At 38.7% G+C, this 72,089-nt stretch overlaps 2 protein-coding genes and 1 pseudogene across 8 annotated transcripts; 2 read left to right on the forward strand and 1 right to left on the reverse strand.

The window, feature by feature from the left end:
- Nucleotides 1–2,456: 2,456 nt before the first annotated feature.
- CHCHD7 (coiled-coil-helix-coiled-coil-helix domain containing 7) lies at nt 2,457–9,003 on the reverse strand. Of its 2 annotated transcripts, XM_084864268.1 has the most exons (5): nt 8,866–8,996; nt 8,409–8,639; nt 5,357–5,426; nt 3,339–3,437; nt 2,457–2,591 (listed from the first exon to the last, which is right to left on the reverse strand). In XM_084864268.1, exons 1-5 carry the CDS (start codon nt 8,964–8,966, stop codon nt 2,487–2,489), a joined length of 606 nt encoding a protein of 201 aa, XP_084720394.1. In that variant the 5' UTR covers nt 8,967–8,996; the 3' UTR covers nt 2,457–2,486. The 2 variants fall into 2 exon arrangements, with proteins under 2 accessions (XP_084720394.1, XP_084720395.1); XM_084864269.1 differs by lacking the exon at nt 8,409–8,639 and having other exon boundaries at nt 8,866–9,003.
- Nucleotides 9,004–9,325: 322 nt separating this feature from the next.
- PLAG1 (PLAG1 zinc finger) lies at nt 9,326–53,719 on the forward strand. 5 transcript variants are annotated; one of them, XM_084864443.1, is made up of 5 exons: nt 9,326–9,556; nt 40,426–40,530; nt 48,405–48,504; nt 51,441–51,799; nt 52,324–53,719. In XM_084864443.1, the coding sequence occupies exons 4-5, from the start codon at nt 51,558–51,560 to the stop codon at nt 53,579–53,581; spliced, it is 1,500 nt and encodes a 499-aa protein (XP_084720569.1). In that variant the 5' UTR covers nt 9,326–9,556; nt 40,426–40,530; nt 48,405–48,504; nt 51,441–51,557; the 3' UTR covers nt 53,582–53,719. The 5 variants fall into 5 exon arrangements, 4 of the variants coding, with proteins under 4 accessions (XP_084720569.1, XP_084720570.1, XP_084720571.1 ...); XR_014793178.1 differs by lacking the exons at nt 51,441–51,799; nt 52,324–53,719 and adding an exon at nt 50,181–51,006; XM_084864444.1 differs by lacking the exon at nt 40,426–40,530 and having other exon boundaries at nt 9,344–9,556.
- Nucleotides 53,720–70,614: 16,895 nt separating this feature from the next.
- On the forward strand, nt 70,615–70,968 carry LOC311611801 (large ribosomal subunit protein eL36-like; annotated as a pseudogene). The gene has a single exon. The product of its transcript is annotated as a large ribosomal subunit protein eL36-like (transcript).
- The last annotated feature ends 1,121 nt before the right edge of the window (nt 70,969–72,089 follow it).

The following is a 72,089-nucleotide window of genomic DNA, read 5'->3' on the forward strand; positions in this document are numbered from 1 at the left end:
ACCAGTTCACATGCATTAGAATGGTTGTATTCAAAGACAGACAATAAGTGCTAATGAAGATGTGTAGATTGAAATTCTCATAAACTGCAAAATGGTGCTGCCACTTTTGGAAAATACTTTGTCAGTTCCTCAAGAGGTTAAATATGGTTACCTTTACGATCCAGCAATTCAACTCCCAGGCATATATCCAAAAGAAATGAATGCCCACCCAAAAACGAGTACACAAATGAATGCCCACCCAAAAACAAGTAAAAGCATGATCCATATTTAGCCAAACAGTGGAAACAACTCAAATATCCACCCATTGATGGATCAATAAATAAAATGTGGTATATCCATGCAATGGAATGTTACTTAGTAATAAAAAAGAATGAAGTACTGATGCATACAACATGAATGAACCTTGATAAGAGGCTAAGTGAAAGAGGCCAGTCACAAAAGGCCACATGTTGTATGATCCCACTTATATGTGTCCAGAACAAGCAATTCTAGAGAAAGAAAGTAGATAAGTAGTTGCCAATATTTTGGAGAGGAGGGGGAAGAAATGTGGTGTTAGGGGAAAATGAAGAATGTGTGCTAATGGGTACAGGGTTTCCTTCTGGGGTGATCAAACCATTGTGGTGAAGGCTGCACAACATTGTCAATATATTAAAAACCACTGTATTATACACTTTAAATAGGTGATTTATATATGAATTCTATCTGAATGCAGTTGCTATTTTTAAAAAGAGCTATGCCAGGACAAAGAACTATACGATGAGTGTCAATATTTGTATGTACATTTAAAGAGGTGACATTAAAATTCCAAACCCTTAAACAAGCATGCTTAAGGGTATTGAAATTCTTCTCACTCAAGTATGTATTAATTTCTTGTCAGGTCCTATTTTAATCCATCACTTTGACAGTCATCAATACAAATGAATTTCTGAAACATTCCAGAATTTCAAATACTTTACTCAAAATGAAATCACATTGTACTCAAGTAGAATCACAGGTACCAGTGGCAATGCTATGGCTTAAAAACAGTTGAGCTGAATTTTGGACAAAGACCAGATGGATAGTTTGTTGTCAGCAGCCATTAAAATTATACTCTTTGATGATCATGGGCCACCTGAAAAGGGACACAAACTATTTGTTTTTGTTGATTTTCCATTATTAAATGTCTTTTATAAAACTACTCTTTAAATGAAGCAAACTGGATTTTAAAAAGTGAAGGGTATAAGAGCTGCTATGCAATGCACCCATCATTATACTGAATATTTCTTTAAATATTTGTTATTGAAAGTATTAGTTATCCCTTTTTTATCCTCCATTGATCCCCTCCACCCAGCTCCTGACCCCTCCCAGGCTTTCACACTATTGTCTGTTTCCATGGGTCATGCACATATGCATGTAAGTTCTTTAGTTAATCTCTCCCTCCTTCACCCCGATTCCCTCTGAGACTCATCAGTCTGTTGCATGCTTCCATGTGTCTGGATCTATTTTGTTCATCAGTTTATTTTGTTCATTAGGTTCCACACATAAGTGAGATCATGTGATACTTGTCTTTCTCTGACAGGCTTATGAATTGTTTTTATATCATAAAGTGAAGTTGAGCTCTAGTTTCATCCCAGTGTTGTATTCACCTGATGAACCTCCTACCCTTCCCTGCCCAGCGCATCCTGAAAATAAACATCCTACTTCTGAGAGAATCACTGCTGTAGTTTGAGAATACTATGCCTTCAGAAGGTTGTCCAATGTTTATGGATTTTAGTCACAGGCCTTTAACCATACCTTTCCTTAAAGAAAGCAAGCCAGTTCTTTTGTATGCCATTTACTTACGGCAACCTTCCTCAGCCCTGCTTCCTGCCTGGTGGATGCGCTGACCTAATTTAAACCACGGTGAGTGAGTGAAGGATAGAGATCTTAGTAATGAGCCTCGGGTTTGAGGCCACACACAGTCATCTCTGCCATTACTCCCCTGCCCACCATAAACTCAGGTGAGACAGTGGACAACTCTGAATTTGTCTCCAGCTTTCCTTCTAGCAAGAATGTTGTTGCTCACATGAAATACTGCCTTCTTGCCGGGACCGGTTTGGCTCAATGGATAGAGCATAGGCTTGGGGACTGAAGGGTCCCAGGTTCGATTCCGGTCAAGGGCATGTACCTTGCTTGCGGGCATATCCCCAGTAGGGGGTGTGCAAGTGGCAGCTGATCAATGACTCTCTCATCGATGTTTCTAACTCTCTCTCTCCCTTCCTCTCTGTATAAAAATCAATAAAATAAATTAAAAAAATATATACTGCCTTCTTTTCACCCCATTAAGGCTTTACTTTCTCATACTTTTCTTTTCTTTTGAGACCCAGAGGAAAAGCCCAGCTCCTTGTGTAGCCTTTCCTAACAGAATATAAGATCTGTCTGGGTAAGGTTTGTCCGGTCTTAAAAGATTACAGTATTTATTTATTAAAAATATCTCCTTTTAAGTTAAATCACTTTAATGCAAACATTCAATAGGGCATCTTTCCCATTGCTGCCAAGATCTCATTTCTTTCTGCTGCTGTTGGCATAGGTGGCTTCACTCCATTCTGTCTTCTCTGCATCATGATAGCATTCTGCATTTAGGAAAAAAAAGAGAAGAAACCAAATTCAGTCATGTATTAACTGCTAATTATTTTCCAGTAACTTGCTACTGCTTCCCAAAAAAATTTTTTTTAAAAATTATAAAGAAAACCCAAAAAACTAATTGTAAGAGTTCAGATTAAGTTTCAAACTAAGAACAATTAAGTAGAAGTGACTATTCCCAGAGGACTGTGTTAACGGTGACTGGGATGGGGACATGCTGTTTAACTACAAGAGCACAGTCCTTCGATGAAACCATCACTTAATTTAGCAGAGAGAAATGAAGCAGCTGCACCTTGTGCTCAGAGAAACAGAAATTGCATACCAATGTCTCCAGAAAACATGGGACCATTTAAACTATCCTGGGTGGCAGCGGGAAAGCAGGAGACAGAAATGGAAGCCTAATATGTGTTATGACAAGACAAATCATCCATTCTGTTCATCTCCAAGAGAAGTAAAATTATAACAGGGTTATTGTTTTAGGGCTGCAGATACTCATACACCTAGGAAAAGCCACCTATATTAGAACTGCGTTCTTTTACCTTGGAGTAAGATGAGGCAATTAAGAAGACCTCTCGATGATTATTTAGGCTAAAATAACACACTGAGGACAAAGTGGCAAGGTTAAGTTTCCCTACAGCCATCCCAAAGGCGGGATTGTGGGAACTGATTCATTTCAGCCTTCATTTTCGAGCCTAAGGGATGAGTTAGACCATCTCATCTAACCTCACTAGACTTACCCAGAACTTTCGGCAGTTTTTGTACTTCAAGAAGTAATTGGAACACATTTCCCTGTCATAGTTATTTTCATCCATACATCTGGTAGAAGCATCAGATTCCTTAAATATGTAAGATAGGCATCATTTAAGAGGTGGGATAGGAACTAAAAAACCCAAAATAACTTCTGAAGATGCTTCCTCCACAAAGCAGCTAATATGAAATAGTTTCCTTTTGTTTGTTTTAATGAACATTTAATGAACAAAAATTGAATTATTTTTCCAACTATCCCAGGCAGTCATTCTGCACAGGGCAGACATCTTCCTTTTTGTAGTCTGGGTCAGCTTGTTGAATATCTAACCACGGGAATTTGAGCCAAAGCACTGACCGAGATCATTTAACCCAGTAACCATTTAACAAAGAGGCTGTGGCAAGGTGCAATGTGTTCAAAATCACTGCAGCACAAGCTAGAATCAAAATCATCTCTTGACTCAGAGGGCAGGTCTCCTGCTTTTCCCAGTTCTGACTTCGACTTGAATGTTTGATGTTAATGCTAGTTTTGAGATCCTAAGTAAATTGCTAATAACTGGTCTACATCAAGGCAACTTAAATTAACACCATTCATCTCCGTGTATTTTTGCTATCATTATGCAAGTAAATACACTATCGTGTGAGTGATTTTAATAGATATCACTAAGATCACTTCAAAACTAACGTGAGCAACACAGGGCTATGAGTTCAAAGGAGGGTAGCTGCCATTTGGGAATGAAATTCAAGCTGTCTGAACTGGAAGCAGATTGGATAACAAACTTCAAAGTAAAAGGTATGATTCTGAGAGGTCACTACCTAAAGGAAAGCTTTAACTAAACAGGTAATTTGCTTCATAGATAAAAAAATATATAATTCTATCTAAAGAGACTTAGTAAAGCAATTGAAAACATAATATTCAGAACAAATCTAAATTTCTATGCCAAATAATTAATGAATGTGTATGTTTAGAAAATCCATATAGGATTAGGGAATATCATTTCCCTAGCACTAGTCTGGTGATTACATTATCCCAGGGTGACAAAACCAGAAATACTGCTAGTCATATCAAATAAATGCCAACAAAGCTTATTATTCAACAAAGCATTTTGTTTATATACCTTTGTGAAAATCTTTAGAGTTTAAATAGACTAATTCTATATCAGCCCCTTACTCTTGGCCAGGTGATCTCAAGGACATGATGAAATTATTGCTATTAAAACGTAAATTTCAGTAACAATTTAAAAACATCATATTTTCCAACTTTCCATGTTTGAACTAAAAATTTTCCTCAGTGTTACATATGCTTGTTTAACATTATAGTGACAACTAAATGCTTGCATATTATATAAATAAGGAAAACTTAAAAGAGATAAATCTTTGTTAGCTAAATTATGCATATCTAAAAATGTCCTAGTAAAATAAGGATAGACTGGTTAGGAATATTTTTTTTTGGACAGAAATAACTTTTAAAAAATGGCAGAAAATAGAAACAGATTGGTAGATACAGAAAACAAACTTATGGTTGCCAAAGGGAAGGGGGCTTAGGGATGGGTGAAAAAAGGTGAAGGTACAAACTTCCAGTTATAAAATAAGTAAGTGACAGGGATATAATGAGCCCAGGGAATACAGTCAATAATAACTTACGGTGACAGCTGGTTATATTTGACATATTGTGGTTATCACATCATAAGGAATATAAATGTCGAATAACTATGTTGTACACTTGAAACTAATATATGTCAATTATACTTTAATAAAAATAACTAAATTAATTAAAAAATAATAAATGACATAGTAAAAAAAAAAAAAAGATGGAAGTGACTATTTACTGGATTTCTGAGTAGGAAATATAAAACTTCTGTATTTTTTAAAATCCCATTAAAATAAAAAAGCAAATAAAGAGAGGAAAGCATTTTTTTTAAAAGACTGCAGAAAACAGATGCCCACAAAACCAGAAGAAACCTGTTTTCCCAGCTTAACACTCACAAAAATTAAAAGCAAACCACCTTACCAACAAGCAAGGATTTGTATCAGGATCTCTCATTCTTCGTGCTACCATTGGCATCCTAACAGTCTTCTTACTGAAGGTAGTAAATGTTGGGGGAAAGAGTTATACAGTGGATGTCATAAAACGAATCAATAAATCTCATTAGCCCCATAAATGCTTGAAAATTACTTTTGGCATAGTGATTATCTAGTGAGGAACTTCCTACAGCCTATGTATTTAGAAAAAAAAAAAAGACTTGGATATGTTTTTCCTTTGCATTGCCATGGTGCCTGAGCACAAAGGTGATATTTAAATACATCTACTGAAATGTTGATTGTGAAGTCCAAAAAGAAAGATAGTTCAGCTAGCATTCAATTTTAGTTTATTTTTATTTCTAAAGATTAAGCAATTAATTATACTAACAAAACCTAAGAATACAACATGCACTCTAACAGTTGTTTCCTTATTATACATTGACTGGAGGCCCGATGCACAAAATTTGTCATGCAAGGGACTCCGCTCTTGAGACTCAGCCGCCCTCACAGCCCTGGCTTCATCTGAAGGTCGTCCAGAAGGTCATCCGGACAGTCGTTCTGCTGTTTGGTCTAATTAACATATTAGCTCTTTATTATATAGGATTAGCATACAAAAATATATGTGGAATAACTTAGTATAACCCAACTTTAGCAAAAACATTTAACTAAAGAGCATGAATGCCTATTCCATGGCCAGCACCGCAGTGCCAATATACCAAAAAACAAAAGTTACTGCTCAGGTGAGATTTAGAAAAGTTTTTTTTTTTTTTTTTTTTTTTTAAGTTGAAACCTGACTTCCAGCATTATCTTATATTTAATTGATATTTCTGGGTTGAAGGAATCAGGGAAGGCTACTGTCATTCATTAATCTTTCAACTCAAATCTTCCAGATACGGCCTCAGAAGTCTTTATTGGTTAAAAGTGATAACCGTTCCCTAAGAGCCAATTAGTTATATTCCCAGCCAAGTCATATACTCATATAACTGGCATGTCAACGACAGTCCACTACAATTGCTTTCTATAAGCAAGTTCAACTGAAGTTGGTATGCTTATTATCTTCAAAGACATGTCATAGGAACTAAAAGAAAAAATTATAAAACTATATTTCAAAGTGATTTTTCTTGTTTCAATATATTGTATACCATGGATGAACCACCTACAAATATTTTTTTTCAAATATGTTTTTATTGATTTCAGAGAGGCAGGGAGAGGAAGAAAGAGATAGAAACATCATGATGAGACAGAATCCTTGCTTGGCTGCCTCCTGCATGCCCCCTACTGGGGATTGAGACCACAAACCAGGCATGTGCCCTGACCAGGAATGGAACAGTAACCTCCTGGTTCATAGGTCCATGCTCAACCACTGAGCCACCCAGGCTGGATTACAAATATTTTTTAAATGCTCTGCACTAAGTTTAAAGAGCTGATTTAATTTATATTCTCGAAACCTGTTCTAGCTTAGTTATCTTCACATAAAGATTGAAGGGAAAGACAGCAAGTAATGTAGTATGACCTCTAAAATGCCACAGAATGAAAACTACATCAGCATAACCAGACAGAGGTCAGAATTTTTGTATGAAATGGTTTCTTCTTTCATTGCCCAAGATGGAGCCATCAAAAAATATATCATGTGCCGGGACCGGTTTGGTTCAATGGATAGAGCGTCGGCTTGGGGACTGAAAGTCCCGGGTTCGATTCCGGTCAAGGGCATGTACCTTGGTTGCGGGCATATCCCCAGTAGGGGGTGTGCAATAGGCAGCTGATCGATGACTCTCTCTCTCATCGATGTTTCTTACTCTCTATCTCTCTCCCTTCCTCTCTGTACAAAATCAATAAAATATATTTTAAAAATATATATATATATCATGTTTAAAAAAAAATACATTCAGGACTAATTGTCAAAACCCACAAGCTCCTGAAAAGGGGAGGTATTCTCAATCAAGAGTCACCAAGCTTGGTTTCGTCAATTATGGAATAATCAGGTTGTCCAGGCTAAGAGAGACCAACCTTTGCAAAGAAGGATGAAAAAAAGTTTAGTTAGTCATTCTGGGGTCCTTGCATACCCATGATGCAATCCTTTTTTTTTTTTTTTTTTATGGTTTTCATTGAACAGTACATGAATATAACTGGCAAACAAAAACATCTTGGCAAAAGGGATATTCAAAATGTTGCTCAAATATATCTAGAAGTCACTTCGTCTACGGAACACAATTCTTTCCCAGGCTTGACTTCCTAGAGAAAATGATGGTACTGCATGCACAGCCCTGCTATTTATATCTATCCTATGATGTGAGAACACAGAACTCTTTGCTTCGCTGTTCTTATTCCTTGGATGTCATCTCAACACCGATCAAATGCAGGCAAAAGTCAGGTTGCATGCCTCATGTGAAAGCGTCTTACTCTACATTTTATCATCATCATGAGGGGTTCTTTTAAAAAAAAAAATAACCTCTAGATAACATCACATTTACCCCAATAAAGTCTGCAGCATGAGTTTATCCACATGTCATTTCCTTTCCGCTCCGAACTCTAAACACACGTCCATCTACATTTGGACTTCCGAATGTCACCTTTGCAGAAATATTCCTCACGTGTGAACCAGAAATGTCAATTTACAGTGAGACGTGGTCCGCTAGAGAGAGGCCTCATCTACTTCACTTTCTGGATGTGCTAGACAGAAGTGATTGGTGCAAAGCTCTCCTTGCCAGAAAGAAAGCCAAAGAGTTGAAGGAAGGGCCTCCCAAGCACATTTAATGAACAGCTCTAACAATCTCCCCTACAGGGCAGACTGCTTTAAGAAGTATTTGCTTTCCTTCCCATCACGTCCCCACTCTCCAAGCACCAGTAGCTTTGCAAGGGGAAGGGGAAGGGGCCTTGCGCCCACGTCCACAGGCTGGCCAGAGCCAAGGCAGAGCTCTGTGCTCCTGGCAAAGCGCAGATGCAACTCTCGGGCAGCTGGAGAATGTCCCCGTGAGGACCTAAAGCCCTGCTCCCACCTTTGGGTGCAGGGAGACAGGGTCAGGAAAGTCAGGGTGGCATACCGGAGGGAGGCGGGAAATCGAATGGAGGAGCCGGAGAGGATGCAAGCCCGAGACCTCGCTGCCTTCCTTCCGCGATTGCAGCCCGTCCAACCGTCTGACCGTGGACGGCGGGCACAGGTGGGCACACCTTGCTTCCACCTTCGACGGGCGCCGAGGGGGCAGGTGGCGAGGACCAGGCAGGACACTGGGGTGTAGGCGCAGGCAATGACGCTTCCAAGGCTGGGAAGGAGGCTGAAGACACAGCTGGGGTGGCCCGGGCACGGGTCCCCTTCCTCGTCCCCGGCCCGAAAGAGGAGACCCGGGAGGAGAAGCGAGGGGAAGGGGCCCGCGCCGCAGCGAGGCCTGGTGGAAGCAGCTCCGCGCGGGAGTGTGTGCGGGCCCCGTGGCGGCTCAGGTGCAGCCCCCGATCCCCCGTCCCCTGCGGACGCCACAGAAGGAGGGCTGCGGGATCACTCACCTCGAAGTGCCGCCGCTTCGCCAGGGACCCGACACAGTCTCCAGCTCCAAACACGTCAATAGCTCCCGCAGCTGGACCTTAAGTAGCGCGCAGCCTAACATGCTGCCCCCGCTCCCCGGCGGCCGCCCGCCCAATCGGCGCGCGCCGCCGCCTGACTGACAGCCGATCCCGGCCCTGCGCGGCGGGGGGCGGGCGGGCCTCGCCCCGCCCCCAGCTGGCGGGAGGAGGGCCGGGGAGGGCGGGGTGGGCGGGGCGTCGCCCGCGGCCCCGCCGCCCCTCGGCCCGCCCCTTAACACTTTCGCTTGATCGGCGGCTCCTTCGGCCAATCGGCTGTGCCCGTTCCCGGCGGCGCGGCGCCTAGTGGGCGGGGCGCACTCGGGGAGGGGGCGGGCGCAGCGGCGGGCGGGGCCCGGGAGGCGGGGCCGGCGGGGGGCGGGGGCGGCGGCGGAGCAAGGCCCGGGGAGGCGGCGGTGGGCGCGACGTCGGCGGCGGCGGCGGCTGCGGCGGCGGCAGCTGCAAGTTGGGCTGCAGGGGCAGCGCATACACTACAATGGCTGCTGGAAAGAGGCGTAAGGAAACAATTTCCAGGCCCGCCGCGTCCAGCCCGAAATATGAGAAAAAAATTATTAGAAATTCCGCGGGCGGTGTAAAGGCGGCGGACGGGCCGGAGGGAGGATGTTAAAGCCCCGCGGTGAGTCCTGCCGGGGTCCGGGGCGGCGGAGAGGCGTTTAGCGGGAGGAATATCAGGGTTCTTTAAATTATGGGACGAGCCGAGGGGGCAAGAGGAACCGCGGCGGCGGCGGCGGCGGCCGGAGGAGGAGGAAAAGTTTGTGCTCACTCCCAGCCCCTGCTCGGGACCCCGGGGAGGAGAGGGAAAAATAATAATAAAAAAATAAATAAAAATAGAATTAAAAATTCCTGGAGGGGTGGCGAGGACTCCCCGAAGGTAGCTTCTGACAGGGCAGGGGGCAAGGCGGCTGGAGACCCGAAGGTGAGGTCGGTGGGAAAAAAAAAAAAAAAAAAAAGAAATAGAGAAAGAAGAAGAAGAAGAAGAAAAAAAAACCTTTATTCGGGGTCTGGAAAGTTTGAAAAGTTTTCCTCCTCCTCCTCCTCCTCCTCCTCCTCCTCTCTGGTGCTGTGAATATTGTGACAGCGGCGGCAGCGGCAGCAAGCGAGAGCGGAAGACATTAAGAGACCCGAAAAAAATAAGGGAAAAAATTAATATAAATTCGGTTTTAGGAGCAAAGTCCCCGCATTTTCCACCAAAACATCCCGGGGGGAGGTGGCTCCCCAGGGGGCCCGGCGGGGACCCGCGGTCGGCGGTATTTGGGGGGGAAACTTGGAGTGACTTGGGGTAACTTTGCCCCTTTTTTTTTTTTTTTTTTTTTCCACCCAAAGAGGTTTTTTTTTCTTTTCTGGCGAAATGGATTTGTGTGTGTGTGTGTGTGTTTTTCTTCGCCCTTTCCCTCCTCCCCAGGTGGGCGAGCCGGGGTCCGGCCGCGGGGTCCCCGGGCGGGTGCGGGCCGGCGGGGTGGCGGCGGGAGGGGGCGCCCGGGGGAGGGGGCGCTAAATGAAAGCAGGAGAGAGCGAGATCTCTGCGCCGAGCAGGGACAGCTTGTTGTCAGTATCATAAACAACCAAAATGGAGGGAGAACTCAGGCATATAACCAAATAAAAATTTTCAAAAAATCGCAAAAAATCCCTACGAGCCCGGGATGCTCCCCGTTTCCTCGCCAGAGGTGAAAGCACGAACCGCCCTTCCCCGGAGGTCCATTTCGGCGTCGCTGGGACCGAGGAGTGAATATTTATTTTTTTTTTCAGGGAAAAAAAAAAAAACTTTTCTTCGAAGGGCAGCGGCGAAAAAAAAAAAAAAAAAAAAAAAAAAAAAAAGCCCTTCTTATAACTTCCACCGACAATGAGGAGAAAACGTGAAAATCCGATGCAGGGGGAGGAGGAGGGGGGGAAAGGAGGGAGGGGGGGGGAGGTGGCAGGGCAGAAACTTGCTAAACTTTTATCGGGCACTGGGGGCTGATCCGAGATAAGATAAACAGTATATTTGTGCGATTTTTAATAACTCTCTTTTTGGTGATCTTCGCTGGGTGTTGGGATTTTTTTTGTTGTTGTTTTTTTTTTTTTTTTTTTTGGAGGGGAGGGGGGGTGGGTGGAGAGGGGGGGGGGGGAAAAGTGATGCCATTTTTTTCTTAATGGAGTTAATATGTGTGATGGGAAGAATAAACCTTTCCCGGCTTTTGGATTGCAAATTTTGGTCGCGTTTCTGCCTCAGGTTTTGTTGGTGGCTCCCTCCTTTTATTTGAAACGGAGCTCCACCGAGGAGGGGTGGAGGGAGGTGACTGAGAGCCTGGGAGTGCGGGGCTGGGAGCACCTTTCTGGGGAGGGTGCTTGGGCTGCTCCCTTTCCTGACCACGTTGGCTTCACCTGTTCATCCTCCGTCCAGAACGTGAAGCTGGGTTGTTTTCATGGCTTTCGTGTATATAGAAAGGGCATGGTATGCCTGTTGCATCACATGGAAGCTAATGGGAAAGTGCTGCTGATGTTGGTTCCACGTGGGATATGGGACAGAGCAGGGCATTTTAAAGGGACAGCTTCTCTTTTATTCCCCCCCCCCCCCCCCGTGGTTTCCATCACCTACACAGAGCCCCTGTCTGAGGACCAGCAGCAGAGGTGCTGGGGAGGGGGGGTGGTGATGGAGGAGCCTTCTTTTCCATGACTCAAGGGCGCCCACCTTTAAGGAGTGATGGAGGGGAAGGAGGGGCACGCCAGCCCCGCAGAAGATGGATATTGTGTAGATGAGGTTGTTTCCAAATTGTTCTTTTTGTGTCACAAGCCCTCCCAGGAACTTTTTCATGTTACTGTTGCTTTGCTTTTTGGAAGGCTGATTTTGGAAGGAAGGGTGGAAAAATGGAAATAGTTTAAGGTGTGTGGTGTAATGGTATAGCATTATTGAACAGTTATGAATTCTGTGCAGTGAGATCAAAGGGCTGTGTATGCCCATAATGTGATTTTACAGCCATTTTGTAAAAAAAAAAAAAAAAAAAAAAAAAAAGCTGTAAAATGCTAATATTCAATTTGGCTTAAGGTACAGGGAGGACTTCTGCTTGAAAACTGTAGACAGAGTGATGGAGATTCTTTAACACTAAGCACTTGAAAGGGAAAAGAGAAAAAAAACAAAACACCAACACCATGGAAAAGTTTACGTCCACCCATTTTTAAAGCCCATCCTATACATGTGCTGTAATTATGTGCCTTTAGAATGACAAGGTTTTTAAATCCTGAGACCTATCAGTCTGCATCTTAAGTTAATTTGCTTGTGTTATTTAACAAAATGTCTACTGAGCACAAACTAATGTCACCTCTCATGGTATCAATTTCCACAATATTTTCAAAAATTTAAATAATGTAAATTGTTAGTTGTACTCTATTGGGATGAAGGTTAATCTTGAATAAAAATTACTTGTGTTCCGTTTTCCACAGGTAAATGGAGTTTCTAGGATAAATGCCTATTTTCCTTTGTTTTTATGATTTATAAAAATAGATTAAAAATACAGCTAGATTTTTATGCTGCTTATTCAGAATATTTTTTTCTTGCCATACTATACAAATTACTCTTTTGTTATGTTATGTTATGTTAACTTGTGTTCACAGCTGAGCTCTTATCTGCACCTTTCTGTAAATACCTCCATAACAGCATTACATCGGTGTAGTGTTTGAGTACATCATCTTGTGGTTTCTGATTTTGGAAGCAATTACAACTTTATAAGAGTCATTAAAAATTAATCCCAGGAACTGCTGTTAAATCAAAATTGATTGGAAAGTGATTAAACTATCAATACAGAAGAGAAACTTTGTTCCTCCCCCACATAGTCTTCTGTCCAGAGATTTGAGAATGCTATTAGTGCTTATAAAGCCTTTGAAGTTTATCTTACATTTTTATTGTCTTTTGACTCAAGACAGTTCCATTGACTCTAAGTAGTCAAAATTAGGCTGTGTGTTTCAAATAAATGAGTCTTTTGGATAAATTCAGTTTCTGTAAAAGTGAAGGAAAAGGATATTTCTTCCACTTATTTTAGAGCATTGAGTTAAGCAGGTTGTTTGGACACTTCATGTTATGGTTCTTGTCAACCTAAATAAAAGTGCTGGCATTGTGGGGGAGGGGGTTTCTCTCAGAAAGGGAGATAGAAAACTTCCTTCAGGTTTGGTTTGACATAACTAATTACTTGTCTGAATTAGAAAGTGCACAAGTATAAAATCTAATTCCTTAGGGAGTCTTTAGATAGGGCACAGCACAGTATCTAATTTGAATTGGTTGTACTGAGCTTTTTTAATGCCTTAGAAATACTATCTGTTGAACATCCTTTTTCTGAAGCTACAATTAAATTATACCAATTTCCAGAAGTAATCGAAGGATATTATATGCCCAAAATCTGTACATCAGTTAGAAAAACCTCATAGATTGAGATTCTTATTTGAAATTTATATGCCTAATTTTGCTATTTGTTACAAGGAATTTATTTGCTTTGGAAAATGATTTATAAATGTGATGTAATACTGATAAAATTCTATATCTGTATATTAATTATAACCAAAATGTTTTAATCAGACATAGCTAAACAAGTGCTTTTATCAATATAGTTTAAAGATTTAAGGTTACTCTGTGGTTTGATATTATGCAAAGGTGGAGGGGGGGGTTCCTTTATTTTTAACAGAATCCTGGTTGTTACTATATACATTTTATTTTGGCATTCTGAAATTTTTCCTCTTCAGGATTAAATTGTTATTTGGCAAATTAAGTGTAATGTGCCTGTCTTTGAAATTGGAAAAGCCAGATAACTGAAACATATCTATAACTATCTTTGAAGTTTTGTTTCAATAATCAGTTGCCTATCAAACTGTATAATCAAAATATTGGTTCCTTCTAGGAATTTATTAATCTTTTTATTTACAGTAATGTTCTTTGAAAATAAAGACACATAAAAAATTACCTGTTACACACACACACACACACACACACACGAAAAAAGAAAAAAAAAGAAATTTTACTGAATAACTTTACTTCCACTGCCTGAAATACTTGTTCTTCTTTATGTGTTTCCATATGTGTACGAAATAAATGTTTTTCTCCTTATATTGATAATATCTTAGATTCTTGTTAAGTTATTTGAATAAGGGAAGAGTTTCAAAAGAAGGAAAGAACAGCTGAATCTATTCAACAAACTCTAAGATAGTGAATATGTCCCTTGAGCCATTTTTAAATGTTTTAAGAACCTGACAAGCACCTTTTCTGAAACATCGAATACTTTGAAAATATATCAGACAAAGCAAAAAAAAAAAAAAACCCAAAAAAAAATGGACTTATAATTTCTTTAATTTTAAGAGAAATTAACGTAGGCAGCACATTTAACCAATTAGTAAGTGTTTAGGTAGTCTTGGGAAAGTATTCACAAATAAGTTAAATGTGAGGGCAGGGTACACTGGATTGATGAACTGTAAAGTTAACTAAGATTTTAGAGTTCATGCATGGGAATTCTTTTCCCTTTTACAGTAAGACCACTTTGTAGGTAACTAATTTTTACTTTTTGTATTTATTTCATTGCCTCGTTTTTTTGAAATGCCTGAACTGCACATCTACTGTGTTACTACTTTTCATTGATGACAGGACAGTTTTTATAACTCATTAACAAATTTAATTTTTAAATTAATTTGAGAAATTAAATGGAAAATTTTTAAATCAGATTTTATGAAAGTATTGGTGTATAGTTAGTAACATCTGAAGTTATAAGAAATATATATGAACGAAAGCCTAAGTAGAATTTCTACAGAGATATTATTTGATTTTTACTTTTGAGTTACTTGACCTACTGCCCAGAGGTTTACATTCTACTCAATGTGTACACCTGTCCCTGCCACCTCTTTCCAGGGTGGTATTGACAAGGATATGGTGATGTGGAACTTCCAAGGGGTTTTGGTATTTCTGTTATCTGATTTTGAGTTTGTTGTATTAAGGTGTGCAGGTTTTTGCTCTTTTTTTTTATTAATATTTTTAGAAAACACACACAAAATTTATAAAACAGAAATATCTCATTTTTTAAAAAGTGATGTGATACTACATGAAAATTGTTAGTATTTAAAGGTCCCCGGATGTCTTATAAACAGTTACTGCAGGATCATGATATTAAACTAACCACAGTGTGTGGGGAACTTGAGAGGACTACCTAAGAAATATGTGTGTGTAAGTAGAATGAGTGAACTTAGGCAATTATGTCCTAGGGTTAATAGGATAAGCAATTTGCTTGACATGTTCCCTTGCATTTTTTAGTAAAAGCTGTTTCAAAAAAACACAGAAAACCTAGAAATGTGAAGATTTTGTGAGAAAGCAAACTATTTTTTTTTTATGCCTTTGAAGAGTAAGACTTTCATGTAATAAAAGTGTACATAAGAGCTTAAGTACAGGTTAAAATGCCTAAAATTGATGGGAAAGAACCAAGTGGATGAGAATTTCAGGATCAAAAAATAATCATGTTAAATTTGAAATTTTACTTACTTGGATAAAGAATAACTAACTAAAAAGCAAAAATATTAAATTTACCTCCTCCCAAATAACAAGTGATGATTGGGGAAACTGTAAGACAGTATTTTGATACAAATTGCTCATTTTATAACTTTTAAAAAATGGATTCCCCCAAGTTTTTTCTTTTATATCTTCTTACATTTGAATTAAACTAAATTAAATTCTAGGAATAATTTATAGTGATTATTTGGAATTATTAATTTTTAAATAAGGAAAAATCATTTTCTGTTATTTTTTAAAAAGATTTTAAAAATTATTTTACATGTGTAACCTAAGTGAAATTTTCTGAAAAATCTTAGAAACTATTTAAAATTGTTTTCTTCATTCTTCATCAAAAAGCTTAAAACTGTTTGCTAAGTTAATAAAATAAATTTTAAAATCTTAATCTAAAAGCAGTATACTTTGTGGACTTTTTTAGGGCAAATTAAAATAATTTCTTTCAGATTTAACATGTAAAAAGCTTTTCACAAGGTAAAGATTAAAACATTCACCAATAAGATTCTTAATTTCTGGGATGTTTTAGATACATCCTGACAATAAAATAAATTTTCCTTCCCATTTACTAATTAGCAATTGGTTTTTTTGAAAGGGAATCTAGACCTATTAAGCCGTTATATTGGAGAGGAGAAATTTATTTTAATATTAGAACATATTTTGAGGATAGAGGTGGCATTGTTTTTTAAAGGGAGACTGAATCCTCTACAGATTGTGAATGATTTGCCATTGAGTCTTGAACTCTTCTTTGAGAGTCAGACACTCATTTTAGACTCTCAATTATTAAATATTAGAATTATTATCTCAAACCAATGTTGGAATTGAACATGTGCATTTTGATTATTTATGATATTTTATCTTTCCATTTCTGAGTATGGGAATATTCTCAGGTTAAATACTACAACTGACGGGCTGCCATTTGACTTTTTTAAAAATTGTGTCTTTTTAATCAATAGTTAATCATTGGAGCCTTTACTTTTGAGATCTACTTTCTTAAACAAGAAATCAATTAGAGAATGAGGAACTTATTCCCTTTGGCTAAAAGGCAAAATTTGAAAATGTTTTGATCAATTTGGTTCACTTGAAGATACATTTGTAAAAAGTTGATTCAGTTGTTCTTGATTGGGAGAATTTTAAGAACCTGAAAGCTTAAGGTAGTTAAATTGTGCAGCTTCAAAATAGCATCATTTGAATTTTAGTCTGCTAGATTTTCTCAATAATTTTATTTTATTTCCTTGTATTGTCTTAATGCTGGAATTGAATAGAGCCCACATCAATTTTCATCAAACCGTATAAGGCTATAATAGCTTTTATTTTTATCAACTTTAGGCAATGAGATGAAAATATTCTTTAAGTGTACATCCCCTTTCTTAATCTATTTTTTGCACTTTCTAAATGTAATTTCTCTATTCCATTCTAAAGAAGAGGAATTAATTTCTTTAAAACTAAATTTGTTCTAAACTTACCGTTTATAGGAGAGCTGTCACTTTACATATTTAGATAAGATCTATTATAACCTTAAAAATAAATATTAATATGACTAGCATATCAGATCATAAACTACATCTCCAACATGAATTTGCTTTCCTTGTACTTCTAAATTTATTTTCTAAAGAAATCTGAGAAAATGTTTTTCATGTGTTTTTCTAATTTGTTATTGTCTGAGGTAATTTAATTGAGCAAAATTTCAATTTCAGTTATGTTTCTCTTCTAATACTAATAGTATTTTATTTGAAAATCATTATTCAGATGCATAGAGTTTTAGCATTAAAATAGAATTAGGCATACAATAAAATGATAGATTAATTAGACTGAGAGAGGTGGAAGCAGCCCCAGTAGTTCTTACCTGGAGGAGTTTAAAATGTTTCAGAGAAGGAAAGTGCCTGGGAGTGTAGAGCATACCTCTGACAGCAGTTGGTGGTATTTTATGCTTTTCTTTTCTCCTTCATAAAACTTGAGCATCCTCAGTGCTGCTGGCATGCAAACAAATAACTGACTTAACCATGCCCTCTGTAAAGTACCTACATCAGGTTTAGCTTTTTAATGTAATTTGCTTTAGTATTTTTAAGACAAAAATTATAAGACATACTTAACAATAACTTGGCATTTAGTCACATTTTGAAAGATATTACATGTAAACTATATTATCATAATTATTTGCCCAAATCAAAAGGAAAGGAAAGTAGCATGTAATAGTTTTAATTAGGCATAGAATGGAAGTTTTAAACATTTAACTGGGTAACTTGATGTACTGCTGAAATGTAGAGAATTTTAGTTGAATGTTTTCTTTGTCCCTGAATCTATCTTTGTATGCCTAGAAATCTGTAAATGAAGTGAATATATATAGAAGTCTGGCAGTTTATAGAAGTTCCTAAACATCTTTCCTTTGACATAGGCAAAATTACTTCAAAAAATAATACACTCAATTATTATAGTTATTTTTCAAAGAAAAATGGTGGTGAATGGGTTAGTACTGTTATCTACATTAATTGAATATCCATTGTATTTGAAAATTTTAATCATTGAGCATTTAATACTCTTACAGATATTTTAGTTTGTTTAAAGTAGTTTTACAGATGTTTTCCTTAAAACCTGTTTTTTTAGACATTATAACTTAATTAAAATAGATATAAAACTTTAACTACTTTTATTTATTAAGAGCATTCCTGTTCCCAAAATCATGTTATTTTTTTAAAAATTCCTATCTTGAAGCACTTTTAATTATAGCTCAGGTTATATTTTAAAATATATACTGTATATCCAATTGCTCTACTTAAACATTGGATCTGATGTAGTGCTTAAATTTAATCATGCTCAGTTCACATTTTATCAGTCAGTGCAGGAAGAGAGAAAGCAATTGGTTTTGAGAGAAATACAATTGATCACATTTCAGAGGCTGACTCATAAGAGCTTTTCTAAAATGCATGATACTTCTGCCAGAATTAAAAGGAATTTCTTAATTAAAACCAAAATACCCGTGTGTCTAAGAAGTGTTTTCATAATTAGATTTCAGGCACACTTGTATGCCTGCATTGGCCATTCCAAGTATTCTGTTTGCACGCATTCTGTTCTCAGTGCTGCCACCCTGTGTATGGCAGTGCCTGAGTACCAAATGCACTAATTTCTCTGTTTTTTATCAGGCGATTATGTTCAAACCCCTTCTGGAAAATAAGCATGCATATTATAATAAATTTAAAATATATTTTGGTAAAACTCTGCTTCTGTGGCTAATGCAGTACTAAATCTAGATTTTTTTTTTTAAGTTACACAGTTCAGAAATATGGTATTCAACAGCCCCAAATGAAATTTGGGACTTTTAAAAGATGAAATACCTTAATCTGTTTCATCTGTCCCTTCGCTAAAATAAGGTGGGATTGGACTAGTATTTTAAATATAGCTTGTCATTGATCAAATAAGAAAGTGGAGGCTTAGGTCCTTTAAAGATATGAGGGATATTATAGGATTATTTTAGTCAAGTTTTCATGAAAAGTTCTCTCTATAAAAGCAAAACCAAAAATAAGCACAAAAACAAGACTGTTTCTATTTAAAAGAAAAAGAAACTTAACTTGATTGGTTAAATTATTCCTCGAATCATTAGACAACATGATTTCCAAATGACGTCACCCCAAATATTTTGAGTATTAATGCTAAGTGTTAGCTATAAAATACTTTGGCTTGAAAACACTCTTTGCTTTTTACCTATATTATCTTATTGAATTTTTACAGCAGTCTTGTGAGATAGGAAGTGGAGGCATAATGTGTATGCAAGGAGTAATGATTTCAGAAACTGTAATTCTTTCACTTTTTGTAAGTTCTTAAAATGCACATGCCACAGAAACTAGTTAATATATATTAATTTGCTAGTGTAAACCTAAATTTTATCTATATTGTAGTCAACATATTTATTTTTAAAATCAATTTGTTATAAAATTTTCAGTCATAAAGTTGACATTGAGTAACTCAAATTGGAAAGTGCTGCATGATTACTTACTTTTCAGCCATACATAGGAATTGGGAGAAATTTTATAAATATACTAAGTTAAAGGAGATATTTTTAAAATATATTTTTATTTATTTCCGAGTGGATAGGAGAGGGAGGGAGAGAGGGAGGGGGGGGAAAGAAGGGGGTGAGAGAGAGAGAGAGAGAGGGAGGAAGAAAGAGAAACATCAATGATGAGAGAGAACCATTGATCGTGCTCCTCCTACACATCTCCCCCTGGGGATCAAGCCTGCAGCCTGGGCATGTGCCCTGACAAAGAATCAAACCATGATCTCCTGGTTCATAGGTTGACAGTCAATCACCAAGCCATACCAGCCAGGCAAAGGAGATTTTTTTAAAGATAACCACCCTAACATTTGTTTTACAGATTTAATTATTTTAAATAGGTCTGATTTTATCATTTCTTGCTTTCAAACAAATTTATATCAAAAAGTATATGATTTCAAGGGGATAAATTGTGATGGGGGGGGAAATAATTGTTTTTTAAAAGCTGTTTAATTTCAGGATAATAAGCATCTCTTTTTGAATTTTTGCATGGTTAGTTGAATAAACTATAATTCTGTATTGTGATAGTCAAAAATATTGTTTGTTTCATTTTGGAGGCTTTCAAGATAGAAATATCACTGATGATTTTACCACCTAGGAGAATTGAAAAAATTTAATACAGTATATGATATCATCCCAGTTACTACAGAATTCCAAGTAATGTTTGAAATCTCTTATTTTGTTATTCATGTACGTACCTCCATAGGTTTAAGGGATTTAGAGACACCCCACATTTGACTGTGGCCATCCCTTTGACTTGGTGCAATTTCCCTGCAATGCTTCTTCTCCCATTCCTGTCCACTTCTAAATTTTCTCTAAGTCCCATCTCTAACCATCTTTCTGAAGTTTATTCTTACTCCAAGTTGTAACCAGAAATGGAGAATTTTCTGTGCCACTTAGAGTACTTATATTTGCTTTCTACTTTTTCCTCTCCCCTTTTGGATGATGGGTGGATATACGAAAGAAATCACAAAATCGTGTGTTTTACAATGCCAAGCGAATATTCCAGACAATAAAAACTATAAGTACTCAAGGGAAGGAGAGATGGAACTTGAGGTGGACTTTTGAATAATGGGTCTTAGGAATAGGCAGAAAGATGTGAGGATAATCAGGTGAAATGAATGGTTGCAGCAGAGGCAGAAATGTGCTTATTTTTCATGGCCACTAAGAAGACCAGTCTGACTGGAGAGGATGGTTTGTTAGGGAGCAATCAAGGTAAGACTAGAAAGGTATGCTGAGATCTGATTGGGAACAACCTTGATTGGCAACCTGAGGAACTTGCCCTCTGTGCTGTAGAGGACATTGTAGCTTTTTGAGCAGTATAGGATGAGTTAGGAAAATTAAGCTGATTTAGAAATCCAGAGAATAAATTGAGCCCATGGATATGAGAGAAGAGTTACAGAAATGTTAATATAATTCAGATTTGAGTTGGTGGCTCACTGCTATGCAGATGACCATTCTCACTAGCTAGTTCAGTACCTGCATACAGCAGGTCCTTAAATGGCGTTTCATCCAGCTTCATTTTGTTGTAACTTTGATGAGTTGCCATATTGCCATAGGACCTTAAGTCTTGTTTATATCAATTAGTATATGGTAAAGTTGATTTCCTTATATGTCATTTCACTTAAAAGTCCCAGAACCTGTCACCAACATTACATGAGGACTTGCTGTACATTTACAAGGACTTCTTTGATGTTGCCACCTCAATGGACGATTGGCATCTTAAACTCTCAACATCCCTAAAATTAGCAATTCAGACTTAAGGACCATGGTTACTCAACTGCCTTTTCTACATTGTGTTGGATCTTGTGTTGTAGGTTTAGTACTTCTATTTTGGGGACCTACACAAAGTGGACACATAGGGGAAGGAGCAGTTTATACCAACAAGTGAATCTGACTCGCAAAGGAAGGTGGTCCTAGAGCAGGGAATAGGAGGGGAAAGCTAAGAACAAGGGAAGAATGACTGGTCTTCTCATGAGGCCATGCAGGGTCCTCTTCTGTAGCTGGAGAGTAAGGTGTCAGGAGTGAGCAGAATGATGGTAGATGAGGCTAGAAAAGGAGACTGGGGCCAGGATGTATTGCATCTTGACCACACTGAAAGGTTTTCATGCTGTTGAGAGAGGAACCCACTGAGATTCAAAGCAGGGTCTTCAGTGATGGAAAGCCACTATTTTAGCTGTGTCTCCATTCTCAGTCCCTTTATTCAGTCCTCTCATCACTAACCCTTCGAACTTGGTTGAGTCTCAGGGAGGTTGGTCTGGTTGGGGAGACTTGGGCCCCATGATCTTGAGAGGCATGCATCTTTCTGGTTGCTGGAGCTAACTGGGTTATTCCAGCCCACTCACCGCTCCCATCCTGGTATCACCCATCTCTTCCTCTCAACCTGCAAAGTATGCTTAAATCTTCCCCTGTCAAAAACAGAATATCATAGATGACCTTTGCTTTCATCCCACCCCCTCCTCAAGTATATTCCTTCCCATCAGTGCTAGACTCCCTGAAAGAGTCTGCATCCAGGCTCTGTTGCCTTCATCTCCTTTTCAACCCATCCTGTCCTCCATATTCTGTTTGAAGAGACCATCCATCAGTAACTCCCACATATCAAACGTGGTGGCTTCTTTTCCATTTTATTTCTACTTGGCTTTTCTGCAGTACTTGATGCATTTCTGAAAACTCCCTCTATCACTGCTCTTCCTTCCTGCTATTGCTTCCTGCACCTTGGCACTCCCCTTGATGGCACCTGTTCTCTTGCCTATCCCTAATGACCAGCATTTTGGCATTTCCCATGACTTGCAAGGTTCCCTGGTCCACCACCTCTCTTCTCTTAGTGTACACTTTTCCTGAGCACCGCTACCTCTTCTGAGGTCTCTTTGCCTTGCAGCTTTGTTCTAAAAAAGCTTCAGTCCTTACCCCCTCCTGGACTCCTACAGCTGTTTTTCTATGTATACCAACACCTCCACACCTGTGTATAGGATACCTCTCCTCCAATCTCTTATTCAGAGTGCATGTCAGGGGTCAGGTTCAGTGCCAGACACAAAGCCACATCCCACCCTCAGTGAGCAATGGAGAGAGACAGGAAGCAGAATGCTCTTGTCTCGGGTAGGTGGTTTGAAGGAAATAAATACAAGGATGATGAGTCTTGGGGGCCTTAGGAAGAAGGAGCCTTTAGAAACACTGGTCAGGGAAGACCTTTTGATAAAGTCGCCTTTGTGTGGAGGCCTAAATGATGAGAAGGAGCAAGTTATGAACAAGCTGGGCCAAGCACTTCCAAACCCAGTCAGAGGAGCAGGATGGGGCATGAAGCCAGAGAGCCGCCCTGCTGGACTGTCTTGTGTCCCATTTGAGGACAACCAGCCCAGACTGCGGTAGAACCCGTTAGCACAGCAGGGGTCACCCTTTGAAGGCTGGCTGTCACCTCAGGCCTCATTCTCTTCCAAGACTCTCCTTTCCTGTGGTTAAAGGGTGAAGTCATCCCCTCCCTCAGGTGTGTGGCACCTTGAGAGTGCGGCTCCCTGTGACTAGTGACCTTTCTGCTCATCCCTCCCTCATCCGTTCCCTCCCCTGTTCCTTTGGAGCTCTGGGTTGGGGGTGACACCTTTGTGCTTGCACAGACATCTCCAGTCATGGCTCTGGGGCACTGTTTCCATCCTGTGCATGTTCATCTTTCTTACTGGGCTGAGCCCTGGTCTTCTCCCTTCTTTCTCTCTCTGGAACCAGGCCCACATATATCTGGGGAGGAGTGCTCGGTTCTCAGGGGCAGACTGGAGGGTCGCCTGTGGTAGAGAGAAGCTGGCAGAAGCCTGAAGCAGCACTTAGGGGCTGTGTGATTAGTCATCCAGGAGGGTGTCCCAGTAGAGGCATGACAGGCAGCACTGAGCTCCATATCCAGGTCAACAGGAAGAAACTTGGAATGGGCCCTCAGGAGCTGCAGCCAGTCTCCTTGTAACTGTGAAGTTCAAGACCACAAGGTTGGGAGGTAGGGAGGTGGCTTCTCTCATCCTGTGCCCCACCACCACCACCACCTACTCCATCTCCTCCTCCCTGCATGGCCTGAGCCCTTTCCATCATGTGTAGACAGATCCTCCTCAGCATCACCAGGCAGTTCAACCCTCACCCACAGCAAGCCTTTCAGGCTGCTGTGGAGATAGTACACATTCCCCAAGGAAAGGCAGACACAGATGGATGTGTGTATAAGGGGACAGGATGTACACACACCAGAGCACCCAGGGCCAAGGGAGATCCAGAATTGCAGAGAGAAACACAGGCACACATACCTAAACACAGAGAGCCTGGGAGACATGTATGTCAGGAGACTGTATGTATGTGTGTATGTATGTGTAAATGAGTGTTTCTATTTCTGGAGAGAGAGAGCAGGAGAAAGACATACAGAGGGAAGAGAGAGAAAAGCACACCCAGCTCATACTCAGAGAGGAAAAAGAAAGACACACAGACAACTCTGCTTATCTTTCCTCTGCCTGGGGGAAGACACAGGTGGATTGGGGGCTGGGGAGGGGGGTGATGTACATCTGGAAGGTGGAAGAAGGTGAGAGGTGGGGGAGAGAGACAGACTCCAGGTTGAGGAGGGAAAAGCACACACACACCCAGAAGGTAGAGGGAGAATCACACTCCAGAGCACTGGGGGTTAGGGAGAGAGATACATTGACGCCAGGCACACTAGGATGGGGAGAGAGAGGCACACTCATCCCCAAAAGGAGCTAGTCACATACACAGACAGGTAGAGTGTGGGAGAGACAGCCCCCCCAGAGTAGAGGGAGACACCACGTACACATCCTTAGCAGGAGAGGGACAGGAAGAGAAGGACTTACACACACCTGGAGGGGAGAAAGACACACACACAGTGGTGATCAGACACACGGACACCTAGGGATTTGCAAACACAAGTACCCAGAGAGGGGGGCGGGGGGGGAGCATGCTCACACATCAGGAGAGGGGAGAGAGATGGACACATCCCCAACTGGAAAAGCAAGACAACAGAAATTCAGAAACAAGTTGGTATAGGACATAGGTGAATGCACACACATAGCCAGACGGGAGGGGTGAGAGAGACACCTGCAGAGGAAGGTGCACAAGCATCTGTACACATCAAGAGGGGAAAGAGAGTCAGACTTGGGAGTGGAGGGGGTGGGGAGGAGGTGACGGCAGGAGACCCTTGAAGAGGAGAGAGACTTGGGCCAAGCGAAAGCCAGGACACAGGGCAGTGAGGGAGACGCACTCACCCGCACCCTTGGTGTTTGCACACCAGGAAAGGGTGGGGAAATATTCGCAGTGCTTCTCAGTCCCATGAGTGGTGTGTCCTATCCTGATGCCTCCACTGGATTTTCACAGAGAATCTTTCATGAAGATTAGGGCCTGACCACTCTTCAGTGGGTGCTGTTTTCTCTCCTACCAGAGCAGCATGGGGGCTGGCTCCCTCCCGCTTGCACTGCCTCTGGTGCCCCCACAAGAAGCCAGGCTCTCTGAGCTTCAGGCCTCCTTACTCCCTTGGAGTTGGTCCAGGGGACCTGCACACACTTTTCCCAGCTGCTGGGAACTAACTTCCTTACAGACACCTTCAGCCATCCCCGGACCCTGAATCTGGTGCCTGCTTCATGGCTCCACTACTGCCTTATGCCAACCCCTCTGGCCACCTGTTTCCTGTATGTTCTCACCCTGTGCTGCTCTCTCCCCATCACTGGCAATCCAAGGAAGCTGGTTAGCTTCTGCGGAGTTACTTCTGTCACTGACCCCAGGAATGGGAAGTTATCTGACTTCTCTGGAACAGCAGTATCACCTGACATTATGAGGGGCTTACTCCATGGCTCTTCTAATCCTCCTGACAACTAACCATCAGGTAGGTACTGTGCTTACCCCTCATTCACAGAGAAGAAAATGAGGCTCAGAGAAGTCAGGTAACTAAGTATTAAATGAAATACATGAAAAAATTTCCAGCATAGAACCTGGTTCATGTAAGTGCTCATCATAAGGTTTTTGTTTTCTAACCCTTTGCACTCCTCTGTCCCCTCTCAGGGGACATCGGAATTCTAGCATATCACTCGGATGTCCCCTCTCAGGGGACATCGGAATTCTAGCATATCACTCGTATGTCCCCTCTCAGGGGACATTGCAGTTTATTAGTGATTACGGGGAATTGAGTTAATTCAACGCCCGTTTCGCAAAGTAGCGTCGAGTAGCTGGTAGCCAATGTCCAGAATGGTTCGGAGTGCAAAGGGTTAAACAGCCCTGTCCACTCTGAAATTCTACCTAATAATGATGATGATAATAGTTCTCTTGTAGAACTATCTTAAGAGTCTAATAGTCTATTAATAGACTAATGTTACTTTATCAATATTTTATTTATAGTCTCCTCTAATATTTAATAGAATAAAAATATATAATATTTATGTTCTAATAATACTAATCTATTAATAGCTAATAGTCTAATAGATATTCTACTGTAATAGACATTAGCTAAGTTTGCCCCAAGTTCACTGAGAACAATGAGTATATCAGATATGCCCTGTCAACAGTCTGTTCCCTGACCACCAGCCTCACTTATACCTTAACCCCTTCTTTTCTTAGCTGCTAAGAAGCTCTATGCTGCTGCTCAAGGTGCATCATCTCTTTTCTGTGTCATTGAATATGAAATTGTGTTCATTCCATTGGCTCCTTTTCTGCAGCCAGTGGGGATATTCAAGATTTCTCCAGGCCAAAATGGTTCACAGCCTTCACTTGACCCTGCCACCTCCATCCAGCTGTCCTCTTTCACAGACCTTCACGTCTTTGCCTCCTCTCCTGACCCTCACCAGTTTAGGCAATCTCTCTGTCCCTCTCCCTCTCTCTCTCTCTCTCTCTCTCTCTCTCTCTCTCTCTCTCTCTCTCTCTCTCTCTCCCCCTCCCTCCCTCTCCCTCTCTCCCTCTCCCTCTCTCCCTCTCTCCCTCTCCCTCTCTCCCCTCCCTCTCTCCCTTTCTCCCTCTCCCTCTCTCCCTCTCTCCCTCTCCCTCTCCCTCTCCCTCTCCCTCTCTCCCTCTCTCTCCCTCTCTCCCTCTCCCTCTCTCCCTCTCTCCCTCTCTCCCTCTCCCTCCCTCTCCCTCTCCCTCTCCCTCTCCCTCTCCCTCTCTCCCTCTCTCTCCCTCTCTCCCTCTCTCCCTCTCCCTCTCCCTCTCCCTCTCCCTCTCCCTCTCCCTCTCCCTCTCCCTCTCATTCTCACTTACTCTCTTTCTCTCAATCACTTACTCTCTCCATCATCAAGTGCAACAAATGCTTTCTCGTGCTGCTTGGTCTGTCTGGGGCCATTGTGTACTTGAAAGCCTAAATGTTAGAAACCATTTGCCAGTATAGTTTATATAATTGTAAGACCATGACTACTAAAGATATTGTTACTGTGTTACTCTTACGCACTTTATTTTCATACCCTCAGAAGTATATCTACTTGGCTTCAGTTGAGTAGCATAGATCAGTTGGTTGGTCTGTGACTCTGTGGCAGAGTCAGGGTTTCAGAAATGATCATGTGTATTTCTTAGATCACAGAAGTTGTAAGCATTATTAATTGCATGAAAATAATTTCTGACTTTCCAGTCTTTATTAAGTACCCACACAGTATATCTCTTATAGGTTTACTGCTTCTTGAGATTTTTTAAAATCTTTTTATTATATAATATTTTGAAGATGTACAAAAATAGGAAGAATTGTAGAATGAATCTTCATATACCCATAACCAGTTTCAGCAGTTATTGCATCTGCAGCCAATCTTATTTTGTCTGTCCCTCTACCCATGCTAGCCCCTTCTCCTGAAAATTATCTCATATCATTTGTATATTTTTGGTATATTACAAAATATTCAGGCTTTTTAAAAGTATAATCATAATGCAGTTATCACACTTCAGAAGAACAATAGTTCCTTAATATCAGATATTTAGTGTCATATCTCCACAGTTGTTTCTTAATTTTTTAAAAACATTTACATGATCCAAATTCGGAAAGACCATATCTACAGTTAATTGATATATCTCTTAAAATTCTTTCTGACCTTAAAGTTACCCCTTCTTTTTCCTCACCCTTAAAGTTTTTGTGGAAGAAATTAGGTGTTGGTTTTGGTTTGGTCCTGCAGAGTTTCTCACAAGTCTGGATTTTGCTAATTGCATCCCTTTTGGATTGTTTGATGTGCTCCTGTGTCTCCTCATTTTATGTGAGATTCAACTTCTATGTTTTGCCTCCAAACATATAATAATGCCCTAGAAAGAAAAGTTGGAACCATTGAATATGTAAGAGGTAAATATTCAATTAGGTGCTATAAGCAATAACTATAACATCAATATAAATATAGTAAATATATATCTTATTTCTGGTATATTAATGTTCACATTATTTAAAAAATGATAAATACTAAGAGGTATTTCCTTCTGGCATTTTTTTTCTTTAAACCTATATAATAAATAATACTTCTATAAACAAAATTGGGGTCTCTGTTTTGTATTCTATCTTAGGAAAAGTTGACATTGTATAAAGGTTATTTCCCATGTGATTATGTGTTACTACTGCATAGTCCTCAAAACCCAGAGCACTTGGGGATGAACACCATGGTTTATTTAGCCTCCCCCAATTGTTGGCTGTGTAGTTTGTTTTCAGTCTTTAAATAATGAATAATGCAGTGATGAATGCCTTGTGCCTAAATCTTTATGTGCATCTCAGATTATTTTCTTTAAATAACATTTTAGGAGTGAAATGAGTGGACAAAATGATAAATGCTTCCTTGCTCGGCTATTGCATGGCCAGTTTGTCCTCAGGTAGCTGCCAGCAGTCCATGGGAGTGCCCATTTTCTTGCCGTCCCCACCACATAAACCATGCTACTGTCTGTGCCGTTTCATTTCTCTTATATATATTTTTCTTTCTGTGTTTTCCTTCCTAGCAGTCACCTCTTGCTGCCATCATTACATTTGCCTTTGACACGTGAGGTTGCCTGTGCCCAAACTCTCAGTAACTCAACTTGTTATCGTTTTTCCTGTGAGATTGGCACTGAGTGAGGGAGGGGTATGGTCCTCACCTCCACAATAAAGTTCATGATCTGTGTGGATTTGTAGCATCTAATTTGGCTGTTCAGAACCTGTGTTCCTCCTTTTTGTCTTTCCTCCTATGTTTTAGATCACTGACCATGTAGAATAAATGGAAGATCACTTTATATTAATGCTACATATTCACGTTAGGGTGAGAGGAAAAATTCTGAACTAATCAGAAGTTAGGAAGCAAGTAATTGAAGGGAGTAATTATATACCTGTATATTACCTAATAATTCATTTTAAAAACAATAGTGATTCAAATTGGCACCTGTTTTGATACTTTTAAGTATTGTCTAGAGGATGTCCATTGAGAAATCTAGATTGATAGGGATATTCAAAAGTCATAATCAAGATTCTCTTAAATTACAATACATAATAAAAATACCTCACATTTGCATAATGTTTTGCAACCTGTCATTGTGGCTTGGAACTGCTCCCCTCTGAATTAGAACCCTGTCATGGACCTTGCTGACCTGTTTCATGTCCTTTAACTCTGCTTACTCCCTGGCTCCTGCTGAACCTGTTCTTTCATGATTGCCACCCTCAGCTCCTCCTTTTCTCTCGGGCTGTCCATTCCCTTCTGGTTTCACTTGCTGCCTGCCACCAACAGCTTGCTCTCACTAGTGCTTACGAACATTCCACCCCAGCGACTGCCCTCTGTACCCACCTCACTGCTCCCAACCCTGGAAGAATTCTGTCCCCTGCATTTTCTTTTATTGGCTTTCCAGATGCCTGGGAATGGCCCTGGCAGGGTGATTTAGAAGAAGAGAGTATAAAGTAGGCCTGAAAGGACAGCTTGAGTCCAGGCCTATTGTAATTTGGTCCCCAGTTACTCTCCAGCTCTGCCCCGGGAATGTTCTCTCCCTTCTTCCTCTTTTCCCTCACCTCGCACCAAACTACTGAAGTTCTTAGGCATGTCAGACTGGGATTCGTAGGCTTGCCCTCGCTCATGCTATTTTTTCTACTAGAATGTTCTGTCATCCTTTGTCCACTTGGCCAAAGTCTGTTCATTCTTGAAAACTGTGCTCAGGTGTCACCTCTCCTGTGAAGCGACATTGATTACTGTCTTCTCTGTCGTCCACCTGTGCCTTGCAGGGTCTGTAGTTCAGCATCTGCCATACCCTGTCCTTCTCCGTCTCTTCTTGTGCTCTGAGTCTCATCCTCAGCCTTTCCTTCTCTACCTTGTCCTTCCTATCGAACCTAAACATGTCAAACCCCTGCCATCTGAAAAATCAAACAAACAACAGTGACAGAAAGCTCTCTCTAATTTCTCCTCCAGCTGATAATTTCTCCAAAGAGTGATGTAGTCTTAGAACCTCAGGATTCTCACATTGGCATTCCTTCTTCAACTTCATAATTTCATTCTGGAACCTCCAACCCCCGAAATAGTTCTTTACAAGATGACTGAAAACCTACAGGTTGTTAAATCAAAAGGGAGTAGTGTTTAGTCTTTATTTTGATCACTGTCTCCATGGACCAGTCTCTTCCTTTTGTTTCTATGACAGAACCTTCCTGCTTTTCCTCCTGTTCGATAGTATTCCTTCTATCCTACTATTGACCATCCTCTTCCGTCCATTCTATAGGTGGTAGAGTTCCTGCTTTTGCCCCCTCCACACTTATTCCCCAAAACACCTGTGTGTTGCAAGTCATCCCTCCCATGTCTCCGTCACGGGCCTTCTTCTCTTCTGGTCCTTACCTGGCTCTTTAAAACCTGTTCTGGTTCCCCCTTGCTTAAATCAGCTGCCATTCAAGGGCTTCACGTTATTGCCCGTGACTTACCACGAGTGCTGATCACTGTGGCATGTGCTTTATATACAAGTAACAGTTATTCTTCACAGCAACCCTGTAGGGTTTAATTATCTCACTTTTCAGCTGCGGAAACACCGGCTGAAAATAAGGTAAGTCATTTACCCAAGGCCACACAGCTAGTCCCTGTGACCCCTGTAATTACCAGGAAAGATTGTTTCCACAAGCAAAACTGCCTTTTACTCTGCTGTTCACCTTCCTAAAGCAGAGGCCCTCCCCATGGTCCTAGTCTGCTCCCAGCCTTGCCTTTCTACAGCCTCCTTTCCCACTCCTTCCCCGAAGGCTCTGTGGCTCCAGTCAGGGAAGGAATAACTGCTCCTCCTGCAGTCTGCGCACTCCGCACGCCTACCTTTTCCGGGCTGCTCCTCACCTTGAGGCTGTACTCCACATCTTACTTCTTTCCTTGGTTCAGCTGGCTCTTCTTTCCAAAATTCTCATCTCCAGAGCTTAAAAGAATCTTTTCTTTCTGTGAATTCCCATTGTTCCTAATCTATGCTTATTTTATTGCATGGTCTTCCTTCTAGTTTGTGTTATCAAAAATTGCAAATTATAGGTATCCTTTTGGGATACCTTCCCTATTAGATTACAGACTCTTTGATGGTACAACTAGTGCCTGATAAATCTTTGTGTTTTCCATGATACCTCGATAGTTTAATAATACATTTGTTAACCCGAAAGAGGTTTATTTATTTACCCAAAAGTTTATTTTTACAGCCCATTCCCAGAGCCTCTGTGCAGGTAAGGAGATTCTAAAGACGAACTTTCTAGATACGACCACAAGATGGCACAGTGACTGCAGCGTCCTGCTGTCTGTGAGGGTGGGCCAAGTCGAGAAAGAACAAGATGTTCTTGATTGCTGAATACTCCAGGGAAATACAAAAGAATTTTCAAATTTAAAGTATACAATCAATTCCTAATTATTCACCAAAGTAATCAAATAGGTTAGGCAGCTGTTTTCTTCCACGGATCCATTTGGCCAACAGAATGGAGAGTTTCCCTCTTTCTCGCTTCTGCTCCTCTGTTCATTCAACAAATATTTGAGTATCTCCTTTGTGTGTCCACTGTTCTAGATGTTAGAGACATAGAAATGGATAATAAAGGCAATATGTCTGCTCCAATGGAGCTTATTCTGCAGCCTTCACTGGGACCCAACTGAAAATATTGGATTTACACCCAAGATGGTTTTTTTCCTGTGTTTCTTACTCCTAAAGTCACTTTTCCCCCTCTCGCCTGGCATGGATTAAAGCTATAGTTTTATATTATCCAGACGGGTTTCCGTTTAAAAAGCCAAAGAGCACCAGCCATGGTTTTCTGTGGCCTTCTTTCTACCTTACTTCTCAGTTACTCCAGTCAATCAAAAATCATCTGTGTTCTCTTTCGAGTTAAAGATGTTGAGGTTCAGAAAGGCCCAAAGGCATGTCCAGGATTGCATAGGAAAATACATGGAAAAATACATACTCAGGTCTCTGTATCATTCCTTACATTCTGATGAAGAGCAATGCCAGTAAAAAAATTTAAAACAAGTAAGTCCAGTGTTGTGCGCAGGTACCTATGGATAAATTTGGCAGACACTGCATTGTTGCTAAAGGTAACTATTTGACATTGTGGACCCAATGTAAATTTGCTTAGTTAAGATTACATTTAGTATTTAGAAACATTTCTTCTGCAAGGGATAAGCAAGACTGTAAAAATAGTGCACGTATGATCATTTAAAAATCTCAAAAATCACACATTGCTTGTTTAAAAACAAAGAGAAGTTACTGTCTATTAGAGCAGCCTTTTTGTGGTAGCTGAGTATTAGCTGAGTACTAGTGTTTTTGCAGTATTGGCTCCCCCCTCCTCCCTGTGCTTTTCCTCTATACCTAATCCTTCTCCAGCCTGACTCTACAAGAAGGTATTCAGTTCCCCACCCCGCTTACCAACCAACCCTTGCTTCATTCTCAGGATTGAGGGTGGGAGGGACGAAGTGAAAGAGAGATTCATATTGCAGAATATACAGTGTGACATTTTGTTGTGGTATGTACTTGGGTAGAGTAAGTTTTTAAATTTGTAGCTGTTTTCTCTGATTTTTAGTAATCTTAGTAATATTTTCATGAATGCATTATAATCTTTTACCACTGTTAAGCCTGTACAAGCAGGGGTCAGCCTATCCCTGGATAGTTAATAATCACATATTTCCCAAATTACCATCCCATTCAACACGCGAAAATGACTTCTGGCTCCACATGGATTGGTTTTATTTTTTTGCTGTGATGTGAGATTATCTGTGAGACTGTGAGCACCATAAAAATTTCAGGTATGCCCCATTTGGTCCCAGAGATGAGAACATCGCAAGTATACTGCTTCACTAAATATTACTTTTAGTTTAAATCTCACATTACATATGACCGCAAAGTCTTCTTCACATAGAGTAGTCCCATTGTTTCTTCTTCAAAGATTGTTGGCTGTGATTCTGTATAAAAGCATATACAGGGTGGGGAGTAGAAGGAGAAAACAGAACAACTTATTTTTAAGTACACATTAGGCCATTTGGGGCAGTACTTATTTCTGAGTAGCACACTAAATATAATAGCTTTGCATTTTGAGCCTTCAGAACTATGCTAGAGATTTTCTGTACATAGCCTTGTTTATTCTTGCAGTAATGCAAGGTAAGTATGCATTCCCGTCCTGCAGAAAATGCTGATGAGAGGTCAGACTGTCCAAAGTGACACTGATAGTAAGGGCCAGTCAGGCAGGATTCAAGTTCAGTTCTGATTCCCGAAAAGCAAGTCCCTTGCCTGTTCCTCTGTTCTGCTCTCAGCTCTGTTAAGCGATGTAAAGATTTTTATTTTGAGGCCCTCTCTAAGTCAGAGTTTTAAAGGAGCAGGGTAAAGACAACTGCCAGAGCTATACTGTAAAGATTATGACACATTTTACCATGTCAGACCTACCAATTAGCATGGCACTTCTTTCTTGTTAAAGCTACCACTAATTAACATATTTAAAAGGTCTTTCTAGAGGCTGAATTAAGACACTTCAGTGGACGCTTCCTTTCGTATTTAATAAATGGAGCTTATCTCAGAACTATTTGTTATTTGCAGGTTTTAGTTCCAGTTAGAGTGTATTCCTGGAGCCTCTAAATGTAATATGATGTGCCAGCCTGTAAAGCAACAGGTGAACTGCACTGGCTTTCTCCAAGGGTGACAGCTGAGAATGTGGCTCTAAAAACTGCCCAAAGGATTTGAAAAGACATTTATCCGTAGAAGACATAAAATGGTCACTAAGAACATGGAAAAAAAAATGATCAACATTATTAGTCATTAGAGAAATTCATATCAAAATCACAATGAGATACCAGTCCACATTCACTGGGGTAGCTATACTTTTTTTTTTAAGACAGTCATTAGCAAGTGTTGACTAAGATAATGGAGAAATTGGAACCCTCACACATTAATGGTAAAAGTGTAGGTTGGTGCAGCTGTTATGGAGGACAGTTTGGCAGTTCCTCAAAAGGCTAAACAAAGTTACTATATGGCCCAGCAACTCCTCTCCTGTATATATACACACACAAGAAATAAAAACATATCAATACAAAAATTTGTGCACAAGTTGTACATAACAGCACTATTTATAATAGCTAAAATGTGGAAACAACCTAAATGTTCATCAATTGAAAAATAAAGAAAATGTGTTATAGCCAAAAAAATAAATAAAAACTGCCCAGACATCCTTTCTAATAAGGATTGAATATTACTCTTACACTAAGCTCATATTCTTCTTTCTCCCCTCTCCCAAATGGGAAGGAAAGATTTTAGTCATTTTGAGTCATTGCCCTTTTAAAGGGTTTTAGTTTATCAGTTCACAGGAAGTTGTTTTGGATTTTTTTGCAAAGTTAAGTAAATCCATATGAAGATTTGTTTCTTATCCTTATTAATTTTAAGTTTTTCTCAATATGAAAATTTTTCCTTTTATAATTTGAGTTTATAATTGATATTTAATAAACTGCACATATTTTAAGCATACATTTTTACCAAGTTTTGTCATAAGTCTATATTCCTGAAACCATAGTTAGCACAGTAAACATATTCATCATTCCCAGAAGTTTGCTCATGTATTTTGTGAATGTTCCCTCCTCTGTCCCAGATAACCACTGAGCTGCTTCTTGTCACTGTAGATTAGTTTGCATTTCCTAGAATTTTATATAAATGGAATGAATCATCCTATGAAGTAAAGAGGGAATATGCAAATTAACCATCCTGTCATCACAAAGATGGCAGCACCTAGTCCCCTCAGTCCAGGGGGGTGGCAGGCACACAGTGCCAAAGTCCCTCAGTCCTTTCACAGAAATTGTTGCCTCAAAAGTTGGTTACACTTCTTAGGAAATTCCAATATTTATAAAAGTTTGGACTAGACAATTCAAGGTTATTTCCACTACAACCTTCTATGATTTTGTGATATTACCATTCTGAATTCACATAGTACCAGCTATATTATATGTAACCAGATATTATTTAAAGGAGTGGCCATTATTATCAAAACAACTCATAAAACCACACTGTTTGTATGTCAAGGACATTCTGTGTGATTTTCCTAATGGCTGGAGTTAATGCCCCTAAACCGGCAATCAGACCATCCCCCAAGGGGTCCCAGATTGTGAGGAGTGCATGTTGGGCTGAGGGATACCCCCCAACCCCGTGCATAAATTTTGTGCACCGGGCCTCTAGTCCTATATAATAAAAGCCATAATATGTAAATCAACCCAATGACAGAACGACCAGTCACTATGATGCACACTAAACACCAAGAGGCAGATGCTCAACACAGAAGCTGCCCCCTGGTGGTCAGTGCGCTCCCATGGGGAGAGTGTCACTCAGCCAGAAGCCAGGCTCATGGCTGGCCAGCACAGCAGCTGTGGCAGGAGCCTCTCCCACCTCAACTGCAGGCGTGCGGTAACGAGTGAGGGGTCCCGAACTCTGAGAGGAATATCTGACTGCTGGCTTAGGCCCAATCAGGTTTGGGACATCCCCCAAGAGGTCCCAGACTGAGAGAGGGTGCAGGCAGGGCTGAGGGGCCCCTCCTCAATGCACGAATCTCGTGCACCAGGCCTCTAATATACGTACTCTCTCTGTTTTTTCTTGCCTGACTTTCTTTCATTCGAATTAGTATTTGTTTATTATCTGATTCTACTACAATTTATCCATTCACACATTAATGGACATTTGGCTTGTATCTAGTGTTTGACTATTGCAAATAAAGCTGCTAGGAACATTCACATACAAGTCTTTATATAAGGTTTTCATATCTCTTGAGTAAATAATAGGTGTGAAATGGCTGTGTCATATGATAGGCACATGTTTAACTTGTTAAGAAACTGCCAAACTGTTTTCTAAAGTGATTGTACCATTTTTACATTCTCATCAGTGGTATATGATTTCATTAGCTTTATATCTTCACCAGTATTTGATACCATCAGATGTCCAGTCTTAATTTTAGTCATTCTGGTGGGTAGATAGTGGTATCTTACTGTGATATTAATTTGCACTTCCCTAGTGATATGATATTAAGCATCTTTTCATGCACATATCTGCCATCCATTTATCTTAAGATGTCTATTCAAATATTTCATCCATTCTTTAGTTTTTAGTTTTTTGGGTTTTTTGCATATTAGTAGTTTTTTTTTTTCATTTTTTTATTAAGGTATTATATGTGTACATATCTTACCATTGCCCCCTCCACACACACACATTCCCATTCATTCCCTCCCTCCCCAGAGTTTTTCATCCATTGGTTTTGCTTATATGCATGCATACAAGTGTTCAGTTGATCTCTTATTTCCCCCATATCTCTCTACCCTCCCCACTGTAATTTGACAGTCTGTTTGTTGCTTTATTGTCTCTTTATCTATCTTTTTGTTCATCAGTTTATAATGTTCTTTATTATCCATAAATGAGTGAGGTCATGTGGTATTTCTCTTTCATTGACTGGCTTATTTCACTCAGCATGATGTTTTCCAATTCCATCCAGGTTGCTGCAAATGATAAGAATTCCTTATTTTTTATGGCAGCATAGTATTCCATTGTGTAGATGTACCATGGTTTTTTGATCCAATCATCTGCTGATGGGCATCTAGGCTGTTTCCAAATCCTAGCTATTGTAAATTGTGCTGCTATGAACATAGGGGTGCATATATCCTTTCTGATTGGTGTTTCTAGTTTCTTATGATATATTCCTAGGAGTGGGATTACTGGGTCAAATGGGAGTTCCATTTTCAGTTTTTTTGAGGAAACTCCATACTGTTCTCCACAGTGGTTGCACCAGTCTGCATTCCCACCAGCAGTGCACGAGGGTTCCTTTTTCTCCACAACCTGGCCAACATTTGTCGTTTGTTGATTTGTTGGTGTTAGCCATTCTGACAGATGTGAAAAGGTATCACATTGTTTTGATTTGCATCTCTTGATGATTAGTGACTTTGAGCATGTTTTCATGTGTCTCTCGGCCTTCCTTCTGTCTTCGTTTGAAAATATTCTATTTAGGTCCATTGCCCATTTTTTAATTGGATCATTTATCTTCCTTTTATTTAGTTGTATAAGCTGTCTGTAGATGTTGGAGATTAAACCTTTATCAGTGATAACATTTGCAAATATGTTCTCCCATACAGTGGGCTTTCTTGTTGTTTTGTTGATGGTTTCTTTTGCTGTAAAAAAGCTTTTTATTTTGATTTGTTTATTTTCTCTTTAGCTTCCATTGCTCTAGAGGCAGTTTCAGTGAAGAAGTTCTTTTGGCATATGTCAGAGATTGTCCATTCTTTAATTGGGTATTCTTACGGAGTTTTGGAAGTTCTTTACACTTTCTGGGTACAAGTTGTGTATCAGATAATATGCTTTGCAAAGATTTTCTTCTATTTTTTTTATTGTTTGTCTTTTCATTCTTTTAACATTTTTTAAGAGCAATTTTAAATTTTAATGAAATTCAGTTTATCAATTTGTTGTTTTATGGGTTGTGCTTTTAGTGTTGTGGCCAAGGACTTTTTGCTAACTAATATGACAAAATTTTAGTATGTTTTCTTATTAAATTTTTATAATTTTAGTTTTACATTTGTGTCTGTGATTCACTTAGTGTTAAGTTTGTATATGATGTGAAGGGGGGGTTGCTTAAGTTTTAGAAATATATTGTCAGATCAACATACATGAAGACTTAAGGCTTTGATTACATATTTCCAAAGTGTATTCTAGAGATGTTTCAACAGTGTTATTTTCCCACCAGGAATAACTAAGAAATTTAATTATTTATGGCAAGTTTTGTGTTTATAAAACCCTCCAGGATGCCCCTGAACACCCCTCTCTTGTTCTCTGAATAGCCTTCTAATCTTCCCTCCTGTCCCAAACCAAGTTCCTTGCTCCTCCTTCATTTTTAACCAGATATGACCCTTTACTTGGCACTGGCAAAGTTAAGCAGCCTGTTTTACCAAAAACTTTCCAGGATGAATATACTTCTCTCCTAGGTTTATAAAGAAATCCCTTTTCTTACTAAAAACCTTTCCCATTTTGCCTTGTCTCCCAGAATGCTTCATTTTCTTCTCTGTTTCTTTATCCTTAGCACAAAAGGGCTCACTTATCTTTCCCACCTGGCATCCTGAGTTCCCCTTTAGCCACCATCTTACCTTTATTCTTCTGTGTCAGTGAAAGGTCTTTGAAAGAAAGCATCCTCTTGCTGGAAGTTACTTCCTTGTCACTCAACTAGATGTCCTCATTTAGATGATTCTCCCTCTTTCCCCCCATTCTCTAACTCCCATCCGTCCTATCCACAATGCTCTTTCTTGCTGAAGTTTGGTGTCTTCATGCCTAAGTGTTGAATTCTTTGCACAAATTGCAGTGTAGTTCTATAACTCTTAGCAGCTTTATCTTTTTTGTGGATTTGGCCACCTTTTTCATTCTTCACCTTGAAGATCTGTCTCTGCCCCTCTTCCCTTTATTTTTTAAAATACATTTTATTGATGTTAGAGAGGAAAGGAGATTGAAGGAGAGAGAGAGAGTGCAAGAGAGAGAGACATCGAGCATCAAATCTTGACTTCCTGTTTCATAGGTCGACACTCAATCACTGAACCACACAGGCTGGGCTCCCCTCCACACTTTAAATTACCTGGTTTCTTCCAACATGGGTTAGCTAATAATTCAGTTAGAATCATTTTTTAGAGTAAGCTATACAACAGCTATCTTTGTCTTCTCCTTTGCTAGGCATATAAGTGGCCTTTCTTCTAGGAAATGCTTGTTTTGCTGGGTTTTGCCTCTGCTTTGGACTAACTACTCCAGCACCCACTTCCTGTGTCTCATTCGAACAAACACTCCTGTTTCTCCTCCTCTTCCCTTTTTTTCACTCTCCCTCCTCCCCAAGTACTTGTTCTTAGTGCTTTTGACCCATTCATTGTTTCTCTATTACTTCACTTCTCATCTTTAGTACATGAGTATACAATATCCTGGGCATTTGGGCTTCAGTGAACCTTTCTCATTTGAATTCCTACAATAGCTATACCCTGAGCTACACTTCAACCAGAAGGTCATCTTAGAATCTGTACTAACCTGCAATTTTAACTTAAAATTTTCTATGACTAACTAGCACGTCCCCCACACCCCGTCCACCACCACCCCTTTCTTTATTGAATACTAGAGACCCGGTGCACAAATTTGTGTACCAGTGGGGTCCCTCAGTCTGGCCTGTGGGATCAGGCCAAAACAAGCTCTCCCAACATCCCCCAAGGGGTCCCGGATTGCCAGGCCAAGGGACCCCACTGGTGCATGATTGGGGCCGGAGAGGGACACGAGAGGTTGGACCAGTTGGGGAGGGCTCCCGGGCGTGTCCAACCCATCTCACTCAGTCCCAATTGGCTGGACCCTAGCAGCAAGCTAACCTACTGGTCAGGGCATCTGCCCCCTTGTGGTCAGTTCACGTCATAGCAAGCAGTTGAGCAGCCTTAGCATATCATTAGCATATTACTCCTTGGTCAAACGGCCGACTGGTCAACCTGACACTTAGCATATTAGGCTTTTATTATACAGGATTCTTCAAGGCAAAAATCACCAAAAAAACCATAGTATTCTTTTCCTCTCCTGACCTCCTGTGGTACTTGTTTATACCATATAATATTGTTTTCACTATTGATTTTTCACTCTAATACTGCCTTATGGCAGCTTCTATTTTATTTAATAGTCATATTGCTTAACTTGACATTAGGTATCTATCCTACAGCCCCAACTAGCTTGTAAGATCCTAGAGAAGAGGGGCCTTGTCTGTTAGCACCCCCAGTAATTCAGATTGGTGGTATAATAGGGGTGGTAATATTTATTACCTCACTGCCAGCTGTTTATATTAATAAAGTGGTAGCCAGGTATAACAGCACTGACTCTCTGGCCTGGGGAAATGAAGCAGATGATTTCTGCATAGAGCGCCTGGCATTCCTTTCTCTCTCGGTTATTGCCCATAGAGGCAGGTTTTCATTACCTGCGCCAACAGAACGGAGCTGAGGGCAATCCACAACTTTAAGTACGTTTGGTTTTTCTTTTTGTGCCTGTGAATTTACTTTCAATCCAGTAATATTCTCGTCATAAAGAGAATGCCCCTGTCCTTATCTGCACTCGTGGTTTGTGCTCTTTCCTGGGAGCAGGTGGCTTGAGGGACACACTCAGGCAGGACCTCTTCCTTGGCTGTTCTTGAGAATAAGAATCTACACCTCAAAAGGTTTTTCTGAAAACTGGTATAGAGAAAAGAGTGATGTGTTTCGTGTTTAAGAAAATAGCAGCAATTTTGAGAAATAGCAGATTTGGATAAATATTTTACCAAATAAAAAATATGAACATTTAGATAACTTAATTGTGATTGGTGGGAGGGAAGAAGATATTAATCTGGGGATACTGATTTATTTACTTTTCACTTTTAAATGTACTGTAAATATTTTGTTTCTAAAAAGATTTGAAATAGATTTTTCAATAAAGATAAAATATAAAGAATAAGTGATAATGAATAAAAAACTATTTGGTTCATATGCCATTGACCAGATTGGGTCTGACTTTTCGAATCTCAAACTAACTCTTCTTTTCTTTTTAGGTTGCCTCTTGGTGCTGCTTTGGCCGTATTTGGCACCCAGAATGCTTCATTCTATCATGGTCTATTAATAAGGTTACCTTGCTAGAGTTTGGAGCAGGGACTCAGGTAGGTGGCTTTTATCATTATATGGCATAGCTTTCAAAGTGATAAATCACTCCAGTTTCTAAATAATCTGAGATAAAATATTAAAAGCTTTGAAAAGCATGCCACATAATAAGCATGCCACTTACTATTTTAAGGTCTGTCTATATGTATTATGCTCAGTAGGACTTCATTAATAGCTATGGTCTAATGGAAGGATTGGAATACTAACAAGGAACAGTTTTTCTTACTCTGCACAAAATGCATACTGCTATAAGAGCTTAGTTATAGCCCCAAATAGCCCATGGATGAACTCTTGAGCTCTTTGGCAGAATCCTGCTCAGAGTAATAGACTATCCCATGTTACCACTCCATCTCCTGTCTACTGGGAAAGATCTGTTTAACTATAAGCAGGTGAGGCGGGAAGGTTAGCTCTGCTTGCTGAGATGGGACAGGTACTAGAACAAGGAACTCCGGATCAACAGCACGCTTGTTGGAAAGAGCACACGCACAGGCATCTAGATTTCCCAACTTGTAAATGCAGCTCAGTGGCACAGAATCAAGGTGTAGCGATGTTTGGAAATCAGGTACACATGGATTTCGCTTCAGGTAAGTCTGTGAGCAGGACCTCAGGCACAGGATGGAGGTTTAGAGTCCAGGACCCTCAGGCCTACGATGGGAGGAAGACTGGGAAAAACAAAGATGGTTTGCCAAGTGCCAGAGGATGGGCCCAAACCACAGGCAGGACCCAGCCCTGGGAAAAAGAGAATGCAGGCTGGGAGCCAGGCAGGGCCTCACAGTCCACATGAACAGAGCTTTATAATAAAATGAAAAGTACTTTAATCTGGCTAAAACTCTCGAATGACAGCATTCTGTGGAGATTAAGTGTTAAAGTCAAGTTAGCATAACTTTTTTGGTCATTTGTATCTTATAAATATGTTTTAAATATATGAAAGCATGTTAATGGTTTTTTAGTGTTTCAAGTTACAGATTTTTTTTTTTTTTCCATTTCATTGTAGTTTTTAGACTTGTTTTTAACAAAGCTTTGGGGGTTTTTTTAGAAGCTAGGAAAAGAAAAATAATTCATTACTTTTAGTCAACTACATTTACATAGATTTTCTCTTTTGGTCTCTCTTGTCTCTGTAGCCAGTCAAAGATTTTCTGATATTTTCTACATCCTCGTCACATTTTAATTTCACATGAAGAACATCCTCTTTAAAGATTTTTAATTTTACTTTGCTCCTTTTTCCTTCCCATAAAACTTCATTGGCTATTTCCAAATGGTAAATTGTTATCAGTACAGATGACATGTACTTCAGGAACAATATGAAAACACAAATATTCCGAAAAATGCCAGCCAGCTGAGTGCTGCCGGGGTGTGTTTCTGTACCTGTCAGGATGCCTGCAGGCCTCTGAGCAGCATATGCTCATCTCCCTAGTTTTCCACACCTACTGACAGAAACAGGACAGACTCCCAGGTGGCTCTGATGCTCCCCTGAGTTTCCACCCCTCTGTCAAAACAGTTTCATTCTGTGGGGGTTGTCTTCTGACTTGCATTAAACCAATTTGAGATTCCACAAACCCCAAAGCATGTTTACCTGCTTGTTTTGATTCCTGAAATTCTTTTAAGGGACTATAGTTATGTTTAACAGATATTTATCAAACATCTACTGCATGCCAGGGCCCTGACAGGTGCTAGAGATGTAAGGATGAATAATAGTCTCTCTGTGAATTTGCAGTCTTGCAGGAGAGACAAGGAGTGTTAAGAGTTTTATAGTCCTTATTTTAGGGGGTAAAAGGCTCAGAGAAGTAAAGTTCTGAAATTCATTCTTGCTCAAGGAAAATTGGTGAAGGAGCATAATTATCAGATCTCTTCTAATCGTGACAGCTGGAAGAGTGCATGGGTCCTCTGCAGGGAGTAGCCACTACTGACTTGAAAATTTTGCCTAGATCTGACCTATTTACCTTCAGTAATGTGGGAATAAATAGAAGTGGTTGTTTCCACAGTGGTTTTGTCCTGGACGGCCCCATGGGCATAACTGAGGGAAGACAGAATCACGGCATGTATGGAGCCTTCCTGGAATGTGGGTTCTGCTTTTATTAGATTGAGTAGTGCTACTCAAGATTTTGCACACTTAACATTTATACCTTGTTGTGTACTATACCACAAACCTATATTAAAAGTGCACTTTACTTTGGGATGGCTTAAAACTAATTCTCTGCATGAGCTTGTATTATTAAGGAAAACCTTCTTTCCTCATCACTTTGTCTTCATGTGTATTATTTCTGCCTTTTCATTTCAATTTATAGACCGATTCAGTATGAGTGCTTGGGGAGTTCAAACATGAAGCCTGGATTATGCTGTATTTGTAATTTTAATATCATTAGACAGTTAACCAAAATGAATGGAGGCATGTCCTCCATGTGTTTAGGGTCCTTCAGTGTGAACATTATTATACCGGGTGTTAAGCATTTTTATGGTAGCCCCAGAAATTTAAGGGGTCAGTGGTACTAAAAGTAAAAACAACTCTTTGCAATTTGAAAACTATGAAATTTTCAGATTGAGCTGACTTGTAGCCACTTACTTTTTAATCCTAACCAGAGCACTAATATTTTGGAAACGCTTTATGCCAGAAAAAGGAAAAAAACAAACAGACAAAACCAGGAAAACCTCTAAAAAACGGTGTAAGTTTTCATTAAGCAATCTTAGGTTGTATAAAGATATAATTGCAATTTATTGCTCTCTCAAACCTCATTGCTTTCCTTTTGCACTATTCCTCTTTCATTTTCTATTTACAAATACTAATTGCCCTATGTGAAGAAAATAAAAACATCCCTGGTGTACCACCCATCTGTATTTTTTAGTTTTTATTTTGATAAAAATATACAACCAAAGGGGACAAAATTCCCCCACATAGTAGTTAAAAGAAATGCTAATTTTTAAGTTAAGGATCATTAAAAGAGCATTTCTAAAAGAGAAGAAAACTTTTCAACCTAAACATTTTTGCTCCATAAAATAAGTTCTGAAGTTCATTCTTGCTCAAGTAAAATTGGTAAAGGAGCATAATTATCAGATCTCTTAACCAAGGAAAATATTTCTGAATTGGAAGATAAAATTTATTTGATCTTCATCATCAGAGTGTCTAGTCATTCTCTTTGGGACTCTAGAACAGCGGTTGCCAACCAGTGGTCCATGAGGTCCCAAAGGTTGGTGACTACTGGTTTAAGGAAACCAAAAACAAAATAAACAGCCATACCCAGGTTTAAGGTGACCCAAAAAGGAACATCCTAATTTACAGAGAAGAAAACTGATGTTGGATTTTGTTGGTTCTGCTTTGGAATTCATTGACTTTTTCCTTTTGGTTCTTAAAATCAAATACTTCTGCTATTTTCCTTAACTTCTCTGCTTGCTTTTTATTTGTATTTAAAAATAAGACTCTCTAAATATCCGTTAAGGTGCCCTGGCTGGTATTGCTCAGTAGTTAAGAGTGTTTGCCCTCGCATGGAAGGGTATTGGGGTTTGATTCCTGGTCAAGGGCAGTTACCTGGGTTACAGGTTCAAGCCTATATTTCAGGGTAGTGCAGGAGGCAGCCAATTTATGTGTCTTTATCACATTGATCTTTCTTTCTGCTTCTCTTTCCTCTGCCTCTCTTCCACTCTCTAAAAAGCAATGGAAAAAAATATCCTCAGGTGAAGTTATATACATATACATATATATATATATATATATATATATATATATATATATATATATATATATATATATATCAGTTAAGGCTAAATTTTAATGGTAAATTTCAAAAGGGTTGTCCTAGAACTGCATTTTCATTAATTCCTCAAAAGTTGAAAACATCAAATACAGCAATTCAAAGAAGACATCCTTGTTTTTAGTTAATTTTAGTTAACTGTGACATCTATAGGAAACTAAGTGCTGAAATTTCAATATTCCAGGTATTTGGGTACCTACTTCCAACTCTGGTGCCAGACCCAGCTCTCTGCTATGTCTCCTGCTTTGCAGTGGGCACTCCTGCTTCTTTCTCTTCTCCTCTTGAGACATGAGCGGCCCCGTCTAACCATCTAACCATCTAGCCATCCTTCATCTTCATAGCAGGCATGGATGCAGACACTCGGCATGTTTTCACTTTAGAAATTTTTATTAGAAATGGGAACTGAATTGATATTATCTACTTTAACTAATTGATTCCTTAGCAATAGATTAATTAGAGAAGGCTTGTTTTCTGAAAAGTATTTTAGACAGCTCTTATTATAATTGCTATTGTTTTCATCTAAGGCATTACAAAGCTAAGTTTCAAAAATACCTTGCTTAGTGCCAGTTAGTTTGTTGAACCAAATTGCATTTATGTTTTTTGGGTGGGTTTTTTTTTTTTTGTGTGTGTGTGTGTGTGTGTTTGTTTTTTTACTTGAACATAGATGTGTATATTCTGTGTTATGTCTACTATAATGACTGAGCAAGCCTATATTTCATTTTGTTGCTGGAAAGCACTTGCCCTCCTTTAATTATTTGCATTAATTCGCCAGAAATTTTACTTTTATAAGAAGTAGCAGTGAATAAAACTGACTCAGCTCTTGCCCCAGTGCTACCTACAGTCTGCTTTTAGATCGATTTAAGATGTTTTATAGTTGCAAGATATTTTTTTCCATTTATTCTTTAATAAGTGATTTTACAGTCCTACAAAAATTGAATGCTGTAAAAAACTTCCACATTATCATACAGGATCAAAAAGAATATTATTATTTTTATGCATGCTGTCACCCTTCAAAAATTGACTGTCTTCAATTATTTTATCTTGTTAATAATTTATTTCAATTATTCAAAGCTCTATTGTGTCTTATATATGTAAATTAAAGTATTAACTACTGGTAAGTTTCCTTTTGCTACCTACCTGTTTATAAGAAAAACATGTTTTAAGCAAATATTGATATTTTCTGAAATGTTTACTAATGGTGTCTTATAATTAGCATAAAGGAGAATAAAGCTTTGATTATGGATGACATTTGCCCTTAATTAGCAAAATATATGTTTGACTTTTAAATTAAATATGAAAGAATTATTGACTCAGGTAAGTGTTAAAAAATCACAGCAGAACTGTGACATTTTAAATATAGAAACAGTTTCAATACAAGTCTCTTCCTTTGCCAGCATCCTAATAAGAATTCGTTTTAGTTGACCCTTGATGTATGATTCATGTTTGCTTGTTCTTTTTATGTGAGTCACTGTTTTAATATGTAAAACATAGAAGATAACCTGTACGCACACAATATCCCCTTTCATTATTGTTATGTATACAAAATTGCCCTAAGAAAAAATGTCTGCCCTGGTATCGGTAAAAGCGAAAAGGATATTCTAAAGTGCTATTTCATCTTAGGGTGATTTGAAATGGTTATATGTACAGATTCTACCTTTTTTCACAATTCTTCAGATCAAGGCTAACATGAACTTTAATAATTTGAGAAGCATAGTAACCATATGTAAAAAAGACAAAACAGAAGTACGAATTTTGTTGCACACTTTTTAGAATATTAGTCACTATTTGCCTTTTCAAATGTTTTTTAATCCTATACAAGAGAATACACAAATAATTTTAGTTGTAGGATTGCAGAAATGCAAATTGTATTTTTTTTTTTTATGTTTATTATACCAGGCCACGTAATAATGAACCCAAACCAGCTCTTGGTTTCTTTTGTTTGGGAAAATAATTAGCATTCCTTTGAAATTATTTGGCCACTCATAAAAACTCAAAATAGTTAGGTTGAATTTAGAGAAATCACTGTGATATTGGAATTATGTTTTGTGATAAAATAAATTATTTCACTTAAGACTGTTGTAAAATATGTAACAGGGGTAATTTAGACGTGTAATATTTCACATCAAAATGCATAATTTTAAACTATATTGAAATACTTAAACTCAAAGGGACTTTCATAAATTTCAATGAGTAATAAGCATAAATAAAATTTTTATGAATGTGTTTGAGATAGCAATAAAATTTATATTGCTTGGGGAAAAGAAATATATAATTCTTTGTTTACTAGTCATCTTTGGTTTTAAATCTTTTCCTACCCACCCATTAAACAATTATACTAGTTATTATTTTAACTGTTACTTAAATTATTTAAAATTTACTTTGTAAACTGTCTTTGTTAAAAGAAGCCTTTTAGATCTTAAATTTATTTCTATTTGGGGATTATATTGGCAGTGCTGAGAAAATAGGCACTACCCCTATTTTAATTTTTTTAAGTGTAATGATAGGATTTATCTACTTTCAAATTGTTTTTTGCCAATCTGCTCATTTAGAATGTAGTAGAATAAGAGTGAAATAGGAGTTTTAGTGCATAAACCCCTTCTTGACCACATATGCTTAACCACATGTATGCTGTCAAGATGTTCAGCTTCTCTGGGCCTGGGCCTCTCACCTTAAAATGGCAGTGATGATAAATGTGTCCGCCTCTCAGATCCATTGAATTCCAGGGCAGTAATAGAGATGGAAACGCTGTACACTTGTAAGGTATTTATATTATTAAAATATCATAATACATAAAACAGACTCGTATTCTTAATTACCCTGCCAAAAACTCAGTATGTGCCCTGGGCAAGTAAGTATTTACAAAGTTAATTTTATTATTTTGCCGTTTTGATGTGCAGAATTCAGCTCTTCCATTTATGCATGTCCTGTGCTTTACCAAAGAATGGAGCTTTTGCTTTAACTTTTTAAATATCTTTTATTAGTCTAAATTTTTATTTTTCTTGACTTTTAAACCATGAAAATAATGCTGCTTTCGAATATACCCTTAGAATTTTTGTAATGATGCTTGAATGTCCTCTCTTAAATATTTTATTTACACATCATCAAATTCTTAAAATACGTGAAAATTTGATGTCAGGGAAAATTAATTAGATTTGTGTTTAGAACATTAGGTAAAATTATTTTCATTTATTCTGTCATTTGGTGAATTATTTTCTTATTGTATCTAGTTGATTTATATTATCCCTCTCAAGTTCTTGTAATCATGATTCTAAGTATTCATCTCTAAGATACCCAATTTACTTTAACTCTCTGTGCCCTGTACTCTTGATAGTAGATCATTGTATTTTTTTCTGCTTTGACCATTATTCTTTTTACATTTACTTGTACAATAAAAAAATAATTTAACAGGTTTTTTCCTATACATGGTCTTAGTGTCCTGAAGATCATGTTATTAATAGGCATTTTAAAGATATTTCAAGATTTTTAATAATGAACTCTTCAAACCAAATGATGCTTTCTTCCTGATACTCATTCTCCTCCAGCAAACCTATATTTAGCTTCCCTTGCATGCTTTGAAATCTGAAGAGCACAGAGTTATTGCCACATTTCAGCAGTCTTTGGGAGAGATAAATTGTCAGGGATTGCAGGTAACAAGCCCAATTGCACAAGCATGTGCAGTGTGGGCATGTGAGGTGCTCTCATCGGGAGACTGCTGTTCTTTGTGATGTCCCACATGCACTCTCTCCAAGAGAGAACTGGGTTTGTCTCTTCCATGTTAAGCTCACTGACATTTTGGTTACAAATAGTAGCTCTAATACCCATTTCTCTCAGTAGGCAAGTTAGATTTAAAAAGTTAAATTTAGGAAAGAAATGGGGAGTCATTCAGCATCGCAAAATGCCACTTAAATAGGTAATACTATTTTTTTTGTTTTGTTTCTGCATTTATTTTGTCTGTAAATGTGCTTAGAACTAATAAATTTGCAACTGGTAAAAATTAATGCATGACTTGTCAGCAGAATATGGAATGTAAGCATGTGCCATGAAATTGCAATTCTTCTATTCTTTATTTTCCATAATTTATATGCTGGTTCCACTTAGAGTGTAGTCCATTCTTATTTTTTGTTTCATAGATTGGCCAAAATGGGAAGGACTGGATTCCGCTCTCTTCCACGAAGAGTCAGTGGGACTGGCTAAGATCAAGGTCTGAGGCTTTTTTCCACCTGGCATCAGGTATGCATTGAACAAAAATCCCTACAGTTCTGTGCATGTACTTTTAAAGTAATTGGTTGATATGCATATTATGAATGTAGACTTTTATTTGATATTGAGCTCACAGCCTTGTATTTATTCTGAAGTTTTAAATGAATCAATAACTTATTTGAGTTTTGTAATATATTGAGATAAAAAGATGTTATTAGCCATGAAAAAATTTCAGCTGGTCTTAGAAAAGTGTAATATTTGAAATCTGCAGTTCTTCATTGCTCAGTATGTACATCCAAAGATAATAATTCATTTGTTACTCCGTGTTGAGTATTGCTAATTTTAATATAATCAAATGCGTATATATTGTTTAATAGCGTACTTTGTATAATTTTTCCAATAACTTAGAAGTTCTCAACTGGAATTTTCTGCCCATTATGTTTGGATCTCATAACACACTGACAGATATGACCAGTCTTTGAAATATTTTCAGATATTAGTTATATAACAGGGATTTAGATTATTTGCATTGTGTGTTGATTTTACAATTGAAAAATGTATTAGCTTGTTTCCCACGATGTTCTAAAATAAGTGCATAAAAGCATCATGATAGGAAATCAGATAGTCAAAATTGCTCTTTTTTCCTGCTGGGAGAGTGCTTTATACCAATTTACAGTGTCATTACTAGTTACAGAAGAATAACTTTAAATATTTCTGAGAGAGGCAGAGAATGTCTCCTGAATACGAATATATAGGAAAAGAACAAGTCCTTGAGATTCCAAACCCGATCTTAAATCAGAGGGCACATACTGCATTAGCATTAGTAACATCAGTTGCATTATTGTGTTCTTGTCACTTTTAAACTGCAGTGGAGACTTAAACAATCTGAACAACATAAAGAAAGGCTTCCTTGCCTGTGTCTACCTACTGACGAAGAAAGGATGCATGAACCAAATACTGATGAACTTACCCACATGCTTTACATTTTAATCACAAGTAATTAATTACTCCATTTTGCCTGTTTGGTGACACCTCTACATTAAAATACAATAGGTCTATTGTAACATACACTCTATTTTACAAATATGCAGTTTAAATTTAGAGCCCCTGCAAAAATATTACTGGAATCTGTGAAGGTCAGTGTCATACCTCTAGCTTGTGAAGACAAGTGTCATCTCATGCAAAAGACAAGTGATGTGAGGAAATTGATTTTTTTTTTTTTTTTGGAATATGTAATAAGATTTAAAAAATCCGATTAGTAGTTAACAGCAGCCATTTAGCCAGATTCAGTTTTCAATTTAAAAATCAGATCATTTTAAAAGAGATAATAGTTGTTATTCCTGTCTCTCTCTTTTTTTTAATTTCTTTATTATCGAAAATATTTCAGATGTCCTATTTTTCCCCCATTGACCCCTTTTTCACCCCATTTCCACTTCCCCTCATCCCCCACCCACAGTCTTCACCTCATCATTTCTATGTCTCTTAACAGTATATTGCTAGACTAGCATTCATAAACTTTGAAGAATCATTGAATTCTTTTATGGCAATTGAATCTTTAGGGGTTGGTTTCTTACTCTGAGAAATACAGTTGAAAATATTTACTCTTGTCCACAAATTTCCAAAGGTTTCAGTCAGTTTTAAAAATTTTTTGCTTAAGTAAACATACTCTTTGTCATAAAATTTGTTCTTTTCATTCTTTCTCAAAGCACAGATAATGAATTGGAACTCTGACACATGTTTTTACAACCTGAAACACCTCCATAATGATGTATCCTTGCACAGGTATTGTGCTCTAAGCCAAAAGTCCCTGTGTGCTGCACACTGGTTACAAGTGTGTCAAAGACTGGCCCCTCTGCTCTTGGGGGAAGCCTGATGACTCTGGTTCAGTCTGCCCAATGAATAGAATCATTTTCTATGATGTGAAAAACGAAAAACAGGAAAATCACTTCAACTGAATCCTTCTTTTCTCCAAATGACAAGGAGCCATGGTCCTCACCTAATATGGTCCTCACCTAATATAACATCAAAAGGCTTTTCCTTGGGGAAGGTGGGGACAAAGGGAGATCAACCAAAGGACTTGTATGCATGCATATAAGCATAACCAATGGACACAGATACCAGTTAAGTGAAAAAAAAAAAAAAAAAAAAAACTTCCATGTCAAGGATGCACATTTGTTATGAAGATAAGTCATTTCTACTCTTGACTCAGAAATTCCTCTGCGTGTGATGACACTGGTATAAAGAGTAAATTTTCACTTTGGGTGATGCATTCAACTCTTTCAGGCCTCTGGTGTCTGTGGATTATGTACATCTTCCATGGACTAAATGGTTCACAAGGTGCCTAAAAGAGTTTTCAGTTGCTTATTTATATTTTATTTTCCTGTAATAAAGAATGTGACTAGAGCCAACTTGTAAAAATTAAAATAATTTTGACATTAAAATATTTGTGGAAACATTTTTATGTTCTCAGTCAGATTTATGTTCTCTAGTACCTTGTAAAATTTGAAGCTTAATAAAGCTACTTTTAGTGTCATGTTTTTTTTTGTTGTTGTTGTTTTTCCATAATTCACAGTTCTGTTTATTCTGTGATGGCATAAAAGTCACAAACAAGACACTAAAAACAAGGAAAGCTATAAACACCACCAATGGAGAGATCTCATTGGGAAAAGACTGAAGTGCCTTGTAGATTAGTGTCATGTTTTGATGCTTCCTCAGAGCTTCTGAAATCGTGACTGCTTTCCCTCAGTACAACGTTTGTCGTGGAATTTCAAAAGATGTATGAACTGTTCATTCTGAGCAATGCATTAATGTGTATTTTGACAAGTATAAAGAAACCCACAGATATTACATTTGACCAGCTGAATCCATTTTATGGTTTCTTTTTTAATTCAAAAGCATCACATAGCAAATAAAACTTTTTAATTAAATTTAGTTACAAACTAGATGTTTCTTATTTTTTTTTCCAGTCCCCTTTTGCTTTCTTTTACGACCACATGAAACTTGAGAAGCCACCTAAAGCTAAATCATTTAGTGGAGTTGGGCAGTTCCCAAGTGTCCAACAAGAAGGCCTGGTTTAGGCTGCGATGGCCACTGTCATTCCTGGTGATTTGTCAGACGTAAGAGATACCCAGAAAGTCCCTTCAGGGAAACGTAAGCGTGGTGAAACCAAACCAAGAAAAAACTTTCCTTGCCAACTGTGTGACAAGGCCTTTAACAGTGTTGAGAAATTAAAGGTTCACTCGTACTCTCACACAGGAGAGAGGCCCTACAAGTGCACACAACAAGACTGCACCAAGGCCTTTGTTTCTAAGTACAAATTACAAAGGTATTAAACTCTATTTGTCTTTCAGATTATAATTGCTATGATGTTGGCCGTGTGAAGCCAGTGTAAACGTATATATTTGTATACACATTTTTTAGCTGATTTGCAGAGAGGAAATGTTAAGTAGATTAGACGTGTTGGCTAGTTTTAGTATTCTAAATCACATATTTTTATGTTAGTGTCTTTGGATTTTTTAAAAGTGAAATGCTTAATGAGAATAGAATTTCCGTTTGTACAATGAAATTACAAGAAAAGGTCTGGACGTTTACGTGAGTATATTCAGCCTTATTCGTTTACTTTTGTAATAATAGTTAAAAACCAGCCAGTGAAAAACTAAAGTGGCAACTTAAATGACTCAAGTTTTGCAGTGTTTAGGTATATTAACTATCCTTGTAGTACATATTAGGTTTAAAAGTGTCCATTATTAGAGAAAATTCTGTGTTAGCATAGCAGTTTAGCTTCCATTTGAAAAGTGAATACGTACCATTTTTTGTCATGATACTTACAGAATATGTCTGTGTTTAAAGGCACATGGCTACTCATTCTCCTGAGAAAACCCACAAGTGTAATTATTGTGAGAAAATGTTTCACCGCAAAGATCACCTGAAGAATCACCTGCATACACATGACCCTAACAAAGAGACATTTAAGTGTGAAGAGTGTGGGAAGAACTACAACACCAAGCTTGGATTCAAACGGCACTTGGCCTTGCATGCTGCCACAAGTGGTGACCTCACTTGCAAGGTTTGTTTGCAGACTTTTGAAAGCACCGGAGTGCTGCTGGAGCACCTTAAATCTCATGCAGGCAAGTCGTCCGGCGGGATTAAAGAAAAAAAGCACCAGTGCGAGCATTGTGACCGCCGGTTCTACACCCGGAAAGATGTCCGGAGACACATGGTGGTGCACACCGGAAGAAAGGACTTCCTCTGCCAGTATTGTGCCCAGAGATTTGGCCGAAAGGATCACCTGACTCGACATATGAAGAAGAGTCACAATCAAGAACTTCTGAAGGTCAAAACAGAACCAGTGGATTTTCTAGATCCATTTACCTGTAATGTTTCTGTGCCTATAAAAGATGAGCTCCTTCCGGTGATGTCCTTACCTTCCAGTGAACTGTTATCAAAGCCATTCACAAACACTTTGCAGTTAAACCTCTATAACACTCCATTTCAGTCCATGCAGAGCTCGGGATCTGCCCACCAAATGATCACAACTTTACCTTTGGGAATGACATGCCCCATAGATATGGATGCTGTCCATCCTTCTCACCACCTTTCCTTCAAATACCCATTCAGTTCTACCTCATATGCAATTTCTATTCCTGAAAAAGAACAGCCATTAAAGGGGGAAATAGAGAGTTATGTGATGGAGCTGCCAGGTGGCATACCCTCTTCATCCCAGGATTCTCAAGCATCGTCATCTAAGCTAGGGTTAGATTCTCAGAGTGGGTCCCTGGAGGAGGGTGCAGGGGACCTCCCCCTGTCAAAAAGCTCTATTTCCATCAGCGACCCCCTAAACACACCAGCATTGGATTTTTCTCAGTTGTTTAATTTCATACCATTAAATGGCCCTCCCTATAATCCCATATCAGTGGGGAGCCTCGGAATGAGCTATTCCCAAGAAGAAGCACATTCTTCTATGTCTCAGCTCCCCTCACAGACACAGGATCTTCAGGATCCTGCAAACACTATAGGTCTTGGGTCTCTGCACTCCCTGTCAGCAGCTTTCACCAGTAGTTTGAGCACAAGCACCACCCTACCACGTTTCCATCAGGCTTTTCAGTAGGACTCCAAGACGTGGATTTATTACAGAAACGTATGTGTAGCCCTGCCTTAGATGACCGCTTTTATTTTAGTGCCTACTTTTTAGACAGTATAAAAGTTTCTGCTTTTGTATAGTACCAATTTTTATTAAGCCAGTATAAAATAGGAACTAGCTTTGGAACCATTGGTGTCCAGTTATGTTTACCTGGGTATTTCATCCTAATTCACTGCCAATTGTCATACTTTAAGGTTATTTTTCATATAGGAAAGCCATTATTAGTAGTGAAGTCTTACAAGTCCCACATTCAAATCACTTTTTCATCTTAGAATTTTTGTTTTTGTCCATTACTAATGGCTCTGCCTTTTGACATTTGGCTAATTAAAAAGTTTTGCAAGAAAATGTAAATTTTCTAAAATGTATATGATTAACCCAAGAAGTTTTTTTTAAATCTTTACTAGCTTCTAAATGGATTCATAAATGTTTGAAATGAATTAAGAATCCAGTTTGGGGAGATAACTAGTATTTCTTAGATAAAACAATAATTTCAGGTCAGTATATTTTGAAGACTTGCTATTGTCTGGCTCAAATATTTGCTGTCTTTATTGTGCAAATATAAAGAAACAAAACCTAAACACAAAACACCAGAATTTATAGCAAGAAGAGATTCCTATTAAGGTGACACAGCATTCCATGTTACTTAATAGTCGGCCTTAAATTAGTACACAGGATATTTTGCCACGTTTTAAACTGCTTAACTTGCTCTCTTTCCATTTAATAATACTAATATATATGGCATCGGAGTCCTCAAAGTCAGTATATAGACAGCTCTCTTTGACATTTTCCACCTTTCAAGGACAAAGGGTGGGCCAAGTGCAGCCACGTTTTTATTTTCATTGTGAGTCCACAGTCCAGAATCCAGAACCATTGTGGAACACAGGGATTAGGTGTATTTACCCCCAGAGTGGACTGTCCCGGCTTAGATGGTGTGATAAACATCCTAAGCAGGAAGATAGGTGTAAAGCATACAGTTCAACATAGGGACTTGTCTAGGGTCATGCCCCCTGTTGCCAGAGTTGGAAACTAGACTGTTTAGGAGTTAAGTAAAAGCCTATTGCTTATATCACTTGTAGCTAAATGTGATTACATTTTCTTTCCCTTAAGAGCCAAAAGCAAAAACACTTTTGCCCTAGGGTATCTTTCCTACTCAGTGTTAATTCATCTTTCCTTGCTATTTTCAGATAGAGAATTTAAAGTGAAATGCATTAGAAAACTATTTGAAGAATGATCACAAAGTTTTAAGCAACTAAAAATATATACAGTAAAACCCACTTTTACACAACTCTGGGAAATGCGGGGAATGTAAATAAGTTGAATTTTTAGAGGGAGAAAAAGTAAAGTAAGACAAGCACTATCTTAGTTAATGTGAAAATAATCAAAAATACTCTGTTCACTGAATAAAGTCATTATGGGCTTTCCTCATGTTAGACAACAACCATAATCTTCTGAAAGGTCAAATTATATTTTTCTAATTGTCAGTAGGAACATCAACCTAAAAACATATCTATTAAGCACTTGTTAACACCTTATATGGGAGCCTGTCCGTTGGGGCAGGGTGGGAGGGAGGGATGGGAGATTAGAGAAGAGTATATATCTCTCTAAAAAAGAAAAAGAAAGAAAAAAAATTTTGAGCACTCAGCCCTATATGGAAGCTTCTTTTCCTTTTTATAGGGCCAATTATCACTGCAGATTGCAATGTTTACCAAGAATTTCTAAAAATGAGTGCAGATTACTGAATATACTGCATTATTTAAAATATTTGGGAATAGTATAATTTGTGGAGGAATGTAAATTGTAATAATGTAAATGGGGGTTTCACTATATATATTATATCTATACATACAAACACACACACACATTTATCGCACTTCATAGAATCAAAGTTGCTCTCTTAAGGAACTTTGGCTCCTGATATTTTATCATGCTCCTATTTTTTTAGTCCTAGGAGCTGTAGTTTTATACTTATGTATTTAAATTTTATTATTAAAAATTACATTTTATAAAAGTGTTCCAAAGGCATTAAGATTATATATGTTAATAAGGAAATGCATTTAAAAGTTTTTTCAAACTGCTCCTAAGCTTTTGATTAGGAGAATATTTGCTCTGAAAGTAGGCTTTTAGCTCTGCTTTATTACTGCTTCCTTTAGTTTCTATGAAACAGATTGCTTACCGAAATCATTAGTTGAATGATTAGTGTTCAATATTGCTTTAATGACCATTTTTAAAAATGGAAAAAGAAATTTGGTGACAGAGCACAAATAAATAGAAAAACTATTTTTAAATAGAAATCACAAATACAAGTGTGGAAACACTACTTTAAAATTTGCTAAAGAAGAAATCAAATTGATGAACTGAGACATTGGCCTTAGTAGGCTGTATTTCACTGCTAATAAAAAAGGGAGTACCAGGATTTATTAAATAAAGCATTTTAGAAATGGGAAAGGCTATATATATATATATATATATATATATATATATATGCCTCATTCTCGCCCTGTATGGATTTCAGATACATGGAGGCACATCTTTCAGGGCACCAGTATTAAAAGTATAGAGTCTTAATTTTCATACATACACCTCTTTGCCTGTTGCTGCCCCCACAGACTTAAAATATTACTTCCAACTAAGAGGGAATTCAGCTAATTTTTTTTTAATTGACTGTAGTGGTCACTAAACCATTTTGGAGAGAATTTCTATTAAAGATGAGGCAGACTCATTTATTTTCATTGCACAATGGTCTGACAAGTATGCAACAGAGAATTGGCTCTCTTTTTTTTTCCTAGAAAAAGTTGACATCTGTTTTTATGTCAATTGGATATAATTAAAAATAATTATTGCCAATGCTGTTTTTATTCTCCAGTGGCCAGAATCATCATCCTTGAAATTTCTAGTAGTGCCTTTGCTTGGTTAAATAAAAATTAAAAAGTGATTATCATTAAGTAAAAATGTTTCAGTTTAGAATGTGGACCTCAGACAAGATATTGAACCTCATTCAGTTTGAACTTCCACATGCGTGAGAAAATTAGATCACCAGACACGGAAGCATGACTGTGGAAGGATCATGGCACAGTAAGCAATTACTATTCATTGATATATGCAAATGTCATCTTTATACTTATTGGTCACTGTTAAGATTTGCATTTTTAAATCCCATCACCAAGTTCAGTTTTTCAAAACTTCAGTTGTCCTCCTGGCTGATCATGCATCACTCTTTGTGCAGCTTTTAAATTTCATTTAATATTTCTTCCCTACTACGTATTTTTGCCTATTTGTTGCTTGTGCTTTATTATTCTTAGTCATTTGTGTTAATTTGGACAGTAGCGGTTTTTAAAAACCATATACTGACTGAAACATGAGCCAGAGCTGATTGCTTTTTTAAGCTAATAATGAATGTTAAAGAGTACATATTTTCAGGATCATTCATCTAGTGAGCAATACACATATATAGGCCAATATTTTTTTTTAATAAAAATATAGCTTGGTCAACCTCTATATTACACATATTACAAGATATAGCACTTTCAAACAATCTAAGCCTTTATAGAAACTTTCTTATAGGTTATGCCTTTTATTTTAAGACTTATATGATTTGTTTCAAGTGCCATTAGATGATATATATGTAGAACTTTGATATATAATGCTTTGTGTTCAAAAATGGTAGACGATATTTTAAACAGGTACATTTTTACAGTGTTTTCTTATCAATTTGCTATATTGCACAGAATCAGTGTGTGTCTTTTCATAAGGTTTTACAATGGTTTATTTTTTTACAAGGTTTACGTGTCTCAAAACACACTGTCTTCCCAGTATGTAGATGTAAAAATACCAGTTCACCCAAGTTGCTTCTAGCCTACTGAGATCCATGTGACATTGGAGGAGATCATTTCAACGTTGAGTATTCTTCATTAGTAATGGCAGACTGTTATCTCTGACAAATGGGTGGCTAAGTTGACTTAGTCTGATTTTTCTCACTGTGTCAGTAGTCATGTCAACAACACAGGTTGTTTGTTATGATTACATAGATCACATAAGTTGTCTTGTGTAGCTTTGTGCTAAAAACCCATAAGAGCTACTTTCAGATCATATAAAGCAACTTAATACTACCAACAAAAAGGCACTCAGAGATCACCCTTATTCCCTCCTGCATTATCAACCCTCTGAGGATGGAAGGCAGTGTCTTTTGATAAGCTACGTAGCTTAGAAATAACAGAACTATTGCTAATGTATAACACACTTCATTATATAAGCTTCAGTGGTACAGATGAACCAGAATGAATGTTTATCTTCTCAGAAACACTCCTTCAATGATGTTGGATCATGCTGCTAATGTAACTTGGGATACAACTCTCCATGGTGCTACAAACGTCTCTGTCTCATTCAGTCGTAATTTTTTTTTTTTATCCATAGGAAAAAAAGGACTTCATTAGGTGTAAAGGTGTACAATATATTTTTATACTGTGACTTGATTTGTCATTAACAAACTTTTACACCACCCACCACAATGTATTCATGTGCACTTGCAAAAGGAAATCTTGGACACGCAAATGTTATCAGAACAAACCCAGCTTTTGTCCACAAGATGACTGTAACTCAAAGAAAAGTGGACTTTATACTATGGTATAGAGTGAAGAACATGCCGTGTGTTACTAATGGCCCTTTGAATTTAACAAAAACTGGGAATCCATTAGGAAATGGATTGCATCTTGCCTGAACGTAAGCTGGACTGCTGAAATTGTATTTTTAGCTGATGAAAAAGTGTTTGAACTAATATTTTTTAAAATGTTCTAATGATAAAGTTTTGAGTCAAAATAGAAAAGAAAAAAAATCTGCATTCCAGGCTGAATTTTGTATATTTTTATTGCATTTAAAATGGCTATTCTGTGATATTGGGAAATCAAGTGGCTTATCATGTATATCATGTACTTAAAAATGTATTCACAAACTACTGTTGTATTTGTATAAAATATAGACAAAGATCGTATTTTTTTGTGTGTGTATAAGCTCTGTAAAATAGCAGTCACATTATGAAGCTGCAGTAATACTACATTTTAAAAACATCCACATCCAAAGAAGCAGGCTATTTATTGTCCAGTTACTCAGATATAAAATATTAATTTGCTGCTAATTAAACAATAGTACTGCAGCTCCTTGTGGCCTACAGTGTTATGTTTGCTGTAAGAAAAAGATATGTGAACTCCACAAAATATATGAATAAAATTATAGAATTGCTTTAGATAAATACCTGAAATTTTAATAGATGATAAATTTTTATTTGCTATAACTTTTTTTCCTTCACTTTGAATTTTAAATATTTTCTCATTTGATAAATACAAGTTTCTAATAGCTGGCTCTAAAACACAGTTTGTTATTAAAATGTAAAGTTCTAGGATTTCTTTTTACTTTTGTTTTTCTAAAAACTTTTGTACATTTAAAGGAAGGATAGAAATTGTAAATAAATAAAAAAAAAGTCAAAACATGATGCATCAAAACTTTAATCCAGGTAAGAATTCAAAACAGAATTCTTAAAAGGCTATCAGAAAGTATAAATTGATAAAAATCTTTTTGTTTTTGTGAGATAAAATTGGCATTAAGTATTAAAGTTTATTGTCTTAAAATCCTTTTAGATTTCAGAACTTAAAATCCTTTTAGAAGTTCCCCTGTGCTCTTTGTCTAAAATTTTGTTAAAAACCCTCCCTTGACAATTCATCTACACCAAAATAATAAGTACATAATAATCTAAAACTCCTAAGTTCAAAATAGTTATACCTAGGTGAAGGCCCTGGGGTTTGAGGGGTTGAGGGTCAGAAGTATAATGGTTCCTCGAATAAGCTACAAATTTTCTGTTTCATTAGGACTTTTGGAAAAGCTTAACTTTTGGTTTATTCTATTTGTAATTTTAAAACTTCACTCTTTTTCTTGGGGCCCCTTACAAACTGTGGTCAGTGCAGTTGGTAGTCCCTTTGGGATAATACTGGTAAACAGCCCTGTTTCTAGAAATACATAACCAATCTGTTATCAGTATTCACACACCTGCTGACATCTCTAAGAAGGCTCCTGTAACCAGATTTTCATGCCCTAGGAATGTTCATTGTGTAAGTAGGTTAATAGCCTAAGCCATGACCCAATCAAGATTTTAAGGTATGTCAGCTTTTCCCACCCCAGAATAAATGCTGATTACTATAAACTCAGTTCTAAGTGTCTTGAAGATCATTTTGTTTCAAGACTTCAAGCAGAAGAGTTCAACTCATTTGCAGACTTCTAAGTTAAATTATCTTTTGTAAGTAGTAAAGTATTAGTACTTACTGTGGAATTTTTTGGTCATAGATTTTTTTATATTCCTAAAGTGTACCTTTACTCAGAGTTTCAAGTTAGTACTAGTCAGTGATTTAAAGAATGCTGAAATTTTCTTCCATTCTTAATTGGATCTATCCATTTCCTCTTCCTCTGGCATTTTCATATGAAGCTACTCACTGTGTCTTATGCTTATCCATCCCTTTGGCTTCAGTTATCCTGCTTTCTATTCCTGAAACTTGCTCTGTTCCTGCCTATGAATTGCACATACAAAATCTGACCCCTCCTCCAGTCCTTTTTAATGATAGCTCTCCCTTCTCTGGACTCACCCAGTGAAAGGTAACTTTTTTTTTACCTATGAACATTTATTACAACTTATTAGATCTCTCCAGGGATCTGTATATTATATCCTACCAAATAAGAGAATGGTATGCAAATTAACCATCACTCTGCTACACCCACCAGCCAATCGGGGCAAGTATGCAAACTAACCCCAACCAAGATGGCTGCAGCCACAAAGAGCAGAAGGGAGGTTTGGGTTTCCCAGGCAATGGAAAAAGCCAAGCTTTCCACCTTCCCTAGCTGGCCTAAGCCTCCACTCAAGGCTACAAAGTTTCAATGATAGAAGGTAAACAAATCCAAACAGAAATGGCTGCCGGCCACAGAATGAGCAGGAGGCTTGGCCATGCTCCAGGCTACAAAGTTTCAATTGTAGGAGGTAAATCAATTCCAGATACCAGGGCCTCCATTTGGGTCACTGGGGGGCATGGCTGGCCTGCAAACAACCACAGGCCCCTTGCACAGGCCACCCCACACCCTAAAGTAGGGGTGTCGAACTCAATCAGAGAAGGGGCCAAAATCTAAAATCCAGCCTAAATCGCGGGCCGAATGGTTTACTCAACAGTCATAAACTGACAATGTCATAAACTGACAGCAGAGTGCAGTGATGACAGCGCGGTGCGGGCCACATTGCAAGGCCTGGCGGGCTGGATTTGGCCCGCGGGCCTTGTGTTTGACACATGTGCCCTAAAGGAACCCCCACCCTGATCCAGGACACCCTTCAGGGCAAACCAGCTGGCCCCCACCCATGCACCAGGAAAGAGTAATATGCAGATTGACCATCATTCCAACACACAAGATAGCTACCCCCATGTGGTCAAAGATCCTGCCCTTATGTGGACACAACATGGCCATCACAAGATGGCCAGCAGGGGAGGGCAGTGATGGGTGATCAGGCAAGCAAGAAAGGGCAGTTGGGAGGCACCAGGCCTGCAAGGGAGGGTAGTTGGGGGTGATCAATACTGCAGGGGAGGGCAGTTAGGGGTGACCAGGCCTGCAGGGGAGGGCAGTTGGGGGCAAACAGGCTGGCAGGGGAGTGGTTAGGGGGTGATCAGGCTGGCAGGCAAAAGTGGTTAGGGACAATCAGGAAGGCAGACAGGTGAGCAGTTGGGAGCCAGCAGTCCTGGATTGTGAGAGGGATGTCTGACTGCCCGTTTAGGCCTGGTGGGATTGGGCCTAAATGGGCAGGCAGACATCCCTCGAGGCATCCCAGATTGGAGAGGGTGCAGGCTTGGCTGAGGGACACCACCACCCCTTCCCCCCCTCCATGCACAAATTTCATGCACAGGGCCTCTAGTAGTTACATATTATTATATGTTTAGCAATATACATTATATAGTAACATATTTCAGGGATACAGGTATAAATTATACATTATATAGGCATCCTATACAATAAAAGCCCAGCAACCTAATAGCAGAACGACCGGTTGACCAGTCACTATGACACACACTGACCATCAGTGGGCAGATGCTCAATGCAAGAGCTGCCCCCTGGTGGTCAGTGTGCTCTCCCAGTGGGAGTACCGCTCAGCTGACCAGATGAGCAGCTGCTCCCACAGCAGAGTAGCTGCTCAGAGGGCAGGTGCACAGCCACTCAGCTGACTGGGATTAGGCCCGCAGCTGGCTGCACCCCCACCAGTGCACGATACTGTGCACCGGGCCTCTAATAGCCTAACCATAGAGTCTTTAGCTCTAAAACGTCTGCAGGTTGTGTGACTGTTTGGATACATGCATCACTAGTTAGGGCTCTTAAGGTTATATTCATCATATAAGGTTATATTCATCATATAACCTTATGATCAATTCTCATAACAAATTATCGTTTTTGAAATCTCCTTAAACCGTATTTAAATTTTATTTTCCTTTTCTCCTTAGCAATTAGACCAGTGAATAAAAAGCCACTGAAGGAGACCTTTTTGTTTGCTTATTCTACACAGACTGAAAATCAGTTTGTCCTTTAAAAAAAATTCAAAGCCAAACTACAACGAACACAGACCTTTGAAGTTGCCACTTCACTTTTATAGATGAGTCCAGGGGATTGAGGCTGCTGTGCAAGGCCATACTAGTACATCTAGGATCAGGGCTTGAGCTCTTTCAGGTATCTGAAGTTTTCCCTCCGGGGTCAGCCCTATTTGAAGGGAAAGACATAATAAAACATGCAAGGCTAATTTAAAAGTCTCATGCTTTCCCTTAACATTTCAAATTCTGGGAAGATAACAAAAATTCTTTGTCTGCCTCCCTTGTCAGTGCTATTACTATCCTCATTGTACATATAAAGAAACTAAGGCTCCAAGATAGTGACTTGCTAGAAGTGATGGGATTTATACCAGGCGATTTGACTCCAGACTTGACCACTACAGTTTTAGGAGATCCAATAGCCAGGCATCCAGAAGAAGAGAAGAAAGTAGGGGGTTGAGAATTGGGAAAACAACACTCCCAAAATAACATGAGCTGTTTTCCCTGAGCTCAAAAGAGGTTCAGTACTTGCCAGACAGGTTTACCCAAAAAAGATCCTTTCCATCAAGTAAGTGAAAATATAATGAACACTTTCACACCAAAAAAAAAACAAAACCAAACAAAAACAAAACCAAAACCAAAAAAAAAACAGGAACAATACCTTGGAAATACAAGGAAGTTTTAATTCAGCTACAGTCTTGGTGCAGAAAATTTGCAGGAAATATGAGGATAAATGAAAAACAGAACAACACATAGGTCCTGGATGCCTACAATTTGAAAGAGAATCAGTCAGATCTGACACCAAACTTACCTGAAACACTGAATGAGAGAAGTCAGCGGAGTCATATTCCAACCAAGTTGTCAAACAGATGTTCAAGCAAAATAGGAGTTCTGACATGTAAAAGTGCTGAAAATAAGTTGTTTTTTAATTACACAAAATAGAGAAGCAAAAATGGAATTTATATGAACATCTTAAGAAAGCAGAAGAAATAAGGGAGTGGTGAACAATAATGCTTATAACTTGTGGTTAAATCTAGTTTTGATCATTTGCTAGTGACTAAGTATTTGAAACAGATAAATCCTAATTAATGCGGATGTCTTCAGTGGGTATTTTGTAATCATAAAAGTGGCTAGGACTTACATATCAAGTTCTGATCACACATACTCATACATGAAAAGAGGAGCAAAATAACTGGAGACTGACATGAAGCCATATAACAGGGAGATGTGGCGTGAGATTTGTAAAATCTAGTTTGGTTTGGGAACAATTTAGAACAAAAAACAATACTAGAGAAGCTCAACTTTTTAAAGAAACCTGGAGAAACCTCCAAATGTTGCTTTTAGGAAGAAGAAAAGAGGCAATAATGGCTACCTTGAGGTATCAAGATTAAATCGGAGATTTAGAATCAAGTACAGCAAGTCTGATTTGGGGGACTGGATTTGATGCAAGTCTGGCTCAGCACTCCCTGCCCAAGTATGATTCCCTGACAAACAGGATCCATTCATTTTTTTCCCCCTTCATCCTACAGACATTGAACACCTACAGACATTATTCCAAGTGCTGTGCCTACTGTATTGAAAGACAAGTTTCTGTTGTCATAGAGGTTATCTCCTGTTGGAGTAAGCGCCACAGAGTGAAAGCATGCAGGTTCTCTGCTCCTGGTCAGAATGATCAAAGTATACCCAGGACCCTGGTGCTAAGAAAACTATACCTCCTTGTTTGCTTCTAGGATATGGGGTTGGGTCTCAAAAGGTGGACAGCTATCCTCACCAAACGTCACTCCCATCGCCACTCATTCCCCATCTCGGACATCTTCAGATCATGAGGACCCAGTTTGAATGGGAGTAATGGAGGTGCTGTGGTTTTTAGAAATTCCACCCATGATAAAAATGGGGGGTGAGCTGGGAGGGGAGCTACCCCACTCCTCCATACTCCTCCCTCTCTGAGTCCACCCAACTGCAAGCAAAGGATCTTGATAGGATTCTGGCTTGCAGGCTCCTGGATTTTTTGGTTCAAGTATAACTTGGAGAGATACCAGTAACAGAGCCAAATGTGGTCAAGCAGAGTATGAATGTCAGGAGCAACCTTGAGAGAGCATGAGTGCGGGGCAGCAGCAGAGGCACTGTGGGAAAGGAAGCTGTGGTAAAGCACTTAGTACCTATAGAAATGAGGAACCTGTGATTTTTAATAGGTATACTAGGTGTACCGGTTAATAATGCAGATTTTTTTCAATAGATGGAGTTACACATATGCTGATATATAGGTGATTTGATATGTAAGCTATTTTGTCATTTTGACAACAAGCTTCAAAACTTTATGTCAAATTTGCTGAAAGTCTTTTTTTGCATTGAATTGTGACTGACGATGAAAAGGATTTATTTTGAGAATCCCAAACACACAAAATCATGGGTTCATCCAGGTCAACCATCAACATCGACTACAAGGCCAAATAACTTTGGAAAAAAGACAATGCTGTGTATTTGGTGGGATCAGGAAGGTGTGGTGTATTATGAGGTTCTAAAACCAGGTGAAACTATAAATACTGATCACATGTTATGGTGTGCGCCCCCTAGAACAGCAGTTTTCTGCTTGCCTATGTCCCTGAATGCTATATGGAGCAGACTACCTACCCACCAGGACTCCTATGGAAGTTTTGGGACGCCCTTGCCATGGCAATTTAGCCTTCATCCTATGATAATTAGCACATTAATGTAAGATATTAGAAAGAACAAAAAAATAAAGTAATAAATCAGAAGAAAGTAAATAGATAAAACAAGTTAAGGGTGGATTCGGTGAGGTGAGAATTAGAAAAATAAATGTGAAATGAATACTTTGCAACAACAACAAAAAAAAATCAATAAGGTAGAAAAATCCTTGGTGATCCTTGCTAAATAAAAAAAGAGATAAAAGAGTAAAAGAATTATAAGAGACTACTATGTCTAACTCTGTTGAAGTTATTTTGCAAATTTAGAGAAAATGGATGGTTCCCTCACAAAATATGAATTACCAAGACTCAAGAACGAGTAGAAAATTGGACTAAGTCAAATACCATAGAAAAGAAGGGGAAAGTGATTAAAATTCTATTATTTGACGAAAGACCAGCACCCCATGGATAAAAGTCATTAGCTGAATTCCACCTAAACTTGCCACAGCATGTATTCATTCATTCTGAGGAAACACTGACTGAGTGCTCACCACCTGCCAGGCAAAATGAAGGCCAGAGTGAAAAAGCAGTGAACAAAAGATAGTCCTCCCCAACACGGAGGGAGACTGCATTTTCCTGGAGGGAGGCAGACAATAAATAAATGCATGAATAAGTACATGATGCAAACCGTGGTGATAAATGCTGTGTAGAAAAGCAAAATGCGGAGTGGGAGCCCTGGCAGCGTGGCTTGGTTGCTTGGAGCATCATCCCAAACACCAAAAGGTTGTGGGTTCAATTTCTGGTCATGGAGCATACCCTCATTGCAGGTTTGATCCCAGGTCAGGGCACATACAGAAGGCAACCTAGCACTGTTTCTCTCCCCCTACTCCCAACCCCTCACCCCTGCTTTTCTCTTTCTCTAAAAGCCATAAAAACAAATCCTTGAGTGAGGATTAAAAATAAAGAGCCCTAGCCCATGTGACTTAGTGGTTACAGCATTGGCTCAAGCACCAAAGGGTCTCGGGTTCTATTCCCAGTCAAGGGTACCCACCTAGGTTGCAGGTTCAATCCTGCCCCCAGTCAAGGCCATGTGGGAGGCAACACATGGACGTTTCTCTCTCCCTCTCCCTCTGTTCCACCCTCTCTAAAAATCAATGGGAAATATATTCTTAGGTGAGAATTAACAAAAAGAAAAAAATACAGGGTGTGGAAGATAGTGAATACTCCTAATGATAGTGAATTTCTCTAATGGCAGATTTTTGTATGTGATATTTTGTAATCTTCATACCATCTTAGGAGAAACATCTCTTCTGCTTGGGCCATTTTTAAATTGGATTGTTTGGTTTTTTTAACTGCCAGGTTTTGAGAGTTCTTGATATGTTCCAGATACTAGTCCTTTGTTGAATGTGTGGTTTGCAAAGGTTTTTCCAGTTTGTGGCTTGTATTTTCATCCTCTTGGCAGGGTCCTTTGCAAAGCAAAAGTTTTAAATTTTCATGAAGTCTAATTTACCAATTTTTCCATTTATGGATCATGCTTTGGGTTTTCAAAGAATTTTTGGTGTAACCTTAGATTTTGAAGATTTCTCATATGTCTTTTCCTAAATGTTTTATAGCTTTATGTTGTAAATTTAAGTCCTTGATGCATTTTGAGATAATTTTTTTAATAAACTGAGAGACTTAGGAAAAGGGTATTTTGGTCGTTTGGTTGGCATTTTTTTTGCCCATAGATGTCCAATTGCTCCAGCAATCATTTATTTTAAAAGATTATCTTTCCTCTTTTGAATTGACTTTAAACCTTTGTCAAAAATCAGTTTGGTAGCCCTAACCGGTTTGGCTCAGTGGATAGAGCATCGGCCTGCGGACTGAAAGGTCCCAGGTTTGATTTCGGTCAAAAGGGCATGTACCTTGGTTTCAGGCACATCCCCAATAGGGGGTGTGCAGGAGGCAGCTGAATCAGTGTCTCTCTCATTGATGTTTCTAACTCTCTATCCCTCTCCCTTCCTTTCTGTAAAAAATCAATAAAATTTATTTTTTTTAATCAGTTTGGTATACCTGTGTGGATCTATTTCTGTATTCTCTACTCTCTTCCATTGATCCGTGCTTATCCCTCCACCAATACTTCATAGTCTTAATTACTACAGCTATATCATCAGTCTTAAAATGGAGTAGACCAATTCCTCTCATTTCATTATTCTTTATCAAAATTATTTTAGCTCTGCTGAAACCGGTTTGGCTCAATGGATAGAGCGTTGGCTTGGGGACTGAAAGGTCCCGGGTTCGATTCCGGTCAAGGGCATGTACCTTGGTTGCGGGCACATCCCCAGTGGGGGGTGTGCAAGAGGCAGCTGATCGATGACTCTCTCTCTCATCTATGTTTCTAACTCTCTATCTCTCTCCCTTCCTCTCTGTACAAAATCAATAAAATACTGTATGTTTAAAAAAAATTATTTTAGCTCTTCTGGTTTCTTTGTAGTTCCATATAAACTTTAGAACACTATTTGTTAATTTATTTACATGTGTATGTATGTATGTATGTATGTACCGTATGTGTGTGTGTGTGTGTGTGTGTGTGTGTTCATTTTTGCCCGAGGATTTTCCCCCATTGATTTATAGAGAGAGTGGAAGGGAGAGGGAGAGACAGAGAGAAAAACATTGGTGTGAGAGAGACACATATGTTGGTTGCCTCCCACATGCACCCTGACCAGGGCCAGGGATTGAGCCTGCATCTCAGGGACATGCTCTTGACCTAAATCAAACCCACAACCCTTCAGTCCAAGGGTTGACGCTCTAACCCTGCTGAGCTAAACCGGCTAGTGCTAGAACACTCTTCATTCCTAAAATAAAGATCTTACTGAGAATTTGATAGGAATTGTGTCAAACCTAAATATCCATTTGGAGACAATTGACATCTTTACAATGTCATCTTCCAATCAATGAACCTAGTATGTCTCTCCATTTACTTAAGTCTTCTTTCATTCTTTAATCAATGTTTTGTAGTTTTAAACATACTGTAAATGTTTTAGACTCTCTCTCTCTCTCTCTCTCTCTCTCTCTCTCTCTCTCATGGGTCCATTGCTAGTACATAGAAATACGATTTTTGTATATTTATCTTTCATCCTATGACTTTAATGAACTCACTTATTAGTTCAGGGCTTATTTTATTTTATTGTAAATTTGGGGGAATTTTCTCAGATATAAGCATGTCATCAGCAAATAGGAACAATATTATTTACTTATTTCTGATCTCTGTGACTTTTCTTTTTCTTCTCTTGCTTTATTACACTGGCTAAAACTTCCAGTACTATGTTGAATAAAAGTGGTGACAATAGACATCCTTGCCTTGCTCCCAATCTCAGGGGAAATATATTCAGCCTTTCACCATTGAGAATACTAAGTGTATGTTTTTATAAACATGCTTTATTAAATTAAGAAAGTTCCCCTTTATTTTTAGTTCATAGTTTTGTCATAGATGAGTGTTAAATTTTTCAAGTTTTTTTCCTGAATCAATTGACATGCTGATGTGACTTCCGATTCAGCCTGCTAATATGGTGGATTGCATTTTTAATTTTCAAATACTGACTACTGACTAATTTTGCATTCTTTGAATAAACATCACTTATACAATGTTTTATATGTTGTTGAATTCTATTTGTTACCATTTTGTTAATGATTTTGGCATCAATGTTCATGAGGAATATTGGTCTGTTGATTGCATTTCTTGTACTGTCTTTGGTTTTGGTATCAAAGTAATACTGGCCTCATAAAATTAATTTGAAAGCGTTCCTTCCTCTTCTGTGTTTTGGAATAGATTATGTAGAATTGGTGCCAATATTTTTAAACCTTAGAAAGACTTCTCCATTAAAGCCATCTGAGCCTCAAGATTTCTTTGGGAATAGTCCTGAAAATAAGAATTTAATTTCCTTAATAATTATAGAGTAATTCAAATTATGCATTTTATATTGGGTGAATTAGGGTAGTTTGTGCTTTTAGAGGAAATGGTCTATTTCATCTAATTTGCCAAACTATAGAAGAGAGTTGTTTGTAGGCTCTCTTATCTTTTTATGTTTGCAGGGTTTGTAGTTATATTATCTGTTTCAATCTTGATATTGGTGATTCGTCTTCTCTTTTATATGCAGTCTTGCCAAAGGTTTGTCAATTTTGTCAGTCTTTTTGAAGAGCTAGATTTTGTTGCATTGATTTTTCCCTACTGCTTTTCTGTTATAATTCCATTGTTTTCTGAGCTCTATAATTCTTTTCCTTAAGCTTCATGTGGGTTTCTTTTGCTCTTCTTTTTCTAAGTTCTTGAGGTGGGAGTGTAGACTATTCATCAGAGATCTTTCTTCTTTCCTAATGTGAGCATTTAGTGTTACAAATTTCCTTTTTGAGCACTGCTTTAGCTGTGTCCCATAAATTCTGATATGCTATATGCATATCAGTCCAATGTTGGTGTGTTGTTGTTTTTTAACTTCCTTTGAGATTTCTTCTTTGACATAGGATTATTTTGAAGTGTGTTATTTGGTTGCAAAATGTTTGAAGATTTTCTTGTTATCTTTCTGTTATTCTTTTCTAACTTCATTCTACTGTGATCAGAGAACACACTATTTTTGGCTTCAATTTTTTACACTTATTGGTTTCTGGTTTTTGGTTGTTTTCTCATTGATATACAGGGTATCCCCAAAAGTGTTTATACACTTTAATAACTGATAGCTCAATTTTGAAAATAAAATGTATTTTAATAAACACTGCCTTTATAATTATTCAAATTGTATACATTTTTTGGGACACCCTATATTCCATGGACACTTGTAAAGAATGTGTATGCTGCTGTTGTTAGGTGGAATATTCTAGCAATGTCAATTCAATACAGTAAATAATGAAGTACAAAGAAACATGTTGAGCTATGCCATGAGTGTGCAATCAGTAAAATACAGATTGGGGAAATCTACAGATAAAATGGCCCACATGTTTTAATAAACTGTTTTGTGTTAAAATAGAGGGGGGTAATAGAGAGGGAGTCTATAGATAAAAGGCCTTAAAAAATACATATCAGGGTAAAAATCATATCTGATAATAGCCATAGTGTCTAGGGAAGTATACATCTGTAATAACAAAAGGGTAATATGTGAATTAGACCGGATGTCATTCTGGATGTCCAGCCTGGGCCGGAGGGAAGCCAGTCCGGGTCCTGGGTGCTGGAGGGAAGCCAGTGCTGGCAGCTAGGGTAAGGAAGGCCTACTCTTGCATGAATTTTCGCGCATCAAGCCTTTAGTAGGTGATAAAACCATTAACAAGACACAAGGAAGTGACTACTATAAAAGTCAGGATAGGGGTTTCTGTTAGTAAGAGAGGACAGTGTTGGGACACATGGAGAGGTTCCTGAGGTGGCTGCCAACGTTTTATTTATTAGCTTGTGCTTTTATTTCTTGACTTGGATGATGGTTACAAGTAGTAGCTTGCTGGTATTTAACAGCTGGCTCTCTAGGCAGGGAAAAAGCCCTGACTTTTAGCATTTCCTGTTTCCATCATGTAAATACTACCACCATGGCCAATTTCAAGCTACCAACATGATGTCATTGGATGTGAAGTTGGGAAGCGATTGAACAAACAACTCTTAGGAGACTGCGAATCAGCTTCAGCACAACATTGGAAGGGTATGTTCCTTATAAGAATTCTCTAAGCTGTACATTTATCTTTTGAATATTTTAATTTTAAAGTTAAAAATATAACAAAATAAATTGTTAAAAAGTGAATAGCACAGATCCGTACCCCAGGGCCTCCGGTGCGGCTTGGGCCATAGCTCTGCGCTACCCCATGGCCGTGGGCCTCAACAAGGGCCACCAGGTGACCAAGAACATGAGCAAGCCGAGGCATAGCCGCCGCCGCCGCGGGGGCCTCGCCAAGCGTACCAGGTTCGTTCGGGACATGATCCGAGAGGCATGTGGCTTTGCCCACTAAGAGCCTCGTGCCATGGAGCTGCTCAAGGTCTCTAAGGACAAGAGGGCCCTGAAGTTCATCAAGAAAAGGGTGGGGACACACATTCGCACCAAGAGGAAGAGAGAGGAGCTGAGCAATGTCCTTGCAGCTATGAGGAAGGCAGCAGTCAAGAAGGACTGAGCCCCACCCCGTCTGTATAATAAAACCTGTTCAGAAAAAAAAAATAAAAAAATGAATAGCACTGGATAAATGGCTGATTCTAGGACTGGAGCAGGAAATATAATGAGCCTAGAACATCTTTTAGTGTCAGAAAATAAGTGCACAAAAATAGCAATAAAAACCCCATATAGCAGAGGTATGTCAAAGGAACACAGTAGCCAATTGAAAAGTTCACAGTGGCCAAAGCTGTAACAATTTGAACAAAAAGATAAAGTAGTACTGGATTATAATCCAAAGTATAAAGTAAATATTTATGATTTATGTAAATGTTTGCACACTGATGTAAATGATTGAGTGAAGGGGAATAGATACATCTTTGTGCAGAAGAATCCAAATTTTTAATTTAAGAAACCATATAACTCCCTCCCTAATAAGTATGGACTACACATGGAGACTTCTCTCCAAGGGGTACAGTATGGAAGGGGGCGGGGGGTGAGAAGGCTAAAATAGAGACTTTACAGCAGAAAAATCCAGACAAACACTGCCTCATCCAGGTGATCAAGGTCAATGTCAACAGGAATAAGTCATGTTGATATTGTGCACCAGAGTATCCTATCAATTAAAAGAGTAATATGCAGGTTGACCATCACTCCAACACACGAAATGGCTGCCCTCATGTAGTCAAAGACCACAAGACGGCCACCACAAGATGGCCAGCAGGGGAGGGCAGTTGGGAGAGACCAGGCCTGCAAGGGAGGGCAGTTGGGGGTGATCAAGCCTGCAGAGGAGGGCAGTTAGGGGTGACCAATCCGGCAGAGGAGGGAATTTGGGGGCAACCAGGCCTGCAGGGAAGGGCAGTTTGGGGGAGGGGAGGAGATAAGGCCTGCAGGAGAGGGCGGTTAAGGGTAACCAGACCTGCAAGGGAGAGCAGTTAGGGGCAAACAGGCTGGCAGGGTAGTAGTTAAGGGGTGATCAGGTTGGCAGGCAGAAGCAGTTAGGGGCAATCAGGAAGGCAGGCAGGTGAGCAGTTGGGAGCCAGCAATCCTGGATTGTGAGAGGGATGTCCAACAGCCCGTGTAGGCCTGATCCACTGGGATCGGGTCCCAGATTGGAGAGGGTAAAGGTTGGGCTGAAGGACACTCTCGT

The sequence above is a fragment of the Pipistrellus hanaki genome (assembly GCF_964339955.1).
Source record: "Pipistrellus hanaki genome assembly, chromosome: 17".
NCBI lineage: Eukaryota > Metazoa > Chordata > Mammalia > Chiroptera > Vespertilionidae > Pipistrellus > Pipistrellus hanaki.

Bases quoted from the DNA above. Each gene is read 5' to 3' on its own strand.
- CHCHD7 (XM_084864268.1), bottom strand. From the start codon at position 8,966: ATGTTAGGCTGCGCGCTACTTAAGGTCCAGCTGCGGGAGCTATTGACG. The intron at 8,640-8,865 runs GTGAGTGATCCC...CTGTGTCTTCAG, and splicing joins CGAAGCGGCGGCACTTCGAG to CCTCCTTCCCAGCCTTGGAA. The intron at 2,592-3,338 runs GTAAGTCTAGTG...TCCTAAATGCAG, and splicing joins AAAACTGCCGAAAGTTCTGG to AATGCTATCATGATGCAGAG.
- PLAG1 (XM_084864443.1), top strand. From the start codon at position 51,558: ATGGCCACTGTCATTCCTGGTGATTTGTCAGACGTAAGAGATACCCAG. The intron at 51,800-52,323 runs GTATTAAACTCT...CTGTGTTTAAAG, and splicing joins TCTAAGTACAAATTACAAAG to GCACATGGCTACTCATTCTC.